At 40.7% G+C, this 51,651-nt stretch overlaps 1 protein-coding gene across 1 annotated transcript; it reads right to left on the bottom strand.

The window, feature by feature from the left end:
- Positions 1-4,560: 4,560 nt before the first annotated feature.
- Positions 4,561-41,809, bottom strand: TNFSF8 (tumor necrosis factor (ligand) superfamily, member 8). Its single transcript, XM_006865685.1, has 4 exons — positions 41,615-41,809; positions 20,321-20,346; positions 7,066-7,154; positions 4,561-4,958 (listed from the first exon to the last, which is right to left on the bottom strand). The coding sequence occupies exons 1-4, from the start codon at positions 41,807-41,809 to the stop codon at positions 4,561-4,563; spliced, it is 708 nt and encodes a 235-aa protein (XP_006865747.1).
- Positions 41,810-51,651: the final 9,842 nt, after the last annotated feature.

The following is a 51,651-nucleotide window of genomic DNA, read 5'->3' as shown; positions in this document are numbered from 1 at the left end:
TGGCTTGGCAGCTATATAATGTTAAGATGATGTTAAGGTGATGCGTCAACTTCACTGCTCATGATTCTCAGTGGCTTGGCAGCTATATAATGTTACGATGATGTTAAGGTGACGTGTCAACTTGGCTGCATCATGATTCTCAGTGGCTCGGCAGCTATATAATGTTAAGGTGATGTTAAGGTGATATGTCAACTTGGCTGCATTATGATTCTCAGTGGCTTGGCAGCTATGTAATGTTAAGGTGATGTTAAGGTGACGTGTCAACTTGGCTGCGTCATAATTCTCAGTGGCTTAACAGCTGTATAATGTTAAGGTGACGTGTCATCTTGGCTGGGTGATGATTCTCAGTGGCTCAGCAGCTATATAATGATGTAATTTGACAATTATGTAATGATGTAGTTATCCTCTATTTTGTGATCTGATGTGGTTACCTTCCATTTGGCATAATGCTGATTTTTACATAATCACCTGGTTTTTGGGTTCTAATCTTGTTTATAAGTGAGGAGTGGGTATAGTGAAAAATATCAAAGGAAACTAAGTGCTTATCAGTAGGAAAATGGACAAACTAGTTTATTCAAACAATGAAATCTGTTTTAGCAGTTAAATGAGCTAGCTATACTTGTGTCAATCTGGATAAAATATGAAAAAATTAATCTTAAGTGAAAAAAAATCAAGTCACAAAATGTTATGTAACATATGATAATATTTATTGAAAATTTAATAATTACACAAAATTGTACTATATATTCTTATGGGGAAACAAGTACAAAATTATGCAAATGAAAGGAACATACAGAGTTTAGGGCAACAATTGCCTCTAGGAATGGAGAAGGTATTTTAGTTCTATCTGTATTATTTTATTTTTTAAAAGAATTAGAAACAAATATAGCAAAATAATAGTTGTTAAATAAGTTGGTACGGCATGGGACATATTATTTTCTGTTCTTCTCATAATTAAAAATAAATACAAGCAAATATAAAGTTTGCAAGGCACAGAGCACAAGGTTCACCTGACCCAAGCTAAGCAGATTGACCACAAAAGAATTGAAGAGTGCAGCACTGTCCTGGGAAGGTTTAGAGTGATGAAAATACCATGTTTAGAAGTGGATAGGCCTAGGTGGAGAATATGTTGAGAAACAATAATTACACATTTTGATCATTTTTGTTTAATGGAGGTTTCTGTGATTTTGTAGCAGTACTTTTTGACTTACCCTTCTACACATATATGCATAATCTCAAATAAATTAGACAACAAGCTTTTAATTGTGTGGGTTTTTTTTTTTTTCTTTCTTTCTAGAAAGCATAATGGCTTTAACATGTATTTTTTCACTTTCTGAGAGACATAGATTTCATATGTAGGTGGTGGTGGTTATGTGCCGTAGAGTCAGCTCTGACTCAAAGCGACCCTGTACAGGGTTTATATAGTGGGACCCTAATCATGTTTCTGTGACTTGACCACACAGACTGAATCTGTATGGGATTCAGGTGGAGCTGGAAGAGGGAAAAGTAGAGGAAATTCTTGAATGCTGCAGACTGCTTTAACGTAGGGGTGAGCTGTGGACTTACAGAAAAGCTACAGGAGGAAACCAGTGAGGATGATGAGGAATAATGGGAAGGTAGGGCAAGTGAAGAATTGGAGAAATCCCTTCTTGCTACTGGGTTTGTATGCAAACACTGGCTCTCTCAGGATATTTCCAGAGAATATACTGGCTGACTTCTCTGTTTTTTAATTGAAGAGTTTTATCTACCAGTGCCAGATTCCATCAATTCTGGGAGTCTCACTAGTCTGGTAAATTTTGTCCAACTTCAATGAACACTTCCTTCCTTTAGTGCCCATTTATATCAAACCCTCACGGTATACCAGGCCACTCTCTGAGCCACCTTTGTGTGATTGGAGGATTCTAAGAAGAAATTGAATAGGAGAGTTACAGGAGGCATCATTGGGCAATGGGAAGATCAAGTGAAGAATAAGTTACCAAATGTCGAGAAGGGAAGCTATGTTAAATTTTCCAAAGGCATGAATACATTTAGCCCACATTGACTTGTTATTTTTAATTAATCCATATATTCCCTTCCTCTATACATTCTGCATGGATTTTCTGTGTGTGGGACAAAGAGTCTGTGAGCTCAATTTGAATTTTTATCAAAGAAGTATATGCTTCAGGTAGCCCAAGTACAGAGTTAGAAAAATTACTAATTGCAGAGATTATGTCAATTACTTATGCCATTTTCAGTGACTGGTTAAACCACAGTGAATACCAGAATTTTGTTTCAAACATCCTAGGTTTTCTACTCCATAGGTACATATTGACTGAGCTATTAATGATTATTCTCTTTTAGTTTTTTTGTTTACTACAAGATATTTTAGCATAGTGGTTACGAATCGGGCTGCGAACCTCAAGGTTGGCAGTTTGAAACTACCAGCTGTTCCATGGGAGAAAGATGAGGCTTTCTACTCCCGTAAAGATTTACAGCCTAGGAAACCCTGTACAGGGTTGCTATGAGTCAGAACCGACTCCACGGCATAAAACCACCACCAACCACAAGATACTTTAAAACACTGTACCCCTATGTCTTCAATTGTTGGCTTTTGGAGAATTGCTTGACAGCGACTAAATTTAGGAACAACTAACAATGCAAAAGTCAGGTACCTCTGCTCAGAGAAAGCTTGGTGAAAAGGGAAAGTAGAATCTTTCTGCAGTTAAATTGGAGATGGTAGAAAATTTGCTGTAGATTATAAAACCTTACATTTTATTCACTTTTTAAGAGTGCATGAGTTGATTTGTGCAAGATTCATTTGTCCTGCACAGCTGGAATATAACTCAAATGTCAGATGTCTCTTTGTTGCCTAGTTTTTGGGCCCTTGAACCAGTTAAAAAATTTTTTTTTAACAACCCATACCAATTGGTTTGCTGAATTCATCACCTCTTCAATTGGTTTGCTGAATTCATCACCTCTTCATATGTCTGGTTTTGCCAGAGCATCTACTCACACAAAGCTTTAAAGAGAATGTCAATTTTACTGAATATTTAATGGAAGAGATAGGAGAAGGTTAACATTGCACACTGCTCAGCAAATGATAAACATTTCTCTAGGGTATTTTTATTCTCCCAAGTCCATCTCATCTGTACTACCATTGCTGGCCTTTTCCTTTCTTTCTTTTAAATATTTTCTTGCCTTTCTTGGACAAATCTTTCTGGATTTCTTTCTTTCCAGCTCTTCTTGAGGGAGGGAGCCCTGGTGGCTCTATGAGTTAGGTGTTGGGTTAGTAACCACAAGGTCAGTAGTTCAAATGAACCTGTTGATCTGATGGGGGAAAAAAAATGAGGCTATCTGCTCCCTTCAAGATTTACAGTCTCAAAAATCCTATATAGGGTCACTGTGAGTTTTAATCAACTTGCCTGATGGTGGGTTCTTCTTCTTGAGAAGAATGCAAATTTCACTCCATTCTTTGCATAGCAGTTAAGGGTTTACCTTTTGTTCTTACTGAATCATGACCTCAGGACTTCCACACCAACTCAAATGGTTTGTCAAAAACTTTCATTCAAACAAATAAGGTGCATCTCCAAAGATGAAGGAGTGGTGCAAAGGTTGTCGTAGCTAGCGAAATCTCACGGCTACCCAAATCAAGAGAGGAGGCTGACATAGCTCACATATTCTCCTCATCATTTCCAGCTTTTGTGAAGACTTAGAAATCCTCCATAGAAATGGTTTTCTGAGAGGTGTTTGAAACAGGGAATGGAAACAGATCATGTGAGAAATGGCAGCAGCTATTCCCTGGTTAAATGACTGTATTGTCTTGGCCACCGCACACTGACTGAGGTTTGTTGACTGCACAGCCCTTTTCTAACGACACAAATACGGTCTGCTGTTGACTAAATGTCATTCTTAACTGGAATGGAGTCAGGTGTGGTTGGATGGTTTTCCAAACACTCAGATGGTCTTTTAGATTCTGGATGGTCAGGTTGGTGGTACTTTCAGTTGGATCCTACAGTTCTTACCTTTCTACAAGGCATCCTGTACCTTGTCCCCATATTCTGACTCTGTTGAAGTAAAGTGGTCAGATGTTACTAGGACAGTTGTGGGAGCTTTCCTTTGGTTGGGGGCTTCCATGACACTATGTGGAATCTCAGCTCACAGGTCTGAAATGAGAAAGCCTGGTTTTCTGAGATGGAAGTGACACTTGAGAAGATCATCTCTAGCCCCTTCATTTTTCAGACATGGATTTTGTGTTCCTGGTAGGTGAAGTAATGGCTCAAGGTCATATACAGTGAGTTAGTGGTAGGGCTCAGGATATACCCATTCCATTTGATTCCCATCTGTGGCTCTGTCTACCACACCACACTACTTTCCTTCCTTTTCTCTGAAAGGTATTTCACTTAAAAGTCTTTTTAACCCTGGAGCTGTACCTTCATGAGAGAAAGAAGGAGAAGACTTCTTGGTAATACTCTTTGTAGTTTTAGTCTTAGTCTAAAGTTTTCTTTTTTGTCCAAGTGTTTGGATGGGTGAAGTACTACATGGTGGAGAGTTTCTCTCTTCTTGAAAGTCAGGAAAAACTGTTCAGTTTGAACTACTGTATAAGAAGATGGACAACACATTTTCAAGAGGGAAGGTATCTGTATCCACAAACCGGAATGCATTCACCCTGACTGATATGGTGTTGTTGACCTGAAGGTGCTCCAGTAAGAATTGTGAGATGTTCTGGTATATATTTTTGGTTTGCACTCCAGACTCGCACACTGTCACCAGTGCCTGCCTTTTGACCACCCCATTGATGAGAAGCTCCAACTTCAGATCGACAGAATTTTCTGGACATTGAGGCACGAGAAATTGCAGTTGACAAATGATGAAGTACAAACCTGGGAACTGGATCACCAAATTCCCATCTTTATATTCAACTCCCTCAGCAATGCCATCTGAGTTCCAGGACAACTTGGTTTTGTTTATATGTTTTGATGCTGGAAAGAGAAAAAAAAAAAAAAAAACCCACAGAATTATTATTATTTTTTGGACATATTGTTTTATGTTTACTTACTTTTTAAAAAAACCTACAGAATCATTGAGCAACTTTCAGGTATAGGTTGGAAAGTTATAAGCCTTTATTTAGTGCTTGCCACTCAAGACCCATTTTTCCTACAGCATTACCTGCTGTTTTATCATCTGGACTATTTTCCACATTATTTCTTTGCATTCTACTTATGATTCAAGGCCGATGTACTACACGCCTCTTTCTTTAATACTCAAAGCTGAAGTGTTCGAGCATCCATGACCTTATAGCTCTACCTCCTTCAGAATAAGCCTTTTCCAGTAATAGTTTTAATATTATTTTTCTTTCCTTTTTTAGAATATAAGCTCCTGAAATGTATTCCCCACAAGGTCTGGACTATCATATTCATTGATCCAATCAATCACTGGACATTTGGTGGAGAACTACTATTTGGCAGATACTACACAGTCCTGGTGTGGTGCTGTGGGTTAATGTGCCAGACTGCAAAGCCGTTTGAACTGCAAGGTCAGCAGTTCAAGCTCACCAGCTGCTCCTCAGAAACCCTATACAGGGTCACTATGGGTTGGAACCAACTCGATGGCACTTCACGATAACAACAACACCACCAAGTAGTAGAGCTAGAACACTTGATACTTTTCAATTAATAACTAAGTGAGGTATCAATGTGGCTTTTTCATCACCATGTTGTTGTTATGTGCCGTGGAGTCGGTTCCGAGTCATAGCGACCCTACACAGGGTTTCCGAGGCTGTAAATCTTTACGGGAGCAGACTGCCTCATCTTTCTCCTGTGGAACCGCTGGTAGTTTCCATCACCATAAACCTCCACTTTCCTCCCACCTCTCACTCCTGGTAACCACTAATAAACTTTGGTTAGTGTACTTTTGGTTTTTGTTGTCTTCTTATATAACTGAGACAATATAGTATAGGACCTTTTTTGATTTTGTTCAGCATAGTGTTGACAAGCTCCGATGGTACTGTAGCATTTATCAAGACTTCATTTCTCCAGTTTGCTAAATGGTATTCCACTGTATGCATGCACCACATGTTGTTTATCCATTCATCTGTTGATGAGTGTTTAGGTTGTTTTCACCTTTGGACTACTGTGAATAGAGCTGCAATTAACATTGATGTACATTTCTTTTTTTGAGTCTCTGCTTCTAAGAATGGGATTGCTGGATCATATAATAGTCCTGTTTTTAATATTTTGAGGACATTGAGGAAATTTTAAATGTATTCCTTTAAACCATAATTTGTGTAGGTCTTTCACAAGTATGTAAGGGTTTCTGCTATCTGGGATTTACAGAATAGCAGAGAAATCAGTAAACCTCTAAGCCATGTTCATGTCAGAAACCAATCTCTCTGAGTCATAATGAGTGACATCAACATTCACCCTAAGGATCCTTTCAGAATTGAGAAGCTGCTGTGTTACTTTTAATTGGATCCATGCATTCCCTTTAAACCCTGATACAATTCAATTGAAAGTGGCGAGAAGCAATCTAACTACAAAATTGAATTTAAAAAATGTGTACGATGGCTATTCATCTTGGCCATCTCCTCCATATCTCATTCCTTTGCAGTGTAAGTGCCTCGTATTGTTCTGTTTCTAAGAGGACACTTACCTGCAGCATGCTGACATACGCAAGTAGGTGCTGCACCAACATGTTCATTGAGTTGTCAATGTGAGGGACAAGGCAATTTTGTGGTTCTGTTGTGAATAAGTCCAGAGAGGTGCAGATGAACAGCCTGCATCCCCTGTATTAGGCAAATAACTGTGTACCTGACTGTAACTGGTAGGCCTGGTACTGGTGGTACTGGTAACCAGATGGGATGAAAACACCAGCAAGAGCCAGGTGGGCAACATAAATGTGGAAATGGGACTGGGGAAGGAGGTGCCTTGTAACTTTGGAGCATACACATGTCACACAAACTAAAACACACACATCTGCAGGTTACATCTTACTATGGACCTTTACTTGTGACCCTGTGGCTTAGAAGTTGTGGAAAGACCACAGAAATGGTACTTAGATGTTTAGGGGTTCCTGGATTCAGTTACTCACCTTGGAGATAGGCCCATGACTTCATGAGTGGAGCTCTTTTCAGGATACATCCAATGTCCTCTGAGCAATTTCCTAAAAATAAGAAGATCCTACATTAAATATTTTTTGCTCCTCAGCTCTTTCCACATGGTCCTTTGATGGGGATAATTATTCTGTTTCCATTTGAGGGGCAAAGGGAAAACCACATTATTTCTTATTTTGCCATTGACTACCTTCAGACATTCTTTTGGTTATACTTGGGCTTTTAGAGACGATGTTGGAAGTCAGGCAAAGAAATGAGAATGACTTGAGTTATTAAAATGTACTAGGTCTCATTTTTGTCACTTTGTATACTTCACCTAATTTAGACCTCACAGCATCCCTCTGAGAGAAGCATCATTAAGCCCATTTTACAGTTGGAGAGAACCAGAGCACCGGAGATGGTAAGCAAATTGTTCCATGCCACTCAATCAGGCAATAGTAGCCAGAATGATGATGTTGATAGTAATTATTATTGCCCGTCCTTGAGAACTTAGTGTCCATGAGATACTAGTCTGAGTGCTTTTACAATGACCAGCAATTGAATGCTCAGAATAACACTGCAAGAGAGTGGTTGCCATTTCTGATGCCTAGACAAATTAGATACCTTAAAGCAAAAAAGCTAGTTGGGGAAATTCTAGGATTATCTCCCCACATCTATCGGATTCTTGGGGCCAGATTTCCTTTAGTAAGCTATTTTCTTAGAGGAGATGAACTTGTCCTTGTGTTCAATTTAGGGAGGAAATGGAATTACAGAGATCTTAGCAGGAGGCCTGCTATCTGAAGCATCCTGGGTAGAGGAAAAGAAAATGTTTAATCCATTTAAGAAATGAAATTACTTTCAATATATTTGTGGGTGATCATGGCTCAGTTTTATATTGTTATAGTAACTGTTTTGTATGCAAAAGACCAAGTTGTGCATTTCCTGAAACGACTCAGGAATTTAACTGATTCTGGGCAATCCTCTCCTCCTCTGTCTATAAAACTGGAACATTATGACCTAGGACTGACATCTTCTCAAGGTTGTCACCACGGATGACCATTTATCTCATCCATCAGAGCCCAGACCACCATTCAATAGAAGCAGCCCCACCTGATGCATTTGCTCACTGGAACTGAGTAATACGGCTGGACTCAGAACCTTCCCCATTGTCCTCTTTGTTCAGGCCTTTCTTCACACCTTTCCCCAGCTCTGGGTAGGTGTGCGAGTGGGGGTGGGGTGGAGGGTGCTAGGAGTGAATGGGTGGAATAGTTGAAAGTTAAGTGAAGAGTTCCCCCTGCTGTTTGAATAAGGTCACTGCTAGCGGCACCTTCGGCTGAAACAGATGTTTACAACCTTATATGCCCTTTTCTCATAAAGATGCTCTGTCTGGCCCCAAATTTCTCTTGGTGACGAAGATTGGTGGGCTAGATGCCATTCTCTTGGTCCCACATGTCATGGTTAGTCTATGTGTCAATTCTCATAAAATATAAATAAAAAAATTCATTGTGATGAAGTCAATTTTGACTCAGGACAACCCAATAGGATAGAGTAGAACAACCCCAAAGGATTTCTAATACTGTAAATCTTTATGGAAGCAGACTGCCACATTTTTCTCTTGAGGAGTGTCTGTTAGGTTCAAACTGCTGACAATCAGGTCAATCAATCACATGAGCCACTGCATCACAATGGCCCACCTGAAAACTGACTTACAGGACTCCTCTAATTCCTAGTGCTTTAATGAACATTAGTCTAAATTACCAAAGAGCTCTGGTGGATAAACGCTGGACTGCTACCTGCCAGGTTAGAAGTTCAAACCCACCGGCTGATCCATAGGAGAAAGATGAAGATTTCTGCACCTATAAATATTACAGTCTTGGAAACCCTATACAGGGTTGTTTTGAACTGGAATTGACTTGACGGTTATGGGATGTTGCTGTGAATGTATTTGGTAGATTGGTTAGTGACTGCAATCATTTTTACTTTAAGCAGAGATTACCCTGAAAAACATGGGTGGGTCCCATCCAATCATTTGACGGCCTTAAGTGCAAAAACAAATTTTGTAGGAAAGAAACACTTTTGCCTTTAGATGTTGTTAGGTGCTGTTGAGTTAGTACTGATTCATAGCCCATTCCTGTGCCAACCTCAAAATCATTGCTAGGTTTGAGCCCATTGCTGCTGCCACCATGGCAGTCAATTTTGTGGGAGTCTTCCTCTTTTTTGCTGATCTTCGACTGTACCAAGCATGATGTCCTTAACAAGGGACTGGTCCCTTGATAATATGTCCAAAATATGAGAGACGAACTTGCCATCCTGGCTAGATTCTAAGCAGCATTCTGGCTTTACTTCTTCCAACACAGAGTTGTTTTTGTTGTTGTTTTTTGGCTGTTTGTGGTACTTTTAATGTTCTCCTCAAACACCATAACTCAAATGGATCAATTTTGCCTCTAGATAACAGCATCAAATCCTGCTTGAGTTGCCAGCCTGCCAGGCTGCCCTACAAAGTTCAGACATGCTAGCTTCCACAGTCACATAAGCTAATTCATTAAATGATATCTTTCTCTCTCTCTCAATATACATATATTTAGTTCCTGATTTACAACATATTTGACTATGACAAACATACTTACAACTGTAAGTCATACATCTTATTGTTTTCTGTCTATCTTATTGTTAGTAATATGTGTTACATACAATGTTGTAGCACCTATTTTGTTGGGTTATCATTCTCATGCCACTTCCCAAAGACAAATAAAAATGCTAATAGTAAAGGGCAATAATGATGAAAACGAAAAAAAAAAATGAGGTAATTGATTTATGCCAGAACGGACTTACCAAGGAGTTGTCAGAATGAAACCGTATTGTAAATTGGGGGCTACCTGTATGTGGGGGTTTCACAAAGTATGTGGAGAAATGGAATGACAAGACAATGGAATTTTCCATGAACTTACATTGATCGATCTGTCTATCTATCTATCTGTCTATCTATCTATCTATCTATCTATCTATCTATCTATCTATCTATCTAATCTATATCTATATCTATATCTATATCTATATCTATATCTATATATATGTTGTTGTTAAGTGCCATTGAGTCAGTTGCAACTCACAGCGAACCTGTACAGGGTATCTGAGGAGTGGCTGGTGAACTTGAACCACTGACCTTGCAGATCAAACTGACTTTGCAGTCAAGTGCCTTAACCCACAGTGCCACACCAGGACTCCTGGTAGTGTAGTGGTTTTGAGTTGGGCTGCTAACTTCAAGGTCAGCAGTGAAACTACCAGCCATTCCACAAGCGAATGATGGTGCTTTCTGTTCCCATAAAGAAATACAGCCTAGGAAACTCTATGCAGGGTCACTATGAGTCAGAACTGACTCCACGGTACACAACCACCACCACAATAAAATACACACACACACACACACACACACACACACATATATAGTTCTGGTGTGGTGCTGTAGGACAAGCACTGAACTGCTAACCACAAGGTCAGTGGTTCAAACCCACCAGACATTCCTTGGAAACCCTATACAGGGTAGCTATGAGTCAGATTGATTTGATGGTACTTAACAACAACTATATATATGTGCCCCTGGGTTATGTAAAAGGCTTGTGCTTTACTGTTAACTTAAAGGTTAGTTGTTCAAAACCACCCTGAAACTCTATAGAAGAAAAGACTTGGTGATCTGCTTCTGCTAAAATTAGAGCCAAGAAAATCCTATGGATCAGTTCTACTCTGTAACATATGGAGTCACCATGAGTTGGATCTGACTTGGCAGCAACTAACAACTACAACTACAACATAATATCCACATCTCCTTCTGGTTCTGTTTCTGTGGAGAACCCTGGTGGACACACCATCCCTTACTCATCCTCCAACCATCATTTCTTTGTCCTGTCTACTTCAGTCCACAGCCCACACTCTTGGGCTGTATAGAGTCAGAACCACACCACCAAAGACTCCTAATGAACCTTGAATGCTGTTAGAAGGCTCTGCAGAGAAGCAGATATGACTGCATCTCTTCTCTGCTTAGAATCCCTTTCTGACTCGACTTTTCCTGCAGAGCCATGTCCAAGTTCTTTAGTGTTGCATTGTCATTCCTTGACTTCTGACCTCTGCTGACCTCTCCAGTCTCATCCTTCACCTCCCTCCTTCCCTTTGCATTATGTTCTAATAATGGTGATGATGATAATGATCTTTGTGATATAATAATAATAATAGCTAAAACGTATTGAGTCTTTGTTATTTTCTAGGAACAGTTTCTTAAGTTCATAGGAGGCCTGGTGGTGCTGTGGGTTAGGTGTTGGTATATTAACTGCAAGTTCAGTTGTTCAAGCCCACCGGTCACTCCTCAGGAGAAAGACGAGGCTATCTGTGCTTATAAATACTTACAGACTTGGAAACCCTCTATATGTGGGTCACTATGGTGTGGTGCTGTAGGATCATCACTGGACTCTGAACTACTAGGTGAGCAGTTCAAACCTACCAGCTGCTCCTTGGAAACACTATACAGGGTCCTTATGAGTGGGAACTGATTTGATGGCACTTAACAACAATAACATTCATCATAACAAACTCAGCAGAGGTGGATTTATTTGGCTTTTAGGTGCTAAGCATATAGGAGCTCTGGCAGTGCAGTGGATTAAATGCTGGGCTACTAACACACAAGTTCAGCTGTTCAAATTCACCATGGTAAAAAGAGGAGGAAGTCTGCTTCCATAAGGGTTTATAGCCTCTGAAACCTTATGGATCCATTCTACTTTGTGCTATACGATCCTGTCACTTTGAGGTAGAATCGACTTTACAGCTGTGGGTGAGAGCTAAGCACTCACTTTAATTTTTAATTCCCACAACCACCCCATGAAAAAGGTAGTATAATTATTTCTATCTTGCATGTAAGAAGCTGAAGCATTAAAAGGTTAAGTAACTTGTTAACGTTGGCACAGCTAATCTGTAGAGTGGAGATTCAGATCTAGGTTGTCTGACTCGAATGCCCAATACGTTTTATGACCACTCCTGTGGAGTCTGGGGGTTTTCAGTGCCCTCAGATATACTCTGCTGATTTGTCATTCCTTCTTGGTACCTGCTCTTCCCTTTGCCTAGAATCCTCCTTTTACCGAGCAGGGTATTCATCATTTGAAACAGCCTGGCAGTTCTCTCTCCTGAGAAACCTTTTCTGACTCTTCTTTATTTCCCTATTTGACTCCTCTATAAGAGTGTGAAAGGAGCTCTGGTAGCGTAGTGGTTACGAATCGGGCTGCTAACCTCAAGGTCAGCAGTTCGAAACTACCAGCCGTTCCCTGGGAGAAAGATGAGGTTTTCTGCTCCCATAAAGATTTATAGCCTCGGAAACCCTGTACAGGGTCACTATGGGTCGGAACCTACTCCACAGTACTTCACAACAACACAAGAGTATGAACATTCAGGACGAAGACTGCTGTTTACATGGCCCCACTGCCCGGCTGGGGTCCAGAATCCAGAGGATTTTGTGTAAATGTTTGTGACTTAGTCACCTCGGCTGCCTCTCTTGTTTCTCTGAGGACACATAGCTTTCCCTCCTGCTCAGAGTTGGAATAACAAAGGTCCTCATTTGCAAATTGACTTTGCAGGTTAGGTTAGATGGGTGGATAAGTTGTATACTCTGGGTTGAGGTCAGCATATCATGCCAAGACCAGGTTCTGCTCATTGGTCAAAGGCCCTCCCAGCAGGCCTTTGGTGGTGGCACCTAAGTTGAGTGAGCTTCAGAAAACAAGCGGCTGTATGTAGCAGGACAAGCCTGGGCTTGTTGCCTCTCAAACATGCGGCTCTTATGTTTTTCCCCTTTGGTCTTCACATGTTTAGTAGGGTGACCTCAGCTGTAATTCTGAGAAACCTAAGGATGGAAAAAATAAAACCTACCTATTTTGAAGCAATTGCATTTCCTGAAGTCAAATTGGTATGGAGTATTTTAGAATCTTTTCAGATTGTTTCAAGCCAAAGGAAAAACATAAGCGAGACCTGCTTCAGAGAGCGGGCTGGGAACCAGAGGACTGGAGGACAGTTGAAAGATGGGGCTGTTTAGCTTTGAGAAAACACTGGAGAAGGGCATATTTGCTGTCCTTTAACTTTGAAAAGACTGTCAGTATGAAGACAACATTGCCTGCTCCTTAGGGCCCAAGCACAAAGCTCCAGGTGGAAGGTGGGGGAGATGAGTTTTGCTAATGGCTAACAGTGTTTCATTCCCAATTCTTGGATGAGTCATAAAAAGATCTTAACTAATGCCACTCAAGTAGCCTTGTAAGTTAACAGAGCTGGCAGTTCAAATAAGAATTGACCAGTCAGTGCTGTTGAAAGATGGGGTGGTCTGATTTGAGGCTCATGAGACTGTGTCAACAGCTAGATAAACATTTCATGAGACATCAGCTGTGTGGTTTACATCTCTTTATCACCCTGAGAGTCTCTAGTACATCTTTTCTTTTAGTGGTTATGGGAACAGAAAGAAGTGACTTCTATATAGGTGGTCCTATATGGAGCTGGCATCCTGTAATGTCCCTGGAATTCTGAGTGCTGGTTACACAAAGAGTATAATCTACACTCCTCCCTTTTTCATTTTCCCGTAGAATCTGATGCAGGGACTAAAAGTGGCTTAGTTTGAAGAACAGAGCACTTGGATTGGGGGAAATGAGAATTCTTGCCAATAGTAGGGGAGTTACAGTCCTAAAATGATCTTTCTCTGGACTTCAGTGCCCTTTCCTAGATGAAGATCAGTGTAGATTTGATGATCTAGAAGGGTCCTTTTAGCTCATTCTAACAGAATATGCCAACTCAGCTGTCCACTGCCAGACCTGCTGTAGGGGAAAAGTTAATTCCACCTCCAATTGTCTATCTTTGCGGGCACATTTTTCTACCCTAGAGAGGCAACTGTATCTTCACACATTCAGATTTACAGACACCTGAAGTGGTAGAACAGAACCATTTGCTATGGACATAAGCTGATTTAGGAAAAGTCTGGTCCTGTAAAGACTTTTATGGTTCTTAGAACTGAAAGTATCATTTGATCCAGATTTAGTGAACATATAACAGGTGTGCTACTTGGTGTGACCCTATGTCACACTTGTCCTAGGCCAGGATCATCCAGTGAGTTATTGACAGAGGCATGGCCAGTGCTCAGGACTCTGCTTCTTCACTGGAGCATTCTGTCTTCCATACACTCAAGCATCCTATGAATTCCTCTGAGGCCTAAAGCCATTAGAAGGGCAATATTTGTAAGTTGTCTTCCCAAGTTTTGGCTTCTTCTAAAAGGACTGTGGCTCTTTCGTGTGAAGCCTGGATAGAAAGACCTATCAGTATACCTCTCATGGCCAATTAAAAAAGGAGAGAAATACAGTAAGAGGCCACTCAAGGTGACAGAAAGGAGTTCCGGTGTGGCACTGTGGGTTAATGTTCTAGACTGCAAAGTCATTTGAACTGCAAGGTCGGTGGTTCAAGCTCACCAGTGGCTCCTTGGGAACCCCATACAGGGTCGCTATGGGTTGGAATCAACTTGACAGCACTTCAAAACAACAACAACAATGTGATGGAAAAGATTGTGTTTTAGAAGACCAGCAATATGGAAACCTTAAGACTGGACTGTACCTTGAAATACCAAAATGTTAGAACTTGAAGGGCCTGAGATTCTGTGTTAACTAGACTCTAGTTTTATAAATCTAGGAAAATTGGAAGTTGTGAAAAATGAAATGGAATGCATAAAGATAGATATCCATTGTTGTTGGTGGTAAATGCCATGAGTTGGTTCTGACTCATAGTGGGTTTCCAAGGAGCAGCTGGAAAGTTTGAACTGCTGATGTTGTGATTCATACTGACGTTGCAGTCTAGTACATTATCCTGTAGCGCCACACCAGGACTTTTTCCATTAGTGAGCTGAAACGGACTGGTATTGACCATTTTGAATCTGCTAATTCCAAGGTTTACTATGACAGGAGTGACAAATTGAAGAGTAATGGCATTGCATTCGTCATAAAAAATATTATTGTAAGATCTGTCTTGAAGTATAATGCTGTCTGTGACAGGATAATATCCATATGTATAAAAGACAGACCAGTTAATACACTATTAACCAAATTTATGCACTGATCACTAAAGCCAGTGACTATGAAATTGAAGAGTTCTACAAATTTCTTCAAACTGAAATTGATTTTAAAAAAATGTTACCAAGATGTATTGATAGTTACAGGTAATTGTAATGTAAAGATTGGAAACAAAGAGGAAGGATCAGTAGTTGGAAAATATGGCTTTGATGATAGATAGGATGCTGGTGATCTCATGATAGAATTTTACAAGACCAATGACTTACTCATTGCAAATACCTATGTTAAACAACATAAAAGATGATTATACACATGGACCTCACAAGATGGAATACTCAGAAATCAAATTGACTACATCGGTGGAAAAGTTACAGTGGTGGTTGTGTGCCTTCAAGTCCATTCTGACTCCTAGTGACCCTGTATAGAGTTTCCAAGGCTGTAAATATTTATGGGAGTATAAAACCTCATCTTTCTCCCACAGAAATGCTGATAGTTTAGAAATGCTGACTGAGATTAGCAGCCTGACTTGTAACCACTACACTATCAGAGCTCCTTGGAAAAGCTCTATCTCATCAGCCAAAACAAGGCCAAGGGCAAATTGTGGAACAGACCACCAAGTGCTCATATGCAAGTTCAGACTGAAGCTGAAGAAAATTAAGACTAGTCCATGAGAGCCAAAATATGACCTTGAACACATCGACCTGATAGAGACTATCTCAAGAAGAGATTTTTATGTACTAGACACTAATGATTGAAGATCAGAAGAGTTGTGGGATGACATTAAGAGCATCATACAGGAAGAAAGCAAAAGGTCATTAAGATGAAAAAAAAAAAGAGAAAAGACCAAATTGACTGTTAAAAGAGACTCTGAAATGTGCTGTACTGCGTGGAGATGCTAAAGCAGATGGAAGAAATGAGGAGGTAAAAGATATGAACATAAAATGTCAAAGGGCAGTTTGAGAAGACAAAGTCAAGTATTATAATGAAATGTGCAAAGACCTGGAGTTAGAAACCAAAGGGGAAGAACACACTTGTATTTCTAAAGCTGAAAGAACTGAAGAAAAAATTTCAAGCCTAGACTTGCAATATTGAAGGATTCTATTGGGCAAAACAGGTGTACTGGTGTGATGCTTAGGATAAAGCACTGGACCACAAGGTAGATTTGAACTATGAGGTTGGTGTTTCAAACTCACCAGACACTCCTTGGAAACAGGATCACTATGAGTATATAGGGTCACTATGAGTTGGAACCAAGTTGACAGCTCTTAACAACAGCAACATGAACAAAATGCTAAATGATGCAAAAAGCATCAAAAGAAGATGGAAGGATGCACAGAGTCACTGTACCTAAAAGAAATGGTCAATGTTCAACCATTCCTAGAGGTAACATATGATAAAAATCTAATGGTACTGAAGGCTTTTGACTGTGTGATCATGACAAAGTATGGACAACATATCAGAGAATGGGTATTCTGGAACACTGAATTGTGCTCCTGATGAACCTGAACATAGACCAAAATTCAGCTGTTAGAAAAGGTGTGCACCAAGGTTGTATTCTTTCACCATATTTATTCAATCTGTATTCTGAGAATATAATCCGAGAAGCTGGATTATCTGAAGAAGAATGTGGCATCAAGATTTGAGGAAGATTTATTAACAAACTGCGATATGCAGAAGTTACAACCTTGCTTATTGAAAGTGAAAATAACTTAAAATGCTTAATGAAAATACCTTTAGTATGGGTTGCAATTCAATGTAAAGAAAATAAAAATCCTCACCACTGGACCAATAAATAACATCATGATAAATGAAGAAAAATAGAAGTTATAGAAGGCTTCATTTTGCTTGGGACCACTCTCAATCTTCATGGAAGCAGCAGGTAAGAAATCAAATGATGTATTGCATTAGGTAAATCTGCTGCACAAGACCTCTTTAAGGTATTCAAGAGCAAAGATATTAGCTTGAGGACTAAGGAGCATCTGATCCAAGCCATGGTATTTTCAGTAGCCTCATATATATATGAAAGTTGGGCAATGAATAAGGTAGACCATACAAGAACTGATGCATTTGAGTTACGGTGTTGGAGAAGAATATTAAAAGTACCATGGACTATTAGAAGAATAAATAAATCTGTGTTGGAAGAAATACAGCCAGATTGCTCCTTAAAAGCCAGGATGGCATGACTTTGTCCCTCATACTTTGGATGTGTTGTCAGGAGGGACCGGTCCCTGGGGAAAGACATCATGCTTGGTAAAGTGGAGGGTCAGAAGAAAAGAGGAAGACCCCCAATGAGATGGATTGGCACAATGATAGCAATAGGCTCAATGATAGTGTAACAGTGATTGTGAGGTTGGTGCAGTACCAACAGTGTTTCCATCTCTTGTGCATAAGGTCTCTATGAGTGGGAACTGACTCGATGGCACCTAACACCATCACCACCACTACCACCAGTTTTATAAATGGGAGACTGAGCCCAGAGAGACTGAGGGTTTGGCCTAAGACTCCACAGTGACAGAGCTGGGTTCAGTGCACAGGGCTCCTGGCACCTAGTCTCGTGCTCTATCGTTTTTCAGTCTTTCCATGGAGCTGAGAGGGTTAAATGCAGGACTAAGCAGGCTCACAGTTACCGTAGAAGCTTGAACTGAAAATTGAGAAGCCTGCTAAAGCAGTCCTAATAGTCCTTCTGGTCTCCCTCTTGTAGGAAAATGCCAGCAGATGACTTTAGGGCCATGTGTGGAACCTTATCAAATCACAAGATAGGTGCAGTTAGGCTTCCATAAAGGCACAACAATGTGCAATTCCAATCACCCTGATCATTCAGAGCAGGTGGTATGAGGTCTAAGTGCCAAGTACCTTCCAGCTCTACAGCAACTCTGATGTTAGGACAAGTCAGGTGCAGTGCACTTTGAAAAGAGCATCTGAGTTATGGTAAAAGCTTTGTGGTAAGGCTGTTTCCTCTCCTTACTGGACCTCAGTTACCACATGTGTAAAGTGGGAACAGTAACACCTCTCCCCCAAATTTTATGAACATACAAGGAGGTTATGGATGTAGCTGGTACAGTCTTAAGCTGGTGCTTAAAGAATATACTTGAAAAACTGTAGCTCCTTTTCCCCTTTCTCCCCTTTTCTGTGTTAGAGTGGAATAGCTCAGTAATGCCTCTTAGCAGAGTGGGCTGGCTGATGAAATGCTTAACACAAATCACATGGCATTAACTGATGGACTGGCATTTCCAATTGTACCTAAGTGGTTGAGGCCATCTGATACTTTTGAGAAAGTGTGCAGAATCCTCCTATTTTATCCTTCCTGGTATGGTGCTGAAGGATAAGCACTAGATTGCTAAACACAAGGTTGGTAGTTCATACCCACCAGCTTGGAAACCCTATGAATAGGAACAGACTAGCTGGCACTTAACAATAACAACAACACTGTGAGGATTATCTTAATGATTGGCATCTACCATCTCTTGGTAAATTCCATCTCTTCTAAATTCCATCCTTCAGGTAGAAGATCTACTTGTCACAACAGTGACATCTAGGGGAGAGTCTCACCAGTCTTGACCATTTCCATGATGCCATGAGATCGACTAGTGATGGAAACACGAACTCTCTGCCAAACAAAGGACAGCTGGTAACCCTGAATTTACAAAAAGTGTTGAGGGAAAACTCACTCCAGTCTGAAGCACATAGGAGTTAATCAGTAAATACGATCTGAGATCAAGTTGGGGTGTTTCAATCCTCTGAAGATTTCTTTGGATTTTTGTGTCTTTTCAATACAGATCTGTTGCAGTCTATAAGTCTTTCTGACTGTATGGCTGCTTGCTTGGAATTTATACCAAATGCAGGTTGAATGAACATTATTGAGATATTTAAGAAGCAGTTTTAAAGTGTATAACTTAAAAGGAAGGGTGAGTCTGGAGTAACCTGATGAAATATGCTAACATTTTAAATAACTTTTAGAAAACTCCTCCTGGTTATTCTAGATGCAGGAGAACTGTGGCACATTTAGAAAGTTAGGCTTGGGAATCAGACAAACTTGGTTCAAACTGAACATCTGCCACTTATTCACTGGGTGACCGTTCACAAGTCACTCAGCCTCTGTGAGTTGTCCTTTCCCTTTTTCAAAAATGAAGATAATATTATGTATCTTGATAAATTACTGGGAAAATTAAATGAAGTCATGAATGATAATGAGCCTAGTGTCTATCACCCAAAATATGCTAAATAATGCTTGACTCATGTTTCCTGGTCCAGAGCTCACTCTGCTTGGATCAGGAATTAAGCTTGAATGAAACATACAATGAAACTAGTTAAGAAATAGGCCATTCCTTCTTCCCTCCTCCCATACTCCTTATTCATTTTCTCCCTCCCTTCCTTTTCTGCCTTCTTTCCATTCTCAGTCCTTCCTTACTGTCTCTCTCTCCCTCCCTCCCTCTTTCTTTCTTTTTCCCCAGGATATTTGAAATGTGGAAACTATGAGCTCTCCTTTAGATTCAGAAATTTGTGACCTGTATATGCTAAATTCAAGTATAACATTTGGCACATATCTTAGTGATCCAAATGTTTTGCTTCCTTTTTCTTTTTTCCTTTTCTTCCCCCTCCTCTCTGTGTCTGTGGTGAGAAGCTTAGGTGTAGATGACTAACATTCTGGATGCTTCCTCATCACCCTAACCTATTTTTCTTTGGGAAGCTCATTTTCGAGTTTATTTCTGGTCAAGAGATCATTCATTCTCTCAACTCTGCTGTAAGAGATAGACAGTGAGTTTAAGGGTGAGTTTTTGAATGATGTAGTAGCCCTGGTGGTGCAGTGGTTAAGTGCTCAGCTGCTAACTGGAAGGTCAGTGGTTTGAACCCATCAGCTGCTCCATAGGAGAAAGATGTGGCAGTCTGTTTCTGTAAGACTTAGAGTCTTGGAAATTGTGTGGGCCAGTTCTACATCTGTCCTATATGGTTGCTGGGAGTCAGAATTGACTTGACAGGAATGGGGTTTAAATGATGTGAGTGTGTTTAAAGTAAATGGAGTAGCAAATAGGCCTGTACCTTTTGGGAAAAGCAGTTTACCCCCTGAGCAGGAGCACTCCCCATTGCTGTGAAGACAAAAACCAACCTAACTGCTAGAGCTGGTCAACTTAGCTATAAATCCACTCATCAGATAGGAGGAGTGAGGTCTCTGCAGTTGTCAGACTCTCTAGGGGAAGGAGGAGGGGAGTCCTGGTGTGGTGCTGTGGGTTAATGCGCCAGACTGCAAAGCCATTTGAACTGCAAGGTCGGCGGTTCAAACTCATCAGCAGCTCCTCGGAAACCCTATACAGGGTCACTATGGGTCAGAACTGACTCGACGGCACTTAACAACAAGGGGAAGAAGGAGGGGACCTCCTGCAGTATGATGCCTGGTGGGCTTTTGACCACCTGATCACAACCATGGTGATTCTGGGATAGCTGAGTACTGGTGAATATCCAGTCTACTTAGTGTAGTTTCTTTGCATTCAGTGGCAGCATCTATTGTTCCTCTGATGGTAGTTAGATTAGATATGATTACCAAGTCCATTTCACTCAGTTTTCTCTGATGGCCACATTTTCTTTTTTAACCAGGAAGAGGGGAGGTAGGAAAACAGTTTGCCAAGCTACGAAAGAATTGCAAAATACTGGAATGGTTGGAGAACTCTAAGATAATTGTTGGTGATTCAAGGCGTGTTACAGTAAAATCCATGCCAGGGCTAGGTCATCTGGCTTGCCTCCGCCCTCTTCTACATGTTAAAAAGGGGAAACTCAAGACCCTGAGAAGGAAAGCATATTGCTTCAAGTCCCCAAGGGTCACAACTGGACTACAGGTGAGCTTCACATTCCAATCCAGTTCTCTGCCTTTGGGACCACATTTTCAACTGGAGACTGAATTCCAGGGTAGGTAAGAATTGCACCGATAGGGTTGTCAGAACCCACGTATGGTCTAGCTATTGTTTCAGATTCCTTAGGGCTTCTAGGGTGAGGGTAGTGGTGGCTCCGTAGAAGAATTCTCACCTTTTATGTGGGAGACTTGGGTTTGATTCCTGACCAATCTACCTCATGCGTAGCTACCACCTGTCTGTCAGTGGAGGCTGTGAGTTGCTATGACACCGAGCAGGCTTGACAGGAGCTTCCAAACTAAGATAGACTAAGGAGAAACCCTGGTGATCTGCTTCCAAAACTCAGCCAATGAAACTCTACAGATCACAACAGTACAATCCCTTTGTGCATTGGGGATGCCATGAGTAGGAGCCCCTGTATATTGGAGGGTGCACAATTTTCACAGGAAAGACCAAAACTTCTTGGACTGGCAGACAGTGGGGAAGAAATCATCCAAGGTCACATAACTCTTTGTGAATCTGGGATTTTAACTCAGCCTCTAGGTCCTGTACTGTGAAGGTTTTTTTCTTCTATGCCACTCTTCATATGAACCCCCAAAGTGATCACTCTAATGGTCCTTGGTCCCAGCACTTGATAACAGTGGGCCACAGAGACATGAAAGTACAAGCTTCAGTCTGTGTCTGACCGTAGGGTTCTGACTACACATATAGGACTCCAAAGAGGGTCCACCCAGATGGGAGGTCTTGCCCCACTTCTTACTAACTGTGAAATCTTAGGCAAGTTAGTAAACCCCTCTTAGCTTCAGTTTCCTTACCTATAAAATATGGATAATGATCATCTTTGTGATGACTGAAGAGTGAACACCAAGGCACATAATGAATGCCCTATATATGTTAGTTATTTACATTCTGCCAGGTGCTCATATATACTTTTGTTGTTGTTAAGTGCTGTTGTGTCGGTTCCAACTTATAGTGACCCTGTATAGGGTTCCTGAGGCTTTAAAGTTTTACTAGAGAAGAAAGCCTCATCATTCTCCCATAGAGCTGTTGGTGGCCTTGAACCACCGATCTTGTGGTTTGTAGTGCAGTGCTTATCCTACAAAGCCACTGAGATCCCTTACATACACTTAGTGAAATGAATAAGTAAGCTATTTTAGAAATTGACTCCAAAATTCTTCTACTAGCCATATGAACTGTCATTTGGCTGATGGGCTGTTTTGCTATGGAGAAGTCCCATAACCTATTGGGATGAGAACGAGGAACCAAAATCATTCTGAAAAACAAAATCAGCAACATTTGAATTTCTGCAGAGTGTGTGAGGGGAGAAGGAAGACATAAACACAGAGAGAAAGGAGAGTGGGTTAGCACATAGAGGGGCAAGACGGATGTGCCTTGAGAAATCCCTCCTCTCTGCGATGGCTGAGACTGTGACGCACAGAGAGCCCTGATATTGAATTCCATCTAGGTGCTGTGCTACACTCAGATATAAACACTCAACTGCAAGCTTCTCTACAGACCCCAGACCCTCTGTAAACTGCTACATATAAATAGTGGGTGCTGTCACCACTCGGGTGAAATCAAGGCAAAGGCGGATCTAATCTGCAGTTTGGACCAACAAGCCACATAACACAGCATACGTGAAATTCAAAATTGGGTGGAAGCAGAAGACTGGAACATGATGAACCAAGGAGATGCTCGAGCCTTGCCCTTCCTCCCCACGCTTTTTTGGTTCCCCACCTTATGAGGGATGTGATTGTTGTTGTTGTTATTGTTACGTGCCGTTGAGTCAGTTCTGACCTATAGCAACCCTGTATAGGGTTTCTGAAGAGTGGCTGGTGAACTTGAACCACCCTTCCAGGCAGCACATTAACCCACAGCGCCACATCAGGACTCCATCCTATGGCAGTAGAGACATCTTATTTGAATATGAGAGAGCAGAGTGGACTTTGTGCCTGAAGGATGCAGACTCAGGCAGTAGGCATGAGTCATTTCTGCCGCCCCATTTCATCCTCATCAAAGCTCCACGTAGTCTTTATTAGCTACATTTTCTAGATGAAAAAGCTAAACCCAGAGAGGTGTGGAGAAAAGACCTCCTACCAGTGCCTTCCCTGACACATAGCACTGGCTGAACACCTGGAATAGTTCAAGGAAACTTAAGGTCAATGGAGTGGGCATGAGGTGACAGTCTGCTGTGGTCCCTCTGGCTGGTAATGGTAGACTTGTGTTAGGAATCAGAAATCCATTCACTACATACAGGCTTGGGTTTCCATGATTCCCTTGCAGCTGAGTGCCATCCTATGACGTTACTTTGGTGTACACACATGACCCTGTATCTCCAGGCTCTGGGCTGCTGTTGGGTTCGTGCTAATGGGCACAAACCTTCATCAGCCAGTGGCTGAGGTCTCTTGGAAGGTGTCCGGCTTCCCGCCTCGTCCTTACCAGTGACAACTGCGTTATCCCTGGCACTTCCTCTCATAAGTGTCTGGATTCATTTCCACCATGTGTCTTTCAATGACTTTTCCAGAAGGGGCATGAGGCTATAGCATCATTTCCTCAGGATTATTGTGAAGGTTGCTCCCCTCTATCTTTACGAAGATGGTAGTATTATAAGATGTCAAAGCTGAAAGGAACCTTCCAGATTATTTAGTATATTGCTGTTATATTATAGATGTGGCTGAGAGAGGAGGAAGCACTTTCACAAAGAGGCATCATAACCTGCTGGAATTGAGGTCAGCTCTGGAACCAGGACTTTCTCTAAGCGAATAGTCTTTCCACCCATCCTGTGAGAGTGGACCTGCTAATCTTCAGTTTGCTAAACTAAGAGAAAACCAGATTTGCTTTAAAGCAGGAGAAAGTCAGGAAGGTACAGATGACCACTGGTTTCTCATGGTAGAAGCATATCATGCCATGGGATAGGGAGAGTCTTGGAGTCTGCTCTTTGCTCTGCCACCAACTCCAGCTTAGACAAAGCATCTTAATTCCTTGGACTTCAGTTCTGCATCAGCAAGTAAGAATTACATTTTGTTGTTAGTGCTATTGAGTCGGTTCTGACTCACAGTGACCCCATATAGTGTTTCTGAGGAGCGGCTGGAGAGTTTGAACCACAGGCCTGACAGTTCAAACTGACCTTACGGTCTAGTGCTTTGTCCTACAGCACCACACCAGGATTCCAGATAGGAATGTTATGTTGTTAAGTGCTATCAAGTTGATTCTGACTCATAGTGACCCTGTAGAGGGTTTCAGAGGATTAGCTGGTAGGGTTGAACTGAAGACTTTGCGATTCACAGTCCAGTGCTTGTCCTACAGTACCATAGGAATATTGTTGTTATGTGCCATGGAGTTGGTTCCAATTCATAGCGACCCTGTACAGGGTTTCCAAGGCTGTAAATCTTTATGGGAGCAGAAAGCCTCATCTTTCTCCTGTGGAACAGCTGGTAGTTTCGAACTGATGACCTTGAGGTTCGCAGCCTGATTTGTAACCACTACGCTACCAGAGAGTCATAGGAATACTAGTTCTCAAATTGCTCACTCATGGCATTGAAGCTAAGATCGACCCAAGGGAGGTGTGGGAGGGTCTTTAGCAAAAATTCTCAGTCCTGATGGAGACTATTACTAACATTTTTTAAACATCTAGTTGTGGGAACATTGGTTCATAAATTGAGATTGGTTTTGGATGTATTCATATTCTGCCATTCATAGTCATGACCCTGTGACATAAAATCACAGAGCTATCAGATAGAAAGGAATTTGACAAGTGATGTAGTCCATGGGTCCCAACAGTCTGGATTTCAAAGACCAAAGACATTTTTCCACCAAAGAACACTTCAGGACCATCAGTGAATAAGTGGCTTTTAAATTTGCCTTATTGTGACCATTAAAACAAAAGAATGATAATAAAAAGCAACCCAAATGAACCCCCATCTCTAACAACTTGATGTTACAAAAGAAAGAACATTTTTACCCCACTGAATACTTTTCATCTTGTCTAGATGGGTCTGGTGAAAAGAGATGGTGATAAGATTCTTATGATCCAATAGTGAGTAATTGTTTTCATGACTAATTGCAACTGTTGCAATTGTAAAGGTGGAAGTATTGTAACAAAAACGGGGGAGTAGTTAATCTAACATTCCAGGAACAGAGGACCCTAGGACTATGAAGGGAGAAGAGCACAAGCGGAATGCTGGACCCTATCCAGAGAAAACCAGCAACACCAGCGATGGAGGCAGAGATGAGGGCATGGAAAAGAGAGCAGTTAAGGACTCTAGACTCAGGGAAAGAGAAAGGCTGAGTGCTGGCAGCCAGGAGGGAGGCTTGTAGAATGTGCTCTTTGGTTGTTTAAATTATTATATATTCCTGAGTGTTTTTGTGTACATCCTCCTCCTCCCCCCCCAAAAACCCCATAGTCATTGTTTCTAAAATGATGGTGTAAAACTGATGTTCTCTCATGTAAACTATCACTCAATTCCTCAATTCACAATAAAAGCATTTTAAAAAAAGAACATTTTAATACCAAATAATCAGCATTGGGCTTGATGACAAATGTGAGCATGGTGCAGGACTGGGTGGTGTTTCATTCTGTGTGAATAGGGTACTATGAGTCATAACTGATTCAACGTCACCTATCAACAATAGCACCACTGTAGGGAGAATACACTTTCGGAAGTAAGGAGTACCCCTATATTCAATGTAATTGTTGTTGTTGTTGTGAATTGCCGTCGAGTCGATTCCAACCCATAGCGACCCTGTATAGGGTTTCCAAGGAGCAGCTGGTGAGCTTGAACCACTGACCTATTAAATATCCCTTTTCATGTAACTAACTAATTAAATACAAGTAGTTACCTGAAAAGGGGTCTATCTTGTCCTTTTTTCTCCCTATTCTATTCTGGACTGGTGAAAACTTTGCTAGGGCACCAGCACCACCAGCTACAAGGCCTGGGCTTAGTCAGCCATGACTGAAGTGCTCTACAGCGGCGGGAACTGAGGACCCAGAGCCACTGTAGTCCCACTGCTTAAGCAAAACAGTCTTTGAGACTGTGATCATGATTGCATTAAAGTCATCTTACGCTCTCAAAAAATGAAAACCTCTATCTCACTTGGAGAATCTGGGTGGAGGTGGTGGAGAAATGGTATTAACGGGGAAGGAAATTTACATTTATTCAATGAGTTTTGTTTTGTGTCAGGCTTCATGTGAATGTGCATTGCATGTTTAACACAGACGTCTGATTCCAAAGCCTATACTACATCCACTAATATAGTTGGTAAACTCTGGCCTGTTCACCAAATCCAGGCCTCTACCTCTTTCTCTAAAGTTTTATTGAAAATCAACTGGGCTCATTCATTTACATGTAGTCTATTGCAGTTTAACCCTATAGAGGTAGAGTTGTAACAGAGACCTAAAATATGTGTGGCACTGTGGGTTAATGTGCTGGACTGCAAAGTTGCTTTGGATAGCAAGGTTGGCAGTTTAAGCTCCCCAGCAACACTATCAGTGTCACTATGGGTCAGAACTGACTCAACGGCATTTAATAGTCCTGGTGTGGTGCTGTGGATTAATGTGCTGGACTGCAAAGTCACTTTAAATCGCCAGGCCTGTGGTTCAAGCTCATCAGCTGCGCCTTGGAAACTCTATACAGGGTCGCTATGGGTCTGAACCGACTCGATGGCACCTTACAACAACAAGTGTGATGCTACAGGATAAGCACTGGGCTGTTCACCAGAAGATTGGCAGGTCAAATCGACCAGCCACACCTCAGAAATACTATACAGGGTTATTATAAGTGGAACCAACAGAAAAATTTTGCTGATCTCTGCATAATACCATGTGCTGTTTTATGTAGATATCACTATCGACACAGAAATTATAGGAGTGGAGGTGGCATGTTAAGTAATCAAAGTTCTGATTATTAATCTGCCTTGAAAGACCCAGCACGCGTATCTGTTTGGAACCTTTTGCTTCTAGTTTCTTTGTCTCTGGCTGACAGAGAGCAGGAAGGTCTGTAGGAAAATTCCAAGTGTGATGGTGTTAGTGTGAGGAGCTATGTCCAGACACCTGTGCCTGCTTGTCCCAAGAATGCTCTGATACCTTTTAACTGGGGCCTATGATGATCACTCCTTTTCTTTTTCCTCGGTGCTATCTGATTGATTATACAGCTATTTTACTATTTAAGTTCAAAAGATGAGAGGGCTAAGAAGGGGTTACTGTTCTTCTGTAGAAAGAAGGCTGAATTAAAAATGGTGATATCTGAATTCTAGGTTAGTTTCTGTATGATATTGGATAATACACGCACCCTCCCTGAACCTGACTTGTCCTCCTCTGTATGAAGAATCTTTGTGTGGTACTGCACATTAGTGCGCTGGACTGCAAGGTTGGTTTGAATCTCAAAGCCCGCAGTTCAAGCTCACCAACAACTTCTGGGAAATCTTATACAGGGTTGCTATGGGTAGGAACCAACTTGACAGCACTTAATAACAACAACAACAAGTAAAACATAAACCAGATGATCTCCGTTTTCACCTTCAATGTTAACTGAATTCTGCAGATTCCCCTCTCTGAGGCACAAGCAGCAAAGTGTTCATTACTGACTTCAGTGATAACCAATATGGGAGTGAGAAAGAAGTCTGTGTTCATAAGTCCTCAACTTCACTATGTATGGTGATTACCAGTTATTTGGTGATTTCAATGTGTTAGTGGCTATGCCAAGACAGTTACAGACGAGATCAGAGTGGCTTTTCGAATTTGTACACAGGGTGACTATTATTATCCCCATTTCATAGATAAGAAACTGAGAATCTGAGGTGAGTAGAGCCAAGATTTATACCCATATTTATGCCCAGCTCTAGATTCCAAGCTCTTGATGGTATGCTGCTTTGAATTCCTGTCCGTGCCCATGCAATATCCTGTGCCGGAGGTGGAATTTTCATTAATGGGAGTGTCATTTTCAGGTGGGAGATTGGGGGGGAGAAGAGTTTTGATCAGGGGCCACTCAAATGAATCTAGATGCATCAGCTCAGCTCTGAGCCGACCTGCCCTCTCCTGCTTTATGTTGGGCAATGTCATAATATTTCTGGTCACTATCAGGTACCACACCTATGGTATCATGACATCATCTGTGTGATTCACAAAATATTTCCTCCTAATTTCAAGGTCTTACCTCCTTTAATGTGGGAGATGACAGATGTGGGAGTGACGGGGTCCTAGGAGGGAATAAAGAAAAACAGAAGCAACATGAGCATGGCATTCAATCAAAACAATCTATCTCCCTCCCCAACCCTCAATATGCCTCCATACTGGTTACCCACAAATTACTATGCAATTAAGAATTTACAAGTTAAAACAATTAATTTACTAGTTTACAAAGGGTTTCCTTACCCATTTCCTGGACGATCTGTCTATCAGAAAAGCAAGACATAGGCTATTGGACACATTTCACAGGTGCAGAACCTGGGGCTTAGAGCGGTAAAATAACTGGTCCAAGGCCAAACAGTACATTATGGCAGCTTAGGGACCATAAGCTTGGATTCTTAACTCCTAGTTCATTGTCATTTTCCTTCCACATGCAGGTGTTTTTTTCTCCCCCTTTCCAGTCAATTTAAGAAGAATCAAGAGTAGTGTATTAAAAAAAAAATTTTTTTTTTAAGAAAAAGAGTAGTGTATAGATAATATGTGTGGGTTTTTTCCACATTTGATTCATCAAACAGTAAAAGGGTGTTGTAAACATACCTGGGAAGGTACATGTCTATTTTTTCCTGTGGTTGGAAATTCCGAATTAATTGAATGTTTATATGCCAAACATTGTAAAGATATCATAAATTATATACATATTTGAAAGTTTCTGTACCACTGTGAGAATACCATAAATAAGAGAATAAACAATAAAATTGTGTCCTTGCACTCTTCAGTTGATTACAAGTTTATATTTTAATATAAAATATAGGAGTTCTGGTGTGGGACCGTAGGATAATGCACTAGACTGCAAGGTTAGTTTGAACTGCAAGGTCCTTGGTTCAAACTATCCAGTCACTCCTTGGAAACCCTACACAAGGTTGTTATGGGTCATAATGACTGAAGGGCACTTAACAACCAGTATACATATAAATACATTTAAATAAATACACATATATGATATATTTATATTTTATACAATATGTTGTTGTTAATTGCTGTTGAGTTGGTTCAGACTCATAGTGACCCTAAAGAGGGTTTTCAAGGAGTGGCTGGTAGGTTTGAACCACTGGTCTTATGATTAGCAGTCCAATGCTTATCCTGTGGTGCGGCACTAGTACTCCATTATACACATTGTATGTTATTTATTATATAATAAATACACAAAAAAGGAGCTATGGTGGCGTAGTGGTTACAAGTTGGGCTGCTAACCTCATGATCAGCAGTTCAAAACTACCAGCTGTTCTGTGGGAGAAAGATGAGGCTTTCTGCTCCCGTAAAGATTTATAGCCTCAGAAACCCTATGAAGGGTTGCTATGAGTTGGAATCAACTGCATGGCATCTAACCAACCAACCAAACACACAAATGAATAAGGGAGTTGATAGAAACAGATTATCTTCTGATAAGAAGGGCTCCCTAGGTAGGGGAAGGTACAATTCAGGTGCTCTGAGCAAACAGCAACAGGAGAAGATTGGACGAAGTTCTCCACCCCTAATAAATTTCTCAGTGACAAACTTCCTCATCCTTTATCCCTCTCCCTTCTCCAACCTCAAGCATAAATGAGGAATTGAGTTTCTTATTCATCTTTTGACCTGTCCTGGTTGGGATCTCCTATAGGGTGCTGAATTGAAATAACAATGAACACTTAAACAGGAGTGAGCATTTCCTTGAACTAAACAGCTTTCTAACCTCTATCAAAGCAAGCAGGTAGAAGTTGTCCATTTATTATTTTCTTAGCTTTCTGTATGAACAGCTAGGACCATCTGAAGTTCCCTTTTATTCTATTGTTTCCCTAGGAGCTGTGTCCTTTGTCTCCTACTGAATATTTATTTTCTGATACATGAACCGCTTTCTTCTTCAACCCAAGTGGGTGGTCATGAAGTAAGGAAGCCTCTTGGAGAGGCAGACCCTGGGGAAGTCAGTTTAAACTTTCAGGCCTGAACTTTTCAAGGCAAGGGAGATGTATTTGGCCTGTAAGGCTCTTCTTTCTCATCTGTAATATTTTATGATTTTATTGTTTTAGTTGAGAACCACTTAATATAACTACGCTACACATCTGTGGTCTCTCAATGACGCACTCAGTTCATAGGAAAAGATGACATCACAAAATTCCCCTTCATGTTGCATCTGTATTACAACAAACAGCATTTCAAAATGCAATAAATATTGAATTTGCTGACATCATGACCACTGACTTGTGTGATATGCAAATGCACAAAAAACAAAACTTATTTACTTAAATCATTGAATTCTCCGTTGCCCTTTCCACTGACCAGTGAAATGTCCTGAGACAATGAGAATACTACAATCTTAAAACTACTGGAGTGACCTCAGAGGCCAAAAAGTATTCAGGAATTACCAGAAAATCATTCATTAAGCATATGTTGACTGATGTGTGCTTGGTGTGTGCCAGGCATGGTATTAGTCATTTATCGGAAGACATCCTGATGGATTTTATGGTTAAGTGGGGGAGGAAGTCATTGGAAAACCCAAGCAAATACATATAGTATCGCTTAAAATTTATTTGGCATACAAGAGTCCTGGTGTAGTGCAGTAGGATAAGTACTTGACTCGTAACTGCAAGGCCAGGGGCTCAAACTTGGCAGAAGTTCATTGGAAACCCTATACAGGGTCTGTATGAGTCAAATCCACTAAATGGAATTTAACAACAACAACAACACTGTGCATATGAATCACCAACTTCTGATTCAGTAGGTTTGGGTGGAGTTTGGGAATATTTCTGATGAGTCCCTTGTGATGTTGATGGCTCAGATCACACTGTGAGTTGTTGTTTGTTGTTGTTAAATGCCACTGAGTTGAGTCGGTTCTGACTCATAGTGACCTCATATAGGATTTCCAGGAAGTGGCTGGTGAGTTTGAACCTCTAACCTTGTGGTTTGAACCGACCTTGCGATCCAGAGTAGCATTAAGGTTATAATAGATAATACCAGGGAGGAGGACTTATTTATATGGGGGCGCAAGGAAAGCCTGTCATTTGAGTGATTTCTAGTTTCCTAAATTCAGACAGGTGAGTGTCAAAAACAAAGTATGTTTTACATAAAAGCATCTTGACACTTAAATTTTCACCAAGTTCCCAGTAAATACGAGATGGATGTGTGTTGTTCCTATTTATAAAGTCTTTTAGAAGTGAGGACTCCATTGCTTTCCCTAGCCTGTCCATTGTGTATAGGAATTATGGTCTGTTGCTATTTCCACTGCCCGGGAGAGATGCTGTCTTCAGAAGCTAAGGATAGAAAGAAATCCTTCTGTTTTGATGAACTGTCCTTGCATTTGGGGGTAGAGAAGCAAGGTATACAGAGATGATGACTGTTCATTCCCCCAGACACTATGCTAAATGCCGTCCATGTCCATCATTTCCTCCTTGGAAATAGTATTTCTTGGTTCAAGAATTCCATCCTAAATCTTGAGTGGGGATCTGGATTACGGATGGGAAAATATAAACCACCATGCTCAGGAAACCGCATTCCCATGGTTACCAACCAACTGACTTCTATCTGCTTTTATTTAAGTGTGCTTCCTCTTTTTTACAGACTCAGAGTGTTGATGGGCATCCTCAGCAATTACAAACATTCTTCCTGTGTGTGGAGGGAAGAACCTTTACATTTAACCTGTTCTTCCCCAGATGAAACTACCTGGACCCAATCATCTTCCCTGCCTAGGAGAGTTTCCTTCTCTCCTTCAACCAATATCATTGTTGTTGTTAAGTGCCATTGAGTCAGTTCCAACTCATAACTACCCTGTATATGGTTTCCAAGGAGTGGCTGGTGGATCTGAACAGCCAACCTTTCAAGTTAGCAGTCTAGTAATTATTCTACAACACCACACCAGGACTCGACTTAATAATTCTTCCCTCCCCTATCATTGTGGATATAATAAGGTATAAAGTATTTGAAAATAGTAGCTATTTTGGATACTACCTTTACCCTAATGATGTGTTTAATTTGTTCTAATATTTTGAAAGGCTCATTTCTTTTCACAGAACAATGATGTGCAGGGACAATCAGCTCCCAATTGGCTTTTGCTGGAAGATACCCCCTTTTATTGAAAATTATCAAAGGCAACTGATGTCTGGAATACCTCAGGAGAAATTCCATATCCCATTCCTCTTTGGCCTCACCATTGTCTTGCAAGACAGGTCATGAGTCATTGCCTTGACTCATGGTCCATGGATGCTTTTGCCAGGAATGTCTATTATTAAACTATCATGTATTAGCAATTAATGAGAATTACCACTGCGGTTACCTGCTTTATATGCATTATCTCATTTGGTTGTTACCTTGACCCCAAGAGTGAGGAATTGACTTAGACTTTAGAGGAGTAACATGATTGGAGAAGTTTCCACAGGTGGCGGATGGCAGAGAAAGGCTGCAGACCCAGGTGTGTTGACTTCAAAAGTAATAATACTCTTAATTGCCATGCTACCCTCCCTCTTTAGGAACTCTGAACTGGTTCATTCTGGTTTGATGCCCTGCATTTCTACCCCAGATAAACTGAATCAGAACCTAGAGTTTAACAAAGTGCTCAGGTGATTCTTACATATAAAATCACTTGAGCATCTATGAAGATCACCTGGGATCTTATTCAAATGTAGATTCTGATTCAGTAAATCTGGGATGGAAGTGCAAATTCTCCATAGAAGATCAGCCAGGGTGAACCAGTCTGAAGTCCTGCTGTAAACTCTCCTGTGACTTGATGGGAAAGTGAGTAGACCTCACAGAAAAGCCCCAGATGAAAGGCTATGTTTATTGGGAATATCTGGTTTGCTCTGGTTAGACAAAAGGAGCTCTGGTTGCGTAGTGGTTACGAATCGGCTGCTAATCTCACGGTAAGCAGTTCGAAACTACCAGCTGTTCCATGGGAGAAAGATCAGGCTTTCTGCTCCCATAAAGATTTACAGCCTCAGAAACCTTGTACAGGGCCGCTATGAGTCGGAACCAACTCCACGGCACATAACCACAACAATGGTTAGACGAAGTGGGAATTGGATCAGGTAGTTTAAAGCTGCTCATGCTTTAACCGGGTATAACAATTAATTGGGCGATCTTATTTAAGTGTGGAATCCTGGTGTGGTGCTGTGCATTAATGCACTAGACTGCAAAGTCAGGTTTGAACCACAAGGTTGGTGGTTTAAGCTTACCAGCTGCTCCCTGGCAACCCCATACAGGGTTGCTATGGGACTGGCACTTAACAACCACAGCAACATTTAAATGTAAATTTGATTCAGAAGTTCTGTTCAATGAGGCCTTAGGTTTTACATTGGTGGTGACTTTCAAGCAATGCTAATGCTTGGAGTTGTTGTTAGATGCCATTAAGTCAGTACCAACTCATAGCGACCTTATGTACAGCAGAACAAAACACAGCTCAATCCTGGGCCAACTTCACTATTGTTGCCACGCTTGAGCCCATTGATGCTGTCACTTGGCCAATTCATGTCTTCCTCTTTTTCTCGGACCCTCCACCTTGGAAGATCATTCAATGGACATCACAACATCCGAAGTCTTCCTTCCCCAAGGGCTCAGATTGTTGTTGTTCTTGTTAGGTGCCATTGAGTCGGTGATGACTCATAGCGACCTTATGTACAGCAGAACGAAACACTGCCCGATCCTGGGCCCTACCTTGCTATTGTTGCCACGCTTGAGCCCATTGATGCTGCCACTTGGCCAATCCATCTTGCTTGGGGTCTTCCTCTTTTTCTCTGACCCTCCACTCTACCAAACATGATCTCCTTCTCCAGCAACTGGTTCTTCCTGACAATATGTCCTAAGTATGAGAGACGAAGTTTGGCCATGTTGGCCTCTAAGAAGCACTCTGGCTGCACTTCTTCCTAAACAGATCTGTTGGTTCTATGGGCAGCCCATGGTACTTTCAATATTCTCCTCCAACACCATAACTCAAAAGCATCAATTCTTCTATGGTCTTCCTTATTCACTGTCCAAATTTCACATGCATATGAGGTTATTGAAAATACTATGGCTTGTGTCAGGCACACCTTAGTCCTCAAGCTGACATCTTTGCTTTTCAACACTTTAAAAAGGTCTTGTGTGCTGATTTGCCTAACGTAATATGTTGTTTGAATGCATGACTGCTGCTTCCACAAGTGTTGATAGTTTACCCAAGGAGACTGAAGTCCTTGACAACTTCAGTCTTTTCTCCATTGATAAGAATGTTGCTTATTGATCCAGTGGTGAGGATATATGTTTTCTATACATTGAGAGACAATCCATAGGTGCTTAGAAATTGTCGTTCCTGCTTCAATGATGGGATGGCCTCCTCTCTCAGTGCTTCCTGACATTCCCTGAACTCTCTGGATTGACTTCTGGCCCTACCACTCCTCTCCTCACACCTCTCACCTGAGCTGTGCTCTGCTCACTCTTGCTTTATCAGGGACACCCTGTCCATGCCCTACACCTGTTACCATCCTCCCAATGGAGAGTTCCCAAAACAAAGCCCACTGTCACTGAGTTGCCTTAGATCAACTTCATTTACGGCTTCCAAGCTGTAAATCTTTAGGGGAGCAGACAGTCTTATCTTTCTGCTTCAGAGTGGCTGCTGACCTTGTGGTTAGCAGCCCAATGCATAACCCACAGCATCCTGGTCCCTTATGTTTTCTAATAAATGTAGAAAAAATGATAGAATGAGATAATTATCATTACTCAACCCCCAGTACTCTAATGGACTCAGATAAGAAATGGCAAAACCATTGAGGGAAAGGTATTTATGTCTTCAACGTATTACTCCATAGATCACTTATTAAAAAGAAAGAAAAAAGGTTTTACAAAAGAGTTATCCATCAGTCATCAGCTTAATCAGATGACGAAACATATGAGTATCATCACTATTAATGGGACAGCCTGACAAGTCTATAGCTGTGATACAATAAGAATTATAGAACACCACCTCTATGTATTCTTGGGAGTTTTGGTGTGACGAGCATGTTAATGCACTGGACTGCAAGGTCAGTTTGAACCACGTGCTCGGGGATTCAAGTTTACCAGTTGCTCCTCAGAAACCCTATACAGGGTTGCTATGATTAGGGACCAACTCAACGGCACTTAACGACTTGTACTATTCTGGAGTCCTGGTGTAGTGCTGTAAGACTGGACTGCTAATAGCAAGATTAGTAGTTCAAACTCACCAGCTGCTCCTCAGAAACCCTATGCAGGGTGGCTATAAATTAGGACTAATGATGGCCCACAACAACATGTACTATTCTTGCCACAAATGTTGCATCTGAATATAATCATGAGAATTTACTAAGACAGATGCAGATTGTGAAACATTCTATAGCAGAACTAGACTGAATCCTTCAAAAAATCATTGTCACGAAAAACAAACGAAAGAGGGGTTAAGACATGATTTACCAATACATCTCAAATTTTAATGTGCATAAAAAAATCACAGGAGGATCTTGTAACATACAGATTTTGATTTAGTAGGTGGTATGGATTGAACTGTGTCCTCCAATAATAATGTGTTGTAAATCCTAACCTTGTACCTGTGATGTAATCCCATTTGAGCGTTTGTTATTTTAAAGAGTCCATAAGCAATGTAGGGTCTGTTTTAAGCCAATTATGTTTGAAATATAAAAGAACAGATTAGGCCCAGAAGAAAGCTGGTATAGAAGGAAGGCCAGTACTATCTGAAGAGAACAGAACAGTATGCAAGGGCTCTGTGCTTGCCTAGCTTGAGAGACAAGGAGTTTCCCCAAAAATCAACAGAGAGACAAAGAGACTTCCCCTAGAACCAGTGAATTTGGACTTCTAGCTTCCTAAACGGTGAGAAAATGAATTTTTGTTTGTTAAAGCTACGACTTTCGTATTTCTGTTACTGTGGCACTAAGAAACCAAGACAGTAGGTCTGGGGTGGAGTTTGAGATTTTGCATTTCTAACCACTCTTTATACACCAACATTCTAGAAAAAAATAGATGTCACTAAATACTGTGTGTTGACCTAGTTTGGATTCTGGATCCCCAAATAAAATCAAACAAAAAGGTGTAAGAGAAATTTTCAGGCAAATGGTGAAGTTTAGATGTTGACAGTATATTATTAGATGCTATTACTGAATTAAAGTTAACTCTCCTAACAATAATGGCATCAGGTGCTAAAGTATATCAGGGTGAAGGGTTATGCTATTTGTAACTTTTTTATTTTTCACATGCATCTATACATATACAAGGAGCTCTGGTAGCGTGGTTACGAATCGGGCTGCGAACCTTAAGGTCTGTGGTTCGAAACTACCAGCCGCTCCATGGGAGAAAGATGAGGCTTTCTACTCCTGTAAAGATTTACACCCTCGGAAACCCTGTACAGGGTCGCTGTGGGTCGGAACCAACTCGATGGCACTTAACAACAACAACAACATACATATATAGAGAAAGGGGCTGTGGTAGCACTGTCGGATAAGTATTGGACTGCTAACTGCAAGGTCAGTAGTTCAAATCCACCAGCCAGGGAGAAAGATGAGGCTCTCTGCTCCTGTAAAGATTTACAGTCTCAGAAATCTAACATTGGGTCACTATGATTTGGAATTCACTCGTTGGCCGTGGGCTTGCGTATAGAAAGAGAGCTCATATAAGGCCAAACCTTAACACTTAATGAATCTAAGTAAAGGTTATATGGGTTTTCATCATCCTAAATTTTCAAAATACAACTTTGGCCATAAGAAAGGATTCTTCTAGTTCTCGTAGGCCTGGCTTCTGCTCCTGCATTTCAGTAAACCCCTACTTCATCCCAAGAGGAGATTCTCTCCCTCTCTTCAGGCCTGTGGCATTCTGTGCCATTGTGTCTGGAACTTAAGCTCTTGGTGTTTGAGCATCATTTCCTCAACTTGATAGAGTTCTTAAAAGACAGGGTCCTTCCAGGCCCAATTGGATCCTTTGCACAGGGCTGGCTCTTGAGAAGATTGTCAGTGAATACTTTTAGGCTGTTAAATAGAATGAATGCCAAATGGAGAAAGTAATTTGGGTAGAAGGAAGCATCACAGGGTCCTGATGTGACACTATAGGATAAGCACTGGACTGCTAACCTCAGGGTTGGTGGCTCAAATCCTCCAGCAGCTCTTCAGAATCCCTCTACAGGGCTGTTGTAAGTTGGAACCAATTTGATGGCACATAACCACAACAGCAGATATGAGGGGGCTTTCAAATTCCAGGGAAAAATTCTGTTATCCTTTTAATTCCATTTCTCCACGAACATTTTGAAGCCCCCTTGTATGTGCCAGAGCTTAAAAACAAACGCCAAACTATATCACCACCACCACCAATCAGCACCCCTAAACAAGAGTCCTGGTGTGGTCCTGGAGGAAAAGCCCCAGCCACCCCTCGGGAGCCCTACACAGGGGTCACTATGAATTGGAACCGACTTGACAGCATTTAGCAGCAACAGCAAGTAAACAGGTTCTCAGCTCATTGTTGGTGGGGAGGTAGAGCAGAATTGTTAGAATATATTAACATTTTCTTTTCTTTGTTCATAAAAGGAAAGTAAATAGCTGTTTTACTATCTATCTTGAAAAGTATCCTTGAAGACATACTAATCGTAAGTCCTTGTTCTAACCATTTGTGATACACATGGATCTCTTTAGGGACTAGAGAAGCCCAGTGACAGTTTTTTTTTTAATGTAGAGGTACCTCCAAGATTGAAGGCCTCATGAAAAACAAACAAAACTGCTTTCATTGAGTAGGCTCTGACGCCTGGTGAACCAATGTGTGTAAAAATAGAACTACACTCCATAAGATTGTCAATGACTGAGTTTTGGGGAAGGAAATTACCATGACTTTCTTTTGAGGTGCCTTTGGGTGGACTTGAACCTCTAACCTTTGACTGGCAGTGAAACATGCTGTTTGCACCACCCAGGAACTCCACAGTGTTAAAAATTTAGTAGTCTATCTTGTTATGTAATCCTTTATCTCTCAATGACATATGAGGCATTTTCTTATTTTTCTTTGTTGTATAAATTGTATGACATTTCATCTTAACTCTGTAGTTCCTTATGGCTTACCTATATGTGTATGCTCCATTGTGCTTACATAATAATAAATCAGTTTTCTTTTTCCCTATAGTTAAGTGAAGAGGTAGCTCTTTGTTGGTAGGAGTTTTACTTCTTCAACAGCATAATTTCTTTGGACTCTGATTGGCAAAATGTATTGAAATAAAAATTCATATTTTACTCCAACTAATGGAATTTATTCCACAGATATATGTATCATTGTGTGCTCAGGGGAAAAAAAAGATTCTAGAAAAAAAATACATGTCCCTGTTTGGGCACGGATAAAATAAATTATGAGGCATTTGTACAAAAGAACACTATGCAACTCTTCAAAAGAATGAAATGGACTTTTATGCAATGACAGGGAAAGCTTTCCAAGATAAAACTGCCAAATGAATCAAGCTAGGTGCAAAATTGTTGCTTTACTTTAATGCTGTGTGTACTATATACTTGAAGAAATGCAAGAGTTTTGGAGAACATACAAGAACCAATCAATGGTAGCTATCTCAGGGAAGAGGGATTGGAGGGTGGATGGGAGAGTATGAAAGACTTCTGCTTTTCTTTACTTTCCCTCATTGACAGTTTATTTTTCTTAAACCATGTGAATATAACATTTTATAATTAATATACAGTTTAAATGAAAAGAAAATGCAACCACCACGGATACTTCAAAGATAATCACTAGAAAGCAAGTTCTATTAAGCAAGCTATAAACAATTGAGAGCAGGGATTTCATTGGTTTAGTTCATAGTTCTTAGAACAATGTTCTACACACAGTGGATGTTCAATAAATATATGAGTTTGAAACCTAAGTTCCTTTTTTGTATTTCTCAAAGTGTTTGACATTGTCATTATTTGATCTTCTATCTAATTATCAAGATAATCTTTGTATATTTTCCTACATGTCTTGTGTTTTCACTCTTTGATACCTTTGCCCATACGATTCCAATGGCTAGGCCAACCTTCTCCTCTGATGTCACTTTTTAACCTGTTTGCTATTGTCCACATTTCTCATGCTGACCCCAAACTCCAATATCCAGTGAAGTTTTTGTTCAATATGGCTGATAGCACTCTCTCCCTAACTTCTCAAGAAAGACCATCACTTCTTATCGATGCATCTTGTTTTGAATGCTATGTCTGCATGTGCTTTTTGATCTAGAACTGTGCTTTACCTCTTAGGCTAGTAAAACCATTTTCCTAATTGTTCTCTATTTCTGATCCCATGCTCAGCTAGGACAACCTCATGCACAGCGTTTTATGTGGCCATCAACTCCTTGTATTTTCAGTAATGGGGATGTGAGTTTATGTTCCTTCGATATTTCCCACTGATTTCTTTCCCAGAAGTCCTACCTGTCCTAAAGCACATCTATATTTACTGTTCCTGTAGACAGTCTTCCCTGAAAACTCAGGCTCAAAGGAATGACTTTTTCTTTTCAGTTATGTGACTGTTAATGTCTGCACAATTTATTGGAAATAGTGTGCATAAAACATTTAGCATTACATATCACCATCCCTTTAGATATTACAGGACTAAGATTTTAAATATATAACTGATTTTTCTTAGGCTAAGAAATCACCATACTAAAGGACATAGTTAGACTGTGAAGCTAGTTCTTGCATATCCAACATGAGTGGTAAGAAATGGAAATGGATGCACAAGAAGAAAAAGCTCCCAAAAGCATTGTGGGGAAATATTTTCTTACTCCTCTGTGGCTTTATTGGCAAATGGAGTGTTGCTCTCTTTAACAATCAAGCAGCCTTGACTCTATCTCTTTCTAAGAAAGAGAATTAGTTCAAACCTTGTCCCCTCTCTGGTCCTCATTCTCCACATCTGTGAAAATGAGGCAGAAAGATCCACTCCAATTTTGTCGTGGGAGGAATCAATTCAACTAAAAGTTGTATTTGAATGAGTTCCATTCTGGAGCTCTCTCTAGCTTTGTAAATCATTATCTTTCCCTCCCAGCCCCCCTTGCCATCTTGGCTTTCTCTCTCTTGCTTTATTTTCCCCTTCCTTCCTTTCCCCATTCTCCTTTCTTTCTCCCTGCCTCCCTCCTTTCCTTTTTCTTCAGTTCTTTCAGCATCCTTTAACTAAAGAACTTATTAAAAATTACTTCTTTTCTTTGACCATTCCTATAAGATGACACACTAATGGCTTATTCCAAATTAGAATTAAAGAAAATGTAGAGCTTCTAGATAGAAAATCAAAAAAGCACCCTAGAATGTCTTCAAGAGTATTATTCTTAGTAGAAGCAGATAATTCCATTAAATTATGATTTCTAAAAAAAAAAAAATTCCACTATCTAAATAAAGTGTTGGCAACTGTTTTATTTCGCTTTTAAGAAGATATGAATTTCATTAAAAAATGTCAGCTTTATGCCACTTGAGAAATGGACACCAAAGCCCTTTAAAGCCAAGTTCTTTTCAACAACTGAAAGGTTATAAAGCATTTGGGCTAAGACAACTGAGGAAATGCAGAACAGACTCTGCAGGACTGTAAAACCGTAACAAATGGGCGCTATGGAGTATAAACACAAAGACACTTCACTTAGCCAAGGTGAAGTGTGTATGTTCTTAAAATAAACAACTTCACTGAAAAAGTCAGGAACAATAAATAATACGATGTCAGGGCAGTATTTTCAATACAATATGTACTGGTGAATCCTTTGTAAACATTTTCTAAAACATGACGGCACTTCCTCCTTCATCTCATCTTCTCTTTTAGCATACAAATCCTACCATTTACTTCAAACAAAGTAAATACCCAGAGAAAGCTGGCCCCTGTCCTGTTGCACCTCACAGTTGCTTGTAGTATTACTATTTTGAGGTGTCTCTGAGGAAACAGGTGTTTAAAAACATTTCTACTTTATGCCTCTATGCTCTACATGTCTTCTGACACCCTAAGCTCCTGAAAGCAGTGGTTTGCTAGTAAGATTTCAATTTGCCCTGCCAGCTTCAATAATGAAATGTCTGCACTCTCCGGAGCTTAGGTCTTTGTTTTTGCCTCTTTCCTTGGATTTTGGCCTTTGAAATTGCTTCTAGTTTTAAGTCTTGGCAGTGGATAAGATCTCAGCAACATTTGACTGAGGCTACAGAATGTTAGCGCATGAAGACATGGTAACCAGTTGTGTAAACATGTTATGAAGTCCTCATTGCTTCCTTCCTCAATATGGGCCTCTGGCTCAGGAAGATTTAAACTTTAATTTCTGAATGCCAATAATAGTTCTCTTTACTCCTTTGGCTCATATGAGACTGCATAGTTTTGAGATGATGGCTCCATAAATATTTTTCTGCAAAAGTAAAATAGTTTCAGAGCGTGAAGTTCCTCTTTCTTTTCTCCCTTTCACTATATGATACATGTTTTTTTTTTTTTTTCTCGAAAAAAATCGATTAGTTTGTTCTCAAGGCTTTCTCTGGTAGAAGCTGAACATAAATCAGAAAGAAAAGGCGAGGAAAAGGAAGCCACTTACCGTCCTCTGAACTACCAACACCATAATGGTTGCCACAGCAAAGACTAGACACAGAGCCAGGGTGACTGTAGTGAAGTAAAAGTAGCTCCGGCTCGTGGTTCCCAAGTGGCTGGCGACGGAGCCTGCAGGTACATGCATGGCTGTGTCTTGAGAAGGGGCCACACTGTTGAGTGCTCGCTGCAGCCCGGGGTCCATTCTTTATATAGTCGTCCCCACATCACATCTTATCTCTCCTCATCTGAGTCGGTTCTGGGCCCATCTCTGTTCCAAGAAGGATTCTTCTCCTGCATCCTGGATCATGTGACTTGGAAAAAAACCTTCACCAGCCGCTTTGAGAAGAAACCCTTCTCTGGGGGCGTGAGGCAAAAGGCAGAAGCAGGGGTGGGGGAGAGGTTCATTTTTCATCGCCAAGGATTACTTTGAGTGCAGAGAAACTGTAGCTACAGAAAAGGTAGCTGATGTCAGAGGGCTCATAGGAAAATGACGGTTCCTCTCTTGTGTGTGTGTGCACAGAGAGACTTCTGTTTCACTTAGTTTCAGCCACGAACCGCCTTCCGTACAGTGAGGCTTGCTACTCGAAATACCTCCTCAGATATTCTCTCTTTATTGGGGCTCAGGGAGGCTGGATTCCTTGGGTTGCAGTAAAATAGCTCAAAAGGGTTCAGTTTGATAATGTCAGCTTCTGATGAGAACTGGAAATGCTACAAGATATTTGGGAAGGAAGAGTGCTCAGATATGGAGATTCATCTAGAGGGAGGCAAGCTCGTGGCAGGTTCTAAGATACTGTCAAAGAGCAAGCATCTAAAAACACTAACTAGTCTTCTAAACAAACACTCCTGTAGTGGTTTGGGATAAACCTGGGCCTACCATATAATACTTAAAAAAAGGAGAAGGAATTGGCTGAGGGGGTGGAAGTAAGGAGGTGGTGCGGTACAGAATGGGATGTGTGTGTTTGTAGCACCTGTTCTGTGTGGTGCATGTATGTGGTATATGTGTAGTGTATATACTTGATGCATGTGTGAGGTAGGTATGTGGTTGTGCTTGTGGTGCGTGTAGTGTGTGTGTGATGTATGCTTATGGATGTGTTTGTAGTGTGTTGTTGTTTTTGTTGTTGTTGTTAAGTACGGTGGAGTCGATTCCAACTCATAGTGACCCTGCATAAGGTTTCCAAGGCTGTAAATCTTTACAGGAACAGAACGCCTCATCTTTCTCCCACGGAACTGCTGGTAGTTTCAAACTGCTGACCTTGAGGTTGGCAGCCTGACTTGTAACCAAGTCTGTTCCAATCCATGGTGATGCTGTACAGGGTTATTGAAATGATAAATCTTTATGGGAGCAGAAAGGCTCAGTTTTCTTTCACACAGTGGTTGGTGGACTTGAACTGCCAACCTTGTGGTTTGCAGTTCAATGCTTATCCTACAGAGCCACTAACACTCTGTTTGTGATGTGTGGTATGTATACATTGTGTGTGGTAATGGTGTATGCATAATGTGGTGTGCATGCATAGTGTGTGTGTTGTGTGTGTATGCAAATAACTTGTACAACTGACCTCTGCTGTCTCAGCCATAGTGCTAGGAACTTTACATACATTACCTCGCTTCCCCCTCACCTCCGCCTTCGGAAGCAGGTCATATGTTTGTGTTTGAAGATGGGAACATTGAGTCTCAGAAAGTATACAAAACAAAACTAAAACCGAGTCACCCATAATTGTTCAATGAAAGAACTTGGCTACACATCCACATCTGCTTAGTCAAAGTCCATGCGCTATTATTCTACCTTTATGGCACTTGATGGAGTCCTGGTGTGGCTCTGTAGGAGAAAACACTAGACTGTAAGGTCGGTTTCAACTGCAAGATCGGTGGTTCAAACCCAATAGCTGCTCCTCGGAAATCCTGTTATATAGTGTCACTGTAAGTCAGAACAGACTAGACAGCACTTAAAAAAAATAAAATACTTGATGGTTGGAAATCTACCAAGTGTTTTCAGTCTGTCTCAGTCCTATTTTTTATTAACCTTGGGCCCTTAAACAAGCTCTTAAGAACCTCCCTTTTTCATATCTGTAAAATGGGCTTAAGATGCTGGTGTTGACAGCCACTGTGAAGATCAAATGAAATACTGATGTAAGGGTGCTTTGTAACTGGGTACAGACTTAGCGGATGGTGTTGAACCAGTACAGTTAAACATTCCACGTGGTCCCCTGGACCAAATGTGGAATTTAGATAAATATAATAGATTCTCTGGGGAACGGAACTGGGTCACACATTTATGATCACTAACTACTGGAGCCCTGGTGGTATAGTGGGTTACGTGTTGGGCTGCTAGCCAAAAGGTCAGCAATTTTGAACTCACCAATTGCTCTGGAGGACAAAAACGAAACTGTCTGATCCAGTGAAGATTTATAGTCTCTGAAACTCAAAGGGGCAGATCTTCTCTCTCCTAAAGGTGCACTGCACGTGGATGGAATCAAAGCCACGACAAGGGGTAATCTTTCTGGCTGGTATTCCATTTTAAAGCGCCATTTAAAATGAGACTCATTGCATAGCTGCTGGTTCCAGATGTGGCTTTTTGAAAATTTCATTTGATATCACCCCGGGAAGTAGTCAATTATTTATAGCATCTCTCCTTTTTCTGCTCAATTTTTTTTATTACCATACATTTCTGAGAGCCATAGTGATTCCAGACCTACCTAAGGAAATATCCTGTGTCTGATGCCAAGCTTGGATTATTACCATTGCTGCCCTTGCATAGATCCCAAACTTCTGAACATCTAGGAGTTGGTCTGAAGGTTTCTTCCTAGTGAATCCGTAAAATTACAGATCCTGGAGATGAAAAAGGCATCAAGAGATGAATTGTTTTCTTTAAATAAAGTAGTAGGCAGTATACCCTTTTCACATTTAAAGAGGTTGAGATCCCATTCATCCCAAACTTAGCTTTGTTTTGGAAGAAGTAGGTGTACACATTCATTTGGTCTGGTAATTGGGATGGATAAGCCAGTGTCTTTTTGGAGGGTGCATACTGACTGATTTGAGGAGAAGGCCAAGTTGTCTGGTGGACATGGGCAGTGAGTAGGTTTCAGGGAGCTCTGTAATCTGCTCAGAGCTGCTGAGAATAGACTTCCTTAGCCCTTTATGTTCAGCCTCTTTGATGAAAGTGGAAAACTTCTGATTGTTGAATGGAAGCTGTGGGTGTCAAAAAAATAAAAAGGCTTTGCTTGAAATGTTGGTCTTCCTGAAGGCCTGTGGGGTTCAGAAGGGCAGCGGAAAAAAATGTTTGTCTTACAGTTACCAGTTTTGCATACCATATAATGTCCTGAGAGGGAAGAGCTGACAAGGGGGAAAATTGCCCCTTGTTTTTACATTAGAACCTTCTGAGGAGTTGAGATTGTCAGATCAGTTTGTTTCTCCAGCAGCTTGTGGGCCAGATTTCATCCCATTCCCATGGTATTCCTCCTCACAAACTTTCAGTTGTTCACTCTTTCCTGTCCCACTGGTTTAAACTCCTCTCTGCATTTCAAGCTGTTCCAGGTTCTAGTCTGACTAACCTAGCTGGTCCCATCCCCTGTACTAAAAGATTTCTCAGCTAACTGATGTACTAGTGGAAAGAGCCCTTACAGAGGTTCTTGTTGAGTGGTTTGCAGATTCCTTCTGGAAGTGAAACTGTTTTGGAGATTGTAGAAATGTAAGACAATGGAGGCACTCTGGCTGAAGCAAAGGTGGGCAACAAGAAGCGCTGGACCCCACTTGCCATTCACTCTCTTCTGGTCTAGGGCCACTTAACAATGGAACAAAATTGGAAAACTTCTGATGTAACCCCAACCCCTCATTTCTCAACTGAGGAAACCAAGACACAGGCTTGGGAATGACCAGGTGGAATGGATACTGGCAGAAGTAGAGACAGACTTAAAAGTTCCCTCTGACCTTTTTCATCCCTATTCTCATATCCACTGTGCATCCTTTCATTGTTTCAGAGCTTTTGTAACCTTCTAAGTTTGGCTGGCCTGCTTTACCTCCTCCAGACCTCTTGAGTCCTGTCCAGATCTCTTAAGTCCCTCATTCCAGAACATTCTATTGCCATGCCATATTACCTCACATCTAATTATCTATTTGTCTTGACTTAACAGTTCTTAAGTATGTGAACACGTGTGAATTCTCCCTTCTCCAGGAGATTCAAAGTTCCACTGAGGGCAGTCTGTACTTTTCCAGTCTCTTCTGATTTTTTTTTTTTTTTACTTGACTTGTGCTAGGCTATCATCAACTCTCAGCCAATGCGTGTATTGACTTTGTGTTTATGAAAAGAGAAAGTTCTAGAAGGAGGGGATAATGCAAAGGAATTGTGCAATGACCTATTTGCCTCTAAACTTCTCATCTGTGCCTATTGCCCATACTTTTCCAGTTGGCTCACTTGGTTGTCCACTGGCTTCTGCATTCCCACATGGCCCCCTGAGCATGAGCACAGGCTTCCTGTTGCTGAGGTGTAGTTGTAGCATCTGAGGCTCAGTGGACAAACAGAACTAATCTCTCATTTCTTCAAGTGGAACAGCATTTTGAAAACATGAATAGCAACCCTCATTTCTTCCCCATATAAAGGATTGTGAGATTGCTAACCATTAGTATATGAGCGGACTCAATTCATGGAAAAATGTAATTGAGATAATGGGGCCTTTCCATGAACATATTGAAGTCCCCTTGTATGCTAATGGTTCTCAAAGTATGGTTCCTGGATCAGGAGATTCTGCATCAACTTCACCTGGGAAATTGGTTGTTGTTGTGTACCGTCGAGACGGTTCAGACTCGTAGTGACTCTGAGTATTGTTTTCAAGAGTGGCTGGTGGGCTTGAACCACTGATCTTTCAGTTACTAGTCCACTGCTTGTGCTATAGCATGACACCAGGGCTCTGGGAAATTGGTAGAATGTCAAATTACCAGGCCCTACCCCAGACCTATTAAATCAGAAACTCTGACTGAAGTCTAACAATCTGTGATAACAAGCACACTGGAGAATTCTGATGAATGCCTAAAACCATTTGAGAATTATTAGACTAAGGGACAAAAACCTATTTAAGTTTCAGAAATAAACGTTTTCAAGAGATTGTGTGTTCCCAACACTGTCCTTTGGGCAGCTGAACTCCTACCCCCATTATGTAGATGAGAAAACTAAGGCATAGATATGTTATTGTTCAGGGTTATGCTACTGGGTAAAGTTGACAGGAAGACTAGTTTTTATGCCCCTTGGCTGAGCATTCCTTCTACCCCCAAATATAGCTGTAGGATCTGAAAATACTATTGCATATGCAGACAGATATATATTTGTAATAAAATGGAGATAATTTTATTTATCTAAATTTCTCTTGTAATCACTGTTGCTGGTGGAAAAATATTTCCCAAAACTATTGGTGTATATGAGAGAAGAGACTCCCAGAGTATGTGAAAGCAAGAAAGCATGCAACTAAGTTGCCATTTGTGAATCGTTTGGGTCCTGTCCCATTGACTGGAGACCTTAGTATTATTGGAATTAACTTGAGACATTGGGTACTAGAGTTGGGCCAAAGTGGTATTTCACTGAGAGGAGCCAGTGACGTTAATTAAGTTAGTGGGTGGGTGGGAGGGTTAAAGCCCATAGAACAAATCCAGCCAGCTGATGATTTTTTAAAATAAAGATTAAAACATAACCATGTCCATCTGTTTATTATCTATTGCTCCATTTGTACTGCAATGACAGTCAGAGTTAGATAGTTTCTACAGAAACCTCATGCCCTGTGAAGTCTAAAATATTTGTTTTGAAACCTATAGGATCTGGAACTCCATGAGACTACCTTGTTTTCTCTGTCTTGCAAGTTTTCTGACTTTGGTAGGCTACATTCTTGATGAAAATATTTGAGTTTTTCTTTTATGATAGGTGTCTGATGGGTTCTGGCTTTTGCAGGCTTTACTGTACCATTTAGCCCAATAGGTTCTGGTTGATGCCAAACGAAAAATAGGCTACTCAAAAGGATATAGAAGTTGAAGGATGGGATAAAGGCATAGGCAGAAGATAGCAGGGAAATTATATGAGAGTAAGTTAAAAAATATTGCTACTAGGGTTCCACTAAACAAATCACATTTATATATGTCTCTGCGTGTTTCAGTGGATGGATGCAGACACATTCTCTTGGTAGTACATGTGTCTTAGTCTTATAAAGGTGCCTTAAAAACAAAACAAAACCAGAAACATTCAGTCAAAACAGTGGCTTTTAAGGGCACTGCTGGACCAGTTAAATTCAAGGCAGAAAGGTCAACTCAGAAGGTTAAGATAAATATTATTTTGGATTTAAAAGGAGTAATTTTTACAAAACTTTTTTATTGTGAATTGAGTGAAAAGTTTACAGAAGATCATTAGTTTTACATTCAACAAAGCATACACTTGATTTCATCTCAATGATTTTAATCCCCTCCACATAATGTAACAACAGTTATCTCATTTCCCCCCTGTGGTTTCTATTTCCATTCCACCCTCATTCCCAACACTTCTGAATATTGTCCTTAGATAACTGTTGACCTTTTAATCTTGAATTGACCATCGCTTGGTGAACATACCTTACTATTGTTGTTGCCTGCCCCTTATATATCTGTATACCACTTAACTGACAATTGGGCCACGAGGGTGAATTCCATTCCAGACCTGAAGGGTGGCGAAGGGCCATAATTTCAGGTTTTCTCCAGTCTCTTGCTGACCAGTAAGCCTGATATAATTATTGTGTTTTGCTCTACATTTTCTCCCACTCTATCCAGGTCCTTCTAATGCAATGTAAAGGGGTTATCTTAATAGATTTTTTCAAAGGACACAGGATGATCATGGGAGCTTATGAAGACATTTTAAGAAATTGGAAATTGCATTAGAAAAAGGCCAGGAAAGTTGAGCTGAGGTATTTTTTTCACTATCACAACAATGCACCGGCTTCATTCTTTGAGGCTAGCAAGGGCTGTCCTATGAGAATTTTGTTGACAAAACCTACTCCATCCACCCTACAGCCTTGCTCCTGCTCCTTCAGACTTCTTTTGGTTCCCCAAACTCAAAGAACATTTCAAAGGAATATGATTTGAGTCCATTGAGGATACCGAAACTGCTGTAAATCTTTGGCCACAGAATTCTTTGAGGAAGGACTAGAGAGATGGAGACGTCAGTTTCAGAAGTATATAGACTTGGATGGAGGGTATGACAAGAAACAAAAGATTCATGTTTGGATATTTTTGTTTAATAAAGGTTTTTATGATTTTATAGCAATATTTTTTTGACTTACCCTCATATAAAAACGAGTACCATTAACACAGATCAAAATGTGGCTGCCAAGATAAAACAGTGTAAAGTGAAAGTACTGAGAAACCTGGCTGATGACAGTTTCAGCAGCTGAGCAGAGCATGTATATATACTCTGAGTTTCCTGACAATTAAGGCAAAGAAGAAAACTCCTTGGGTTACACCATACTCTTTGACTGGTCATGAAAAGCAGATGAGTACAAAAGGAGAAATAAACACTTTGCTGCTTATGTACGTGCTTTGAAATGTATACATATTCAACAATGCCCAATAATAATCATCTATGAATTTAAAGCACATCATTGCAATCAATTAGGATGAGAGCCAATTCTAACAATGAAAATAATGGAGTATTTAAAAATGAATGTTACGTTATGATTTGCAATGGTCAGAACTAATGATGAAGTAATACTGGGGAAGTGGGAGATTAAAAAACAACAAAAAACTAAACAACATCATGTTCCTGACTTCTAGAAGCTTCCAGTCCAGTTTAAGCACTAGAAAACCTCAGGTCCTTGAGAACTTTGTTGCAAATCAATGAGAGATGAGTCTTGACTTTTTGTGAAGCTGAGGAAAAGGTCCTTCCATGTCAATGTATAATGGATACAGGAAGGTTCTAGATCTATATAATGGATCCAGGATGATTCACTCTATGGTATATACATAGCTTACTATGTGCCAGGCAGTGTTAATATAACAATCAGCAAGGCAAGCCTCACCTCTGTGTCCACGAACCTTATTATCTAGTTGGGGTGTGGGACAATTAAATAAATAATTACCATACAATGTGACTGATCAAACGGCAGCTGATTCAGATTGTTATGAACACACAGTAGGGAAACGCAAACAGATGGTTCACTCTCCGCTTCCTTGAGGTGAACTCTTGGACTTCTATACTAGTTTCATGAGTAGGAATTTGCCCCAGGCTCCTTCTAGATCATTTAACACCTTTCCTCTTTCAGTTTAAAATCTTTCAACATCTCCCCTTGCCTCTGCAGAATCATATTTCTTTGTAAGGTCTCATTGGACTGGCCTTAAGCTTTGCTTTCAAAGCTTTCATCCCACTTCTTCATCAGGAGTGCTGGTTTGTTCTGATTTTGTGTCTACTTATGCCTTCTCTGACTGTCTTTGTGCTTGCAGCATCCCACCTTAACACAGAATGCCCTTTCTTCTCTTGCTCTTGCAATTCAACTTTGTGTATTAAGTTGCTGTTCAAATATCATCTCTTCTTTGAGCTCCCATACCCAATTTCTAGTAAGAAATATAATCTGATTTTTGCTGGAGAGTTTCATAGCAGGCTGCAACATACATTCAATACTGATAAGTAATAATAATTATTTTTATATTTACAACAATCACCTGCATTTGTGAGTTTATATTGTGTGTCACTTGTATTACATTTATGATTTCACTCAACTTTTACATATAATCTTGAGAGGTGCTAGCTTTCCCATTTGGCTGAAAAGGAAACTGAAGTTTGAAGTTGCAGAGCGACTTTTCCGAGATCTTAATATTATTAAGTAATGGAGCTAGGATCCTGACATAGGTCTGCCTGATTCCAGAAGAAGTTACTGAAATCACTATATGATTATATTTATCTATAGTCTTGGTAGCAATATGGGCTCTGTTTCTTCATCTAGACTGTAAACATCTTCAGGACACAAGAGTGTTTATTCTTGGAGTAAGTGACTTGGATATTTCCACATGTAGCAAGATATCAATAACTGAACTGAACATTTACCTAATAAAGTCATTGTTGTTGTTCAGTGCCTTTGCATAGTTCCAACACACAGTGAGCGTGTATGCCACGTAGGGGTTCAAAGACTGCAAATCTTTATGGGAGCAGACAGCCTCATTTTTCTTCCACAGAGTGGCTAGTGGGTTTGAGTTGCTGATCTTGTGTTTATCCTACAGTGCCGCCAGTGATCCAATAGAACTGTTATAAATACACAATGCTAAGGAAAAATGCTAGTTGTTTTAAGTTGTTTTTTTCCCCCATAAATCTCATATAAATGAGATATAAACATAAGCCCTGTCCCAGGAAAGAGACCTCAGGTCTGGCTCCCACTCTGGTCCCCATTCTACCACCCTACCCCACAGAAAAGCAGGGCCTAAGACAAAATGGAGTTCAAGTCAGAACTTGTGTAAATCATTTTAGTTATGTCAAACACCCCAAATTTTGGAGTGCCTTAACATTTCCCTTGAGAGTCTCTTACACAATGGGCTGTGATAGCAATCTGCATCACAAGGTCCTGATAGAGTATGCTGGCAAGCTCCTGCCACTTTCTGTTTGTTTGTTTATTATATATATATACACACACACACACACACACACACCAGTGTATATAGCATATATATATGTTGTTAAGTGCTGTCGAGTAGGTTCTGACCCATAGCGACCCTGTATATGGTTTCCAAGGAAACGCTGGTGAGCTTGAACTGCCAACCTTGCAGTTTAAATGGCTTTGCAGTCTGGTGCATTAACCCACAGCACCACACCAGGACTCCGCGTATATATAGCATGTGTGTGTGTGTGTGTGTGTGTGTATATATATATCCTTCAATGTTCCTTGGAGTTCCTCCCTAAGTATCATTGGCTCTGGATCATATGCTACCTCTTGAAATGATTAAACATTAACCATTTCCTTTAGGTACAGTGACTCTGTATTCCTTCCATCTTCTCTTGATGCTTTCTGCATCATTCAATAATTTGCCCAGAGAATCTTTCAATAACGAAAGTCGAGG

This window comes from Chrysochloris asiatica, unplaced genomic scaffold (assembly GCF_000296735.1).
Source record: "Chrysochloris asiatica unplaced genomic scaffold, ChrAsi1.0 scaffold00081, whole genome shotgun sequence".
Classification (NCBI taxonomy): domain Eukaryota; kingdom Metazoa; phylum Chordata; class Mammalia; order Afrosoricida; family Chrysochloridae; genus Chrysochloris; species Chrysochloris asiatica.
This window is presented reverse-complemented; position numbering and strand designations above follow the sequence as displayed.

Bases quoted from the DNA above. Each gene is read 5' to 3' on its own strand.
- TNFSF8 (XM_006865685.1), bottom strand. From the start codon at position 41,809: ATGGACCCCGGGCTGCAGCGAGCACTCAACAGTGTGGCCCCTTCTCAA. The intron at 7,155-20,320 runs GTCTGACAACTG...TATTTAATGTAG, and splicing joins CCTCCTCCTTCCCCTAGAGA to GATCTTCTTATTTTTAGGAA. The intron at 4,959-7,065 runs GTGAGTAACTGA...TTCTCTTTCCAG, and splicing joins GTCATGGGCCTATCTCCAAG to CATCAAAACATATAAACAAA.